The sequence below is a fragment of the Salmo trutta genome, chromosome 5 (genome assembly GCF_901001165.1).
Source record: "Salmo trutta chromosome 5, fSalTru1.1, whole genome shotgun sequence".
Classification (NCBI taxonomy): Eukaryota; Metazoa; Chordata; class Actinopteri; order Salmoniformes; family Salmonidae; genus Salmo; species Salmo trutta.
In genome coordinates, this window is record NC_042961.1 from 55132918 (window position 1) to 55193865 (window position 60948).

General features: G+C 41.1%; 3 protein-coding genes across 7 annotated transcripts; 1 reads left to right on the forward strand and 2 right to left on the reverse strand.

Moving 5' to 3' along the window:
• Positions 1 to 22252: 22252 nt before the first annotated feature.
• LOC115194564 (E3 ubiquitin/ISG15 ligase TRIM25) lies at positions 22253 to 33813 on the reverse strand. 4 transcript variants are annotated; one of them, XM_029754359.1, is made up of 9 exons: positions 33733 to 33813; positions 30830 to 31182; positions 30304 to 30489; positions 29759 to 29977; positions 28737 to 28832; positions 26730 to 26963; positions 26469 to 26491; positions 26127 to 26272; positions 22253 to 24014 (listed from the first exon to the last, which is right to left on the reverse strand). In XM_029754359.1, the coding sequence occupies exons 2-9, from the start codon at positions 31085 to 31087 to the stop codon at positions 23782 to 23784; spliced, it is 1395 nt and encodes a 464-aa protein (XP_029610219.1). In that variant the 5' UTR covers positions 31088 to 31182; positions 33733 to 33813; the 3' UTR covers positions 22253 to 23781. The 4 variants fall into 4 exon arrangements, with proteins under 4 accessions (XP_029610219.1, XP_029610217.1, XP_029610220.1 ...); XM_029754357.1 differs by lacking the exon at positions 33733 to 33813 and adding an exon at positions 32969 to 33228; XM_029754360.1 differs by lacking the exon at positions 33733 to 33813 and adding an exon at positions 32489 to 32729.
• Positions 33126 to 48835, forward strand: LOC115194563 (zinc finger and SCAN domain-containing protein 5A). Its single transcript, XM_029754356.1, has 5 exons — positions 33126 to 33482; positions 35002 to 35096; positions 35358 to 35433; positions 39488 to 40327; positions 48156 to 48835. Exons 1-5 carry the CDS (start codon positions 33218 to 33220, stop codon positions 48569 to 48571), a joined length of 1692 nt encoding a protein of 563 aa, XP_029610216.1. The 5' UTR covers positions 33126 to 33217; the 3' UTR covers positions 48572 to 48835.
• A 3175-nt stretch (positions 48836 to 52010) lies between these two features.
• On the reverse strand, positions 52011 to 60497 carry LOC115194561 (sterile alpha motif domain-containing protein 9). 2 transcript variants are annotated; one of them, XM_029754350.1, is made up of 3 exons: positions 60220 to 60497; positions 60035 to 60085; positions 52011 to 55484 (listed from the first exon to the last, which is right to left on the reverse strand). In XM_029754350.1, exon 3 carries the CDS (start codon positions 55370 to 55372, stop codon positions 52724 to 52726), a length of 2649 nt encoding a protein of 882 aa, XP_029610210.1. In that variant the 5' UTR covers positions 55373 to 55484; positions 60035 to 60085; positions 60220 to 60497; the 3' UTR covers positions 52011 to 52723. The 2 variants fall into 2 exon arrangements, with proteins under 2 accessions (XP_029610210.1, XP_029610212.1); XM_029754352.1 differs by lacking the exon at positions 60220 to 60497 and having other exon boundaries at positions 60035 to 60172.
• Positions 60498 to 60948: the final 451 nt, after the last annotated feature.

The following is a 60948-nucleotide window of genomic DNA, read 5'->3' on the forward strand; positions in this document are numbered from 1 at the left end:
ACACATGCTGCCACATACACTACATGATCTAAAGTATGTGGACACCTGCTCCTCGAACATCTCATTCCAAAATCATGTGCATTAATATGTAGTTGGTCCCCCCTTTGCTACTATAACAGCCTCCACTCTTTTGGGAAGGATTTCCACTTGAACTTGGAACATTGCTGCGGGGACTTCCTTACATTCAGCCACAAGAGCATTAGTGAGGTCGGAAACTGATGTTAGGCGATTAGGCCTGGTTTGTAGTCAGCGTTCCAATTCATCCCAAAAGTGTTTGATGGGGTTGAGGTCAGGACTCTGTGCAGGCCAGTCAAGTTCTTCCACACCGATCTCAACAAACCATTTCTGTATTGACCTCGCTTTGTGCACAGGACATTGTCATGCTGAAACAGGGAAGGGCCTTCTCCAAACTGTTGCTACAAAAGCTGGAAGCACAGAATCATCTACAATTTCATTGTATGCTGTAGCGTTAAGATTTCAATTCACTGGAACAAAGGGGCCTAGCCCGAACCATGAAAATCAGCCCCAGACCATTATTCCTCCTCCACCAAACTTTACAGTTGGCACTATGCACTGGGGCAGGAAGCGTTCTCTTGACAGCCGCCAAACCCAGATTCGTCCATCAGACTGACAGATGGTGATACATGATTCATCACTCAAGAGAATGCATTTCCACTGCTCCAGAGTCCAATGGCAGCGAGATTTACACCACTCCAGCCGACACTTGGCATTGCACATGCTGATCTTAGGCCTTTGTGCGGTTGCTCGGCGATGGAAACCCTCCTGACAAACAGTTATTGTGCTGACATTGCTTCCAGAGGCAGTTTGGAACTCGGTAGTGAGTGTTGCAACCGAGGACAAATTATTTTTATGCACTATGCGATTTAGCACTCACCGGTCCCGTTCTGTGTCTCATTCTGTATCCCGTTCTGTGAACTTGTGTGGCCTACCATTTCGTGGTTGAGCTGCTGTTGCTCCTAGACGGTTCCACTTCACAATAACCGCACTTACAGTTGACCGGGGCAGCTCTAGCAGGGCAGAAATTTGACGAACTGACTTGTTGGGACGGTGGCATCCTATCAAGGTGCCACGTTAAACGTTACTGAGGCTTCAGTAAGGCCATTCGACTGCCAATGTTTCCTATGGAGATTGCATTGCTGTGTGCTCGATTTCATACACCTGTCAGCAATGGCTATGGCTGAAATAGCCCAAATCCACTCATTTGAAGGGGTGTCAACATCATTTTGTATACAGTACCAGTCAAAAGTTTGGACTACTCATTCAAGTTTATATATAAAATAACACATATGGAATCATCTAGTAACCTAAAAAGTGATAAACAAATCAAAATATATTTTAGATTTTAGATTATTTTAAGTAGCCACCCTTTGCCTTGATGACAGCTTTGCACACTCTTGGCATTCTATCAAGAAATAATATGAAAGAGAGGAGTGGTTTGTCTTGATGCTCTGCTCTCGCCATGTGATAAAAGATTGGTCATGTTCCAGGCTGACCACATTGCAGACGTTGCATTGCATCAACCAATGGGTTGCATGCCACATCATTACCTCAGTTAGGCATCAGGTTGCTTAAAAAAAGTGATGTTTTAGACCGCTGCTCCACTCGGGAGGTCCTTCAAGTGATGTGGATAGTTTATATGTTTAACACTTATCGAGGCGTTGTGCGATCTGGCAAGCATCTGCAATGCAGTCAACCTGGAACATGGTCAATTACAACCACTAAAACACATTTTATTGTTATCATATCTCCCAGGACCAAGAGAAAATTCAAATTATTTAGTTTACAATGACAGCAAAAAGTCAACAAATAAATACACAATAAGGTATTCTCCAACTGGTGGTATGCAGAGCGTAATTTGGCCCACGGGGTATTTTATTTGTCCCCCAATATTTCTGAGCAACAATATTGTTTTTTACATTGTTGGACATAAGACTGTACAACACCAGCAAATCAGCTACAAGTGATTTTAATTTTGAAAATCTGTTCCAAAGTATTCCCACGCATAAAAAAGCTTTCTATACCAGAGCTGCAAGAAGTTCTATATATTATTTAAACAATGTTGGGATTGTTTGTGAGAATGCCAACAGGTGTGGGTCCTGTGGGGGAAAGATCCTATTGGGGAAAGGTTCCCGTGGGGGTTGCCATGGAAGCCAAGAAGGGGAGTGAGGTATGTGTGAGCTCCATCTGATAAATGGGCATGTACCTGAACTCAATTGTATACACTAATTGTAGTCTCACCCATTCATTTCTAATGACCGGTCATTTATGACCGGGAACACCACAGGTGTACAAAGTTAAATAAAATACCCAAAATGTTCTGAAAATCATAATGTATGTTGTGTGTTCAGATGTCCTGTGTGGACAAAGTCATGGAACCTTATGACGATCAGATTAAATTAACTACATTTTTCAGAGAGAACTTGTAAATCGGTCCAATTCGACTGGAACCCAGCAGGAGGGTTAGAGGGAAATTCAATGTCTGCTTTTTTATTTTTACCCATCTACCAATAGGTGCCCTTCGCGAGGCATTGGAAACTGTGGTTAACTCTGTTTCATATTCATTGCTCAACTGAGGGACCTTACAGATAATTGTGTGTGTGTAGGGTACAGATGAGGCAGTCATTCAGAAATCATGTTAAACACTACTGCACACAGGGTGAGTCCATGCAAATTATTATGTGACTTGTTAAGCAAATTTGTTCTCCAAAACCTATTTAGACCTGCCATAACAAGTTGAATACTTATTGACTCGACATTTCAGTGTAATACCCTTGTTTGAACTAGGTATTGAGTTTATTCTTGTTAAAACCAAGTACTTGTTTGAACTAGGTATTGAGTTATTCTTGTTAAAACCAAGTATTGAGTTTATTTGTTATAATTAATTGGTATTATATTTAAAAGGTGATTGAATTGCTCCTAAACTGTAATGGTGTTAATGCATTATGCTTTTTGAAGAAATGTTTATTTAATGTATAAGTGAATAGTTTGGTTTACATTTAAGTTCAAGTTTTGACCAATAAGGTTGCTTGTTAAGCTGTGGCCAATGAGAGTTGACCTGGTTACGGGAGGCCTGGGAAAAAAAGGGAGAGAAAGAGACGTTAAGAAAAGGATGGACGTTTTACATTAGGACCGTTGGTGAAGAAAAATTATAAAAGAAGACGACAAAACTAGAACAAAACCCATACCTACTAAGACATGAAGAGAAATACCAATTTTATTTTATAAGAGAGTTGTTATAATTTTGTTAACACTTAGTAAAGACTGAAGCTACCATCTCATTGTGGAGGTATTTGCCAGCCTTAAGGTTAGCCTAGCATCGTGTGACACCGGGAGATAATTGCTTGGGAAGCTTAACGAGTTCATGTTCCCATGGGATGTAGGTTACGGCTAAGGAGTACTGTCTGCATTGGTAGCTGTGCTTGCCTTGGACTTTGTGAGGAAACCTGCATGGAACTGCCATACTTCGCTGAGGGAATATCTACTAAGTAGTGAATAACCACCACGTGAGGTGCTTCTGGATATTTTTGGGTGTCGTCATTTTTTTTTAGCTCCAACGCACGCCAACGGTTTATTTAAGAAAACTTGAAATAATTTGGCCGCGGGTTGTGCACGACTCATTGGGGTTTATTATTTTATTTATTTTGATGTTGTGTCTGAAAATGTATTTGTGTTTGAAAATGTATTAATACACATATTGAACCTTATGTATGTTGCCCTGGTGGAGTCATTGATTGTTTCAATTTAATTTAATGCATGGGATAGTTTATCCTGATTCAATAACAGACCTATAATCATTTCATCTGAAGTTAATACCCTATCGTCATAACCCTAGATAGTTTACAATAGGAATTCTTATTGGAGATGTCCTTCTCACCTAACATCCCATGCTGTTGAGATACTCTACATAAGTTAATATTGTGATAGTCATATTCAAGCCTGGTGAGAGGGTTACATCAGCTTTACATTTTTTATTAAATTGTAAACATTTCTAAAAACATAATTCCAATTTGACATTAAGTGTAGGCCAGTGACACAATCTCAATTTAATCAATTTAAATGTAGACTGAATCACAACATGTGCAATAAGTCAAGGGGTGTAAATACTTTCTGACACACAAATGTAAGCAAGGTTTGAAATTATTGTTTTAGTCAAATATTCCGTATATCTGAGCTTCTTGCTGTCACATCTGCTCCTGCAACGCCCTCTACTGCTCATCCTGTGTCTCCTTGACCTGCCACCACTCTCTCCCTCTCCCTCTCTCCCTGTGTGTGTGTGATTGTGTGGGCGGAGACAGGTGTGCCGGAGTCAGAGCAGATCCCAACCAGCTGCAACCTGTTCCATAATTAAGACCTCTACAAATACTCTAAAAAGCCCTGTCACTTCCATGCTGCCAGATTGTAATCTCTGCTCAGTCAGTCTACGGTTCTAGCCATTTGGATTCCCCACTCTACTTCTTCCTTGGATTCCCCTCCGGATCTGCTTACCCTGTCCCAACCCCTCTCGCTCCAGCCTCAGCCTCTGCACCTGGTTTCCTGCAACCCGCCCGAGATTCCCCTGACCTGCACTCCATCTTCCCCCTGTGTTTCAATAAATACCTTGGTTACTTCATCCAGGTCTCCTCGTCTGAGTGTGATCTTGGGTTCCCCTTTTCCACTCCGTGTAACACTTGCGGTCAATTTGAAGTCTAAAAATTATTTGTAGTAATGTTCCGTACAACCTGACCATCCGCTCAAGTAAACATTAGCCCACGGCTGAATCTAGTTGATGATCCTTATACTGGGTTGGCTGTCTTCTTTTCTCTTCGAGTTAATTGAATTTCCAGGATCCAATAGAGATACCTCAGTTACTTTCAACTGGATGTATAACCATTACATAACATGAGTAGCAACATTTGGAAGTTGGATATTTAAATGTCACAACAACATGGAGGTAACAATCCCGAAGCAAACATGAAGAGCTGCTTGCCATGTTCCACAAAACTATATTAAGTTAAAGTCCAAATGTCCCTCTTCTGATACTAAAATACACCTCTCGGAACAGAACTGATCAGGCCAAGTGGTTATACTCCCCTGTATTCTACAGTCCAGACTGGACTAGATCACTGCTAACACTGGAAGTGAAACTAAAAGTTGCCCGTTATTTGATCAAAACCTCTGAAGGAGTCTTCTATTATTCTTTCTCTTCCCTTGCCAGTCCTGGGCTGGATATCAAAGGTGCCGGCTAGGCAAAGGTCTAAAGACCCCCCTCCTCCCGCCAAAACTCCAACATCCAAAAATGTATAATATAATGTTTCTGTTTTGAAGAATGTGGGAAATGGTCAGGGGGGCTCAAAGAACAATCATGTCGAATTCGCCTATGTGATGTAATTAAGGACGATAGAACAACATAACTGTATCTCTGAAAGGGTACATTTCTCAGTTATGAGTTTTGCATTTAATTGTATCAAACGTATAAGAATACTTTTGAAAAGATAGAAATGTGATTTTAGTATTTAAATGAGATAATGGTTTTTCATATATGTTGTACACAAACTAAGCCACACCCCTAATGGTCAGAAGAGCGGGTCAGTGCTATGAAATCACCCTTTTGACCAGAGTCCTTAAAAGGACTCACTAAGAATTTAAATACTTGTCCAATACTGGAGTCCCCACATTGAAATGGTTACCACTCTACAGACCAAAGATTGTGAGGACGGTGGTCCACATGTTGAAATAATTAAACTCTGAAACCATCGATCACTACAGAATAATCAAATCCTAGACGTCGCTTTATCAGTCTGCAGCTGAAAATGTGTTTAAGTCTAGAACGAGAACACCGACAACCGCAGAAGCATTTATTCTAACAGATCAACTCTAAGAACTACAGGGTACGTTGAAGTATACATTCTAACCACCACTACAACCAGAAACTCTACCTAAGGACATGCTGATCTCTGGTGGCCAAACCAGAGTCGTACCCAACATCTCCGTGACAAAAGGACCTCGACGACCAAGGACAGCGCAATCGTAAATATATAATCTGCATTCCTTTTTCCAAATGAGCGGTTATTAGAATGCTTAGGATTTGATTCCAATGAGCGTAGCTTACCAATGTCCGATAGAGAAATTCCTTTGTCTCTCTTCCTCCCCCCTTCCTCTCTCTGAATTCGCCATTGTGTTATAACCAAACTGTCATGTTTTGTTCGTTTTCTAGAGACTGTATTTACTGTAGAATGTTAGTATGCTTTGTGTATTCTGTAATTGGTTTTCCATCCATAGCCTATTGACTATATAGGGATTTAGCTCCCAGATTGCAGTTCCTATGGCTTCCACTAGATGTCAACAGTCTTTAGACATGGTTTCAGGCTTGTTTTCTGAAAAACGACCAAGGATAAGAAGTTTTGGGAAGTGCCTGTTGAAACGGACTCTACTGTTTTGCGCGTGTGACTGTGTGCGCGCTCTTCGTTCTTTTTCCTTTCTATTGAATACACTTTTGTCTAAATATTACTGATTATTTAGATTATTGACAACCAGTGGATTAATTAGAAAATCGTTTGACTTGTTTCAATGAACTTTACCGGATGTTTAGGATGTTTTCGTCTGCATTTTCGTCTGCATTTTCGTCTGCACGTTTTGAACGCCTTTGAGCCAGTGGATTACTGAACAAAACATGCCAACAAAACAGAGTTTTTGGGATATAAAGAGGGACTTTTTCGAACAAAACGACCATTTATTGTGTAGCTGGGGCACTTTGGATTGCCAACAGAGGAAGATCTTCAAAGGTAAGTGATTTATTTTATCGCTATTTTTGAGTTTTGTGACATCTGTTCAGGTTATGAATTTATGTTAATGCAGGAAGTATGCAGGGCGCTGTCCTCAAACAATCAAATGCTATGCTTTTGCCATAAAGCCTATTGTAAATCTGACAAAGCGGTTCAATTGCCAAGATTTTAAGCTAAACAATGGTGTATAACACTTGTATTTTCATGGATGTTTAATATTACTACTTTTGTATTTTGAATTTCGCGCTCTGCTATTTCACCGGATGTTGGCCAGGTTGGACGGTAGCATCCCACCTAGCGCAGAGAGGTTAAACTCTGAGACTATCAGTCCCGACAGAATAAGAGCAAATCATTGATACTAATTACTACTCTGCAGCTTGAAATTATGTCAACCTGGGATGCGAAGACCGACAAAAGCCGAAACAGCTATTCTATAAGAACATTGCTGAATGTTACTCTGAAGTATCCATTCTAACCACGAAAGACTTCAGGGAAGCAGAGAGAGAGACGCTCAGATGAATTTCCAACAGAAGAACTGACGATTCCAACAGAGATCACGACAACACACTGGGGCATAAATATATATTGATTGCAATTATTCCCGAATGAGTGAGCGTTCATGTTTCAAGGATTAGCATTTCAATTAATATAATTATCAACTGTGAAATGACTCCTTTTGTCTTTCCCGCCCTTCTCAGTCCACACCCACTTCCCTTTGTCCGCCAAGCCGTTATATCGGCTTAGCCCACTAGGGAACTTCCTCTATCATTTCCTTGTAACCATATCTACTGTGTTGTTTGTTTATTCATTTCTATTATTATTTAGTTAGTTAGTAAATAAATGATTAAGGCAATTGATGTATGGATGATTCATAGTAAAGGCTGGGTTCATGCTGATAACCAACAATTGACGACGTTTGGAATGAGACTAACGTGAGGTAAAGAATAATTCATTAATTAGAAGACTAATTGATCAGATATTAAAATAGCTGAAGAGTTATATTAGGAAAATTATAACTTTGTAATCTGTAGATTTTCCTTGGTGCCCCGACTTCCTAGTTAATTACATTTACATGATTAGTTTAATCACGCAATAATAATTACAGAGAATTGATTTGATAAAATAACAGACTTTCTGACCTGTTGCACCCTCGACATCCACTGTGATTATTATTACTTGACCCTGCTGGTCATCTATGAACATTTGAACATCTTGGCCATGTTCTGTTAAAATCTCCACCCGGCACAGCCAGAAGACTGGCCACCCCTCACAGCCTGGTTCCTCTCTAGTTTTTCATGATAAGCTGTAGACCACACTACCTACTGAGAGTGTTTTCATCTGTATTCTTTGAAGCTGTTTACATACCACCACAGTCAGATACTGGCATTAAGACATCATTGAATGAGCTGTATTCCGCCATAAGCAAACAAGAAAACGCTCACCCAGAGGCGGCACCCCTAGTAGCCGGGGACTTTAATGCAGGGAAACTTAAATCTGTTTTACCAAATTACTATCAGCATGTTCAATGTGCAACCAGAAGAAAAAGAACTCTGGACCACCTATACTCCACATACAGAGATGCATACAAAGCTCTCCCTCGCCCTCCATTTGGCAAATCTGACCATAATTATATCCTCCTGATTCCTGCTTACAAGCAAATATTAAAGCAGGAAGCACCAGTGAATAGATCAATAAAATATTAAGCAGATGCTAAGCTACAGGACTGTCTTGCCTCCACAGACTGGAATATGTTCCAGGATTCCTCCGATGGCATTGAGGAGTACACCACATCAGTCATTGGCTTCATCAATAAGTGCATAGATGAAGTCGTCCCCACAGTGACCATACGTACATACCATAACCAGAAGCCATGGATTACAGGTAACATCCTCACTGAACTAAAGGCTAGAGCTGCCACTTTCAAGGAGCGGGACTCTAACCCAGAAGCTTATAAGAAATCCCGCTATAAACTCCGACGAACCATCAAACAGGCAAGCATCAATACAGGACTAAGATCGAATCGTACTACACCGGCTCTGACGCTCGTCGGATGTGGCAGGGCTTGCAAACCATTAGAGACTACAAAGGGAAGCACAGTCGAGAGCTAACCAGTGACACGAGCCTACCAGACGAGCTAAGCTACTTCTATGCTCGCTTCGAGGCAAATAACACTGAAACATGCATGAGAGCACCAGCTGTTCCGGAAGACTGTGTAATCACGCTCTCCGCAGCCGATGTGAATAAGACCTTTAAACAGGTCAACATTCACAAGGCGGCAGGGCCAGACGGATTACCAGGACGTGTACTGCGAGCATGCACTGACCAACTGGCAAGTGTCTTCACTGACATATTCAACCTCTCCCTGTCCGAGTCTCTAATACCAACATGTTTTAAGCAGACAACCATAGTGCCTGTTCCCAAGAACACTAAGGTAACCTGCCTAAATGACTACCGACCCGTAGTACTCACGTCTGTAGCCATGAAGTGCTTTGAAAGGCTGGTCATGGCTCACACCAACACCATTATCCCACAAACCCTAGACCCACTCCAATTTGCATACCGCCCCAACAGATCCACAGATGATGCAATCTCTGTTGCACTCCACACTGCCCTTTCCCACCTGGACAAAAGGAACACCTATGTGAGAATGCTATTCATTGACTACAGCTCAGTGTTCAACACCATATTTCCCTCAAAACTCATCAATAAGCTAAGGACCATGGGACTAAACACCTCCCTCTGCAACTGGATCCTGGACTTCCTGACGGACCGCCCCCCCAGGTGGTGATGGTAGGTGACAACACATCCACCACGCTGATCCTCAACACAGGGGCCCCTCAGGGATGCGTGCTCAGTCCCCTCCTGTACTACCTGTTCACTCATGACTGTACGGCCAGGCATGACTCCAACACCATCATTAAGATTGCCGATGACGCAGCAGTGGTAGGCCTGATCACCGACAATGACCAGACAGCCTATAGGGATGAGGTCAGAGACCTGGCCGTGTGGTGCCAGGACAACAACCTCTCCCTCAACGTGATCAAGACAAAGGAGATGATTGTGGACTACAGGAAAAAGAGGACCGAGCACACCCCCATTCTCATCAATGGTGCTGCAGTGGAGCAGGTTGAGAGCTTCAAGTTCCTTGGTGTCTTACAACACCAACAAACTAACTGTAACGGCCGTCTGAAGGAGTAGACCAAGGCGCAGCGTGTATCGTGCTCATCTTCTTTATTATATTAAGAGAACACTTAAACAACGGAAAAAAAACAAACAACAGCCAAAAAGTTCTGTCAGGTATACTCACAAAACAGAAAATAACTACCCACAAACCCCAAAGGAAAACAGGCTGCCTAAGTATGACTCCCAATCAGCGACAACGATGTACAGCTGTCCCTGATTGAGAGCCATACCAGGCGAAAACAAAGAAATACAAAGCATAGAAAAAAGGACATAGAATGCCCACCCAAATCACACCCTGACCAAACCTAAATAGAGACATAAAAAAAGGCTCTCTAGAATATCCAAAACTAAGTCAGCTTAGTTTTTGTTCTTGTTCATATTCTGCATCCAAAATGAAATCTAGAATCGGCTTCCTATTTCATAATAAAGCATCCTTCAGTCATGCTGCCAAACATACCCTCGTATTACTGACTATCCTACCGATGCTTGACTTGACGGCGATGTCATTTACAAAATAGCCTCCAACACTCTACTCAGCAAATCGGATGCAGTCAAGCACAGTGCCATCCGTTTTTTCACCAAAGCCCCTTATACTACCCAGCACTGCGACCTGTATGCTCTCGTTGGCTGGCCCTCGCTTCAAATTCGTCACCAAACCCACTGGCTCCAGGTCATCCATAAGTCTTTGCTAGGTAAAGCCCAGCCTTATCTCAGCTCACTGGTCACCATAGCAGCACCCACCCGTAGCACACGCTCCAGCAGGTATATTTCACTGGTCACCCAAAGCCAATTCCTCCTTTGGCCGACCTTTCTTCCAGTTCTCTGCTGCCAATGACTGGAACGAATTGCTAAAATCACTGAAACTCGAGACTCATATCTCCCACCTGTACATAGCCCATCTGTAAATAGCCCATCCAACTACCTCATCCCCATACTGTTTTTTTTCTCCTTTGCACCCCAGTATCTCTACTTGCACATTCATCTTCTGCACATCTATCACTCCAGTGTTTAATTGCTAAATTGTAATTATTTTGCCAGTATGGCCTATTTATTGCCTTACCTAACCTTATCTTACCTCATTTGCACACACTGAATATATACTTTTTTATTGTGTTATTGACTGTATGTTTGTTTATTCCATATGTAACTCTGCGTTGTTGTTTGTGTCGCACTGCTTTGCTTTATCTTGGCCAGGCCGCAGTTGTAAATGAGAACTTGTTCTCAACTGGCCTACCTGGTTAAATAAAGGTGAAATTTAATTTTCAAGTGGATTTCATCACATTTAAAAGTTGTGCTTGTGCCTTGCATCATCTTTACCTCAGGCCAGCACTCTGTGTACTACACCAGGCAAACCTGATCCAGAATGAGCCAGGTGAAGCCCATCTGGATGAGCTCCTGGCCAAAAGAGTAGTCACTGACAAGGGTTACAGTGATGTGCTGGCTAAAAGAGTTGTCACTGACGAGGGCTACAGTGAAGTACTGGCCAAAAGAGTTGTCACTGATGAGGGCTACAGTGAAGTACTGGCCAAAAGAGTTGTCACTGACGAGGGCTACAGTGAAGTACTGGCCAAAAGAGTTGTCACTGATGAGGGCTACAGTGAAGTACTGGCCAAAAGAGTTGTCACTGACGAGGGCTACAGTGAAGTACTGGCCAAAAGAGTTGTCACTGACGAGGGCTACAGTGAAGTACTGGCCAAAAGAGTTGTCACTGACAAGGGTTACAGTGAAGTACTGGCCAAAAGCACCAGATTCATTCAGATGAAGGAACACTGCATGGGACCTCTGAAAGCAAACAGCATCATAGATAAAGATATGTTCTGTAAGATCCTGGAGAAGCTGAAGTATCTGCTAATCAGAGACCTGAAAGGTGAATGAGGAGCTGGGATGGAGAATGGGGGGCATTTGAAGTTTATTTTAGGGGAAAGGGCATGATGGCAATTAGGCTTTGTTTTATTTCTTTGTGTTTCAACAAAAAACACAAACAGGAGCATAGAATCGTTCTTTTATCATTCCCTCTTTTATTTCTACATGTAAATATTAGTAGCCAGCAGCACAGTAACCCAACGTTTTAGCTTGGAGTTTTTGTCATTGATATAAACTTTTTGGAGTTGGCTTGGAATTTCCAGCAAGGACGTCCTCTGAAAAGATAAATGCTCAACCATGTTACCTCGATGCTCTGGATTTACAGACAAGAAAATATACAATGTAAATGTAAAAAAGCAAATACTATAGATACACTTTCCTATTCATTCATTAATGCTGTAGTGCTTGTTGTAGCGTTGAGTGGAAATAGGAAGAACGCACATTTTATGACTTATAAAAGTGTTGAATACAAAGTGTCGACAGTGCTGAGTAAGAACTTAAACATGAATCACAGCATCTCTTTGCTGTATTCGTTGACAGTCTATCTCTAGTCATGGTTTTAGACGTTTTGAAATCTCACAGTATCAACGTTGCTGTAGATTTATTTTATGCCTGCTATGTTACTGCAGAAAAGGTCATCTGAGCCATCGGATTGACCAGCAGTTGACCTTATAGTGCACTTGATTTGCTCTCTGGGCCCGCCGGGAAAGCAGAGTTAGTACTTTCGGGCACATGCAATGGTTCAAAATGGCAACAGTTAGCCTACCCAGTGCGTAGGGCAGCTGAATCGGGTGCACCTGCCTCCAACAGCCCGTGGCAAATAGAACAAAATAGGAGCACAAGGCTTTATCGTTGGGTTTTTACATATATGTCTGGCGATCGACTAGTAATGCCTTGGAGATCGACCAGGCGGTCATGATCGTCCGGTAGGTGACCACTGCTCTCGAAAGTTGAGTGAAGTTCAATCTCGTGCTTCTCTCTGCGGGCTGATAATTCTGTGCAGCAGTCTGGGGAGCTACGTGGCAGTCTCGGGGATACTGCGTATAAACGCGCAGTTCAGAGGGAACTTTGATGGGGATGTGTATATCTGAGGTGTATTCACTAAGAAATCAAAAGGAACAAAATGGCCGAAACGGGGAGTGACTAACTTTAACCTGCCAAACGATTTCAATTGAAAAACATATTGCTACGGTGTGCACTAATGAATAAACCTGTCTATTAAATCTGTATCTGTCACTCAAACAGACAACGTGGCGCTCAATCTTCCCTTTGGGATTTATGGTGTAGTCCAAGCAAAGTCTTCAATGGAAACCGCAACTCTAACTTTAACAGTTGTGGATCCTGCAGCAGCACTGAGTTTAACCTTCCCTAGGTGCTAGGGAAAGTTAATGCCAGGACAAAGTGTTTGTCTAGAAAGTCCAAGCTGCTTTATAAAGGACTCCATGAAAGTGCTAGCTACTGCCCTCATTCAATGCCATTTTGACTATGCTAGTACTTCCTGGTTTGGGGGCTTATCTAAACTTATGAAGGGGAAGCTCCAGATAGCCCAGAATAAGTTGATCAGGGTAGTTTTGAAGGTGAGTCCACGTACTCACATAGGCAGGAGCTGCTTTCAGTAACTAAACTGGCTGCCTGTTGAGGCTAGGGTGTCCCAGATTAGACTAGGTTTGGTTTACAGGAGTATTTATGGTCCTGCGCCCAGATATCTGAGTGATTACTTTCCTTGTGTTAGGGATGCACACAATCACAGCACCAGATCAGGTGTTGCTGATGTGTGCTTATACAGGTTCAGGAGTAATGCTGGGAAAGGTACTTTCTTGTACACTGGATCCTCAGAATGGAATGAGTTGCCTCTGCCTATAAAAACAACGTCCTCTCTGGACAGCTTTACAAATAAAGTAAAAATATGTTAGATGAGATAGACATTCTTCTCTATGTTTGTTTTTTTATTTCACTGCCATACTGTGTTCGATCTTGTCTAGCCATGTTGTCTCACGAGGACCACAATGGAAATAAGTCCCAGACATTATTGTGTGTTATCCTCGATGATTTTATTAATGTGCATGTATGGATTTTAAGTTTTATGTGTGCTTCTAAACTAATCTAAAACCCCTGATGGAGAGTGGACCTACTGGATGTGTACAGAGTGACAGGTGTCACCATCACCAACAGAAGACAATGCTGTCCTTATGGTGTGAGATCCGCATCGGTAACTCACTGGAGAACAACGGCATCAACAACTCCAGGGGAGAAATAGACATCAGTACATTTTTATGTCCTGTCTTGAAGGAGTTTGGATACATTGGTCTTCATCCATGCTTCTGTAGTTATTCAGTGGTTATATATTTAACACAATGACTGTATTCTCTATGGTACATTTAAGGGCTTTATTGACAGGGGAAACACATGTTAACATTGTCAAAGCAAGTGAAGTAGATAATAAACAAAAGTGCAATAAACAATAAAATGTACAGTAAACATTACACTTCACAAAAGTTCCAAAAGAATGAAGTCATTTCAAAAATATTATGTGCAAATAGTTAAAGTATAAAAGGGAAAATAAATAAACATAAATATGGGTTGTATTTACAATGGTGTTTGTTCTTCACTGGTTGCCCTTTTCTTGTGGCAACAGGTCACAAATCTTGCTGCTGTGACGCCACACTGTCGTATTTCACCCAGTAGATATGGGAGTTTATCAAAATTGGGTTTGTTTTTGAATTCTTTGTGGATCTATAAATTATAAATTGATTTGCATTTTAATGAGGGAAATAAGTATTTGACCCCCTCTCAATCAGAAACATTTATGGCTCCCAGGTGTCTTTTATACAGGTAACGAGCTGAGATTAGGAGCCCACTCTTAAAGGGAGTGCTCCTAATCTCAGTTTGTTACCTGAATAAAAGACACCTGTCCACAGAAGCAATCAATCAATCAGATTCCAAACTCTTCACCATGGCCAAGACCAAAGAGCTCTCCAAGGATGTCAGGGACAAGATTGTAGACCTACACAAGGCTGGAATGGGCTACAAGACCATCGCCAAGCAACTCGGTGAGAAGGTGACAACAGTTGGTGTGATTATTTGCAAATGGAAAAAACACAAAAGAACTGTCAATCTCCCTCGGCCTGGGGCTCCATGCAAGATCTCACCTCGTGGAGTTGCAATGATCATGAGAACGGTGAGGAATCAGCCCAGAACTACACAGGAGGATCTTTTCAATGATCTCAATGCAGCTGGGACCATAGTCATCAAGAAAACAATTGGTAACACATTACGCCGTGAAGAACTGAAATCCTGCAGCGCCCGCAAGGTCTCCCTGCTCAAGACAGCACATATACATGCCCATCTGAAGTTTGCCAATGAACATCTGAATGATTCAGAGGACAACTGGGTGAAAGATGAGACCAAAATGGAGCTCTTTGGCATCAACTCAACTCGCCGTGTTTGGAGGAGGAGGAATGCTGCCTATGACCCCAAGAACACCATCCCCACCGTCAAACATGGAGGTGGAAACATTATGCTTTGGGGGTGTTTTTCTGCTAAAGGGACAGGACAACTTCACCGCATCAAAAGGACGATGGACAGGGCCATGTGCGGTCAAATTTTGCGTGAGAACCTCCTTCCCTCAGCCAGGGCATTGAAAATGGGTCGTGGATGGGTATTCCAGCATGACAATGACCCAAAACACACAGCTAAGGCAACAAAGGAGTGGCTCAAGAAGAAGCACATTAAGGTCCTGGAGTGGCCTAGCCAGTTTCCAGACCTTAATCCCATAGAAAATCTGTGGAGGGAGCTGAAGGTTCGAGTTGCCAAACGTCAGCCTCGAAACCTTAATGACTTGGAGAAGATCTGCAAAGAGGAGGGGGACAAAATCCCTCCTGAGATGTGTGCAAACCTGTGATTGCCAACAAGGGTTTTGCCTCCAAGTACTAAGTCATGTTTTGCAGAGGGGTCAAATACTTATTTCCCTCATTAAAATGCAAATCATTTTATAACATTTTTGACATGGGTTTTTCTGGATTTTTTTGGTGTTATTCTGTCTCTCACTGTCACATTTACATTTACGTAATTTAGCAGACGCTCTTATCCAGAGCGACTTACAAATTGGTGCATTCACCTTATGATATCCAGTGGAACAACCACTTTTCAATAGTACATCTATATATTTTGGGGGGGGGGGGGTAGAAGGATTACTTTATCCTATCCCAGGTATTCCTTAAAGAGGTGGGGTTTCAGGTGTCTCCGGAAGGTGGTGATTGACTCCGCTGTCCTGGCGTCGTGAGGGAGCTTGTTCCACCATTGGGGTGCCAGAGCAGCGAACAGTTTTGACTGGGCTGAGCGGGAACTGTGCTTCCTCAGAGGTAGTGGGGCCAGCAGGCCAGAGGTGGATGAACGCAGTGCCCTTGTTTGGGTGTAGGGCCTGATCAGAGCCTGAAGGTACTGAGGTGCCGTTCCCCTCACAGCTCCGTAGGCAAGCACCATGGTCTTGTAGCAGATGCGAGCTTCAACTGGAAGCCAGTGGAGAGAGCGGAGGAGCGGGGTGACGTGAGAGAACTTGGGAAGGTTGAACACCAGACGGGCTGCGGCATTCTGGATGAGTTGTAGGGGTTTAATGGCACAGGCAGGGAGCCCAGCCAACAGCGAGTTGCAGTAATCCAGACGGGAGATGACAAGTGCCTGGATTAGGACCTGCGCCGCTTCCTGTGTGAGGCAGGGTCGTACTCTGCGAATGTTGTAGAATGATATAAGCTAATAGATGATAGAAGCCCATCTCCTACTGTAAATAACCTGCACACTGTGTGTGTAGCCAGCCAGGTAGAAAAATGACAGAAAAAACGGACATCAGAGCATTTTTCAGTTCACCAAAACGCTAAGTAAGAACCCTAGTAGCCTAATATCTCAACGACTAGTTGATAAAATGTTCATAAGAAGTGAAATGCTAATGGAAATGTTTCACAATGATGTCATTAGGCAGAGCAGGCAACAGATGGCACACAGACAGCAGAGCTGGGGACAGATATGCAGGGACAGACTGGCAGAGACAGGGAGTCTCAGGTAAGTTTGTTGAGTCTTTGTTTGGCAACATAATGAAAGGTTCTCTCTTTTTTAGACCTGTAAAAAAGGGACATAATTGGAAAATGCCATGGATACTCCCACTCTCAACTTAAACTGGTGACTGAACCAAGATTTGTTTAAGGCAATGGTATTGCTATTGTGATTAATTGTGTAGTTTTGGGTACCTGTAGTTAGGAGTATGGCAAACACCTTATTTATTTTCTAGGAGACAGACCGTGAGGGTGGTGAAAGTGACAGAGCCAAGGAGAGAGACTTCAGAGGACAGTGTCACAGCCATAGCAGGACCAGGTGTCAACCTTGTTGCCAGCAGCACCAGTATATGTAACAGTGGCACAGCATTGTCCAGTTACCTCAGTGATGGCACAAAACCATATCAGCCACACCCACAATTTATAGAACCACAAACTCTTGCCAACAGAGTGTTGACATTTCAAGAGAAATGGTTTTGCGATTTCCCCTGGCTACATTATAATCCATCAATAAAAGGAGTGTTGTGTTTTCACTGTAGCCAAGCGTTTTGAAGCCAGCCATCTTTTGGCGGAAGAGCGGATGCTGCCTTCATTAGTGCAGGATTTAGGAACTGTAGAAAAGCCATTGAAAAATTCACAGCACATCAAAACTGCCAAACCCACTGCCACTTTGTAACTTTAACAGCACACCAGCTAAATCCAATCAGTGCCCAGTTATCCAGCGCGTGGGGTAAACAGCAGGAGGACGCAAGGCATTGCTTGATGAAAATTGTTAGTTCGGTGTGTCGTAGAAATATTTGCTCAATAATATTTCTCAGATACCGGAACTTGTGAATTCAAATAGACTTTATTACAAAGTGACAAGCCAAGCTGGTCCATGGATCAACTGTCTTCCCAGCTTCGACACACACTTTTTATACAGTTTTCATCCTTACATCACACACATATCATCTCCTCTTTATGTTAATGATTCATCCCCTCTGGTACTGGCCACCATTATCTTTTTGCCTTGCACTCATTTTAGCTTAGTTTCCTCATTCTTATTGGCACAGACATTAGGGCATATATTCTATTGGTGGCGTAACCATAGCAATGACAGAAATAAACAGACATGCACACTCCTAATGCAGGTGCATGCCTAATGGTGCTTAAATAATACAAACCCATGCTCTTCTTGCACGTTCATGTCTTATGGTGCTTGTAAATGATTAACTAATGTGTATGTACAATGGCCTTCACAAGACCAGGCATGACCCAGAATCGTTAGGCCTGTGTTGATCCAGCTTTGCACATTCATATGGATTCTGCTTACACATGTCTAATGGTTAACCCTATATTGATTCTGCGTACCAGCTTTGCACATTCACATGGATGCTGCTTATCCTAAGATGCATAACATGTACTGGAACATCCCCAATAGGTGCGGCATGTAGAAAGACAGGGACAAGCCTTTAGAGGTCACACGGATGACAGTGGGGATTTATACCAGCTTTTGAAACTTAGGGCAGAGAGGATGATCCCATTTTACTGAAGTGGTTAACAGCGCATACCACAATGTACACAGGCCCCAATAGCTATTATTTAAAATTGCATACTTTGTGTGACATACTTGTCCATAGCTGTTGTTTGAAGAGTTGAGACACTGACTGAACAATAAATAAGTATTTTTTAAGGATATTTTGGTTGATTTATTTGGGTTATTCATTGAAGTAGTTCTTTCACTTTTAGAACTACTTATTTTGAGCTTTTTGTTCTTGTAAAGCTATTGTAGTAGACATATTTAATGACTATATAAATATCAGAAAACTGAAAGGGCAACTTTGTGATGGTTCTCAATGGAGATTATTTTAGATGAGATCACAACAAACTTCTCCCATACAGTGTACAGTACCATTGTCACCTACTGGCCTTTCTTTGTATTGCTGGTTGTAAATACAAATACCTGCATACATGCTGGACTGATAAGGAACACTGCTATAACTATTATCCAGTAGTAGTATTATAATTATATAAACATTTGAACAAGTTGGGACAACCATTCAGTTAATTACTGTACCTATCAATTATCCAGTAGTAGTAATTATGGTTCCTCAATATACATTTAACATATTACAACGTAGGCTATGTGTTACAGCACTACTTTTGGTGTGTCCCTCAGGAATTGCTCATGTAATTGTCCCCTCCAAAGTTGATATCAGATTTTCACCCCTGATCTAAACATGAATCGATTCTCAAATACGGTACGGTTCTGGAAACAGAAATCCCTCCACTTTCATATCACATCAAAATAAATTCACAAACGCAACAATTACTGTAGGCTACACTGTTTTAACCGGTTTAGATCAGGGGTGAAAATCTGTTTAGATCAGGGGTGAAAATCTGATATCAACTTTGGAGGGGACAATTACATGAGCAATTCCTGTCCCTCAGGAATTGCTCATGTAATTGTCCCCTCCAAAGTTGATATCAGATTTTCACCCCTGATCTAAACATGAATCGATTCTCAAATACGGTACGGTTCTGGAAACAGAAATCCCTCCACTTTCATATCACATCAAAATAAATTCACAAACGCAACAATTACTGTAGGCTACACTGTTTTAACCGGTTTTAACAGTTGCAGCTAACAGTAGGCTATTTTACAATGACAACACATTTGTGGCATCTTTCTTCCGTTTATACACGTGTTCAGAGATGCAGACAAAGAGGAAGAGACAGGCCCAACTCGGCAAAAAATCTGTCTCCTTCCAACAGGTAACTTTTTTTTTGCGCCCAACAAGCAAGGAGTTTTGTATGGAGATCAATGAGTGCCGAATTTGGTCAACAAAACAATGCATGGCTTATTTGCTACATGAGTTTTATTGGATCAAATAGAAGTTTTTTAATGCTTAAATTGTTATGAGTGTCCTGATATAAGTAGGACATGTGACACCCGGGCAACTTTGGGAAAAATACTTCAGGCCTATCAGTTGTCTTGAAATGGCTATGCATTTTCATACATTTCATATGGCATGTAGTAATTTGTGGATGTCCATCATCCATTTCATGTGATATGTTACACAGTATACTAAACAAAAATATAAACACAACATGCAACAATTTCTAAGGTTTACTGAGTTACAGTTCATATAAGGAAATCAATTCATTAGGTCCTAATCTATGGATTTCACATGACTGGGAGTAGAGATATGCATCTGTTCATCACAGATACCCTAAAAGTAGCGGCGTGGATCAGAAAACCAGTCAGTATCTGGTGTGACCACCATTTTCCTCATGCAGCATGACATCTTTTTTACATAAAGTTGATCAGGCTGTTGATTGTGGCCTGTGGAAGGTTGTCCCACTCCTCTTCAATGGCTGTGCAACGTTTCTTGATATTGGCGGGAACTGGAACACACTGTCGTACACGTCGATCCAGATCACCCCTAACATGCTCAATGGGTGACATGTCTGGTGAGTATGCAGGCCATGGAAGAACTGGGACATTTTCAGCTTCCAGGAATTGTGTACAGATCCTTGCGACATGGGGCTGTGCATTATCGACAATGGGCCTCAGGATCTCATCACGGTATCTCTGCATTCAAATTGCCATCGACAAAATTAAATTGTGATCGTTGTCTATAGCTTATGCCTGCCCATACCATAACCCCACCCCCATCATTGGGAACTCTGTTCACAATGTTGACATCAGCAAACCGCTCGCACTCACGATGCCATACACATGGTCTGCAGTTGTGAGGCTGGTTGGACGTACTGCCAAATTCTCTAAAATGACATTGGAGGCAGCTTATGGTAGAGAAATTAACACAATTTTCTGGCAACAGCTCTTGTGGACATTCCTGCGGTCAGCATGCCATTTGCATGCTCCCTCAAAACTTGCACATTTTAGTATGGCCTTTTATTGTCCCCAGCACAAGGTGCACCAGTGTAATGATCATCCTGTTTAATCAGATTCTTGATAATCCATCCACCTGACAGGTGTGGCATATCTTGGCAAAGGAGAAATGCTCACTAATAGGGATGTAAACAAATATGTGCACACAATTCTAGAAAAATAAGCTGTATGGAACCTTTCTGGGATCTTTTATTTCAGCTCAAGAAACATGGGACCAACTCTTTACATGTGTTTATATTTTAGTTCAGTGTACAATAAGTATGATATGTTCCTAATTGTACTTTGTTGTGACTGTTATCTTTGTGGCTAGCGTTAGCTGGGTAAAGTTTAGGGTTCAATTTAGGAGTTAGGGTTAGGGGAAGGGTTAGCTAACATGCTAAGTAGTTGCAATGTTGCTAAAATTGTCTGTGATGTGAATCGAACATTCACGTTATACAACCACCCATACTCCCAGGCCAACCTCCCTCCTTTTGTTTTTGGCTTAATAGTCGAATTCAGCAAATTGAAAAAAAGGGTCAGATCCTTAAGATGTTTTATTAAGTAACCTTCTGTCTTATGTAACCATATCAAACATACCATACAAATAGACTACCACAGTATGAGTCATAATACCCAGCAGTCAAACAGGGAAATGGTTCCAATCGTATTTCCACCATTCATTTTTCCCATAGGGGATTTTAGAAAAACTTGAGGGCTGTGTTTCATGTAGGCTTAGCCTGGTGTGATGTTTTGATAACCATGTAAATCTCTCTAGGACAAGGTGATGTTTATTTTCTGTATTCACCCCCCCAAAAATGAAATGCTAATTAGCTGCTAATGTGGCTATCATAAAGAACTACAAATGCCATGATGATCTGGACGAGACTGCCGAATCGAGGCAAAATAATCTCTGGATTACCTATCTAATGTTAGTTAAATGCAGTAATGGATAGTTTGGCTACATTTATTTAAATGGACAATTCTGTGAACTGTCTTGTACAAGTTTTAAATTTACATAATACCTGTTAGCAAAGGTGTCAGCTAGAGACGATGTGCAGGAGCTTGCAGGGATTTGTTTTACATGTCTACTCTGATGTGAATTAGCATTTTCGAATCTGAGAGTGAATAGAGCCGAATATATTGATAAAATTCATCTTGTCCGCGAAAGATTTACATTGCTATCAAAACGTTACACCAAGGTAAGACTACATGAAATACAGCCCTTATTGTGTTTCTAAAATCCCTTATGGGATAAAAGAATGGTGGAAAAACTGTTTCCCTGTTTAACCGCTATTTAACTATATTTGTGTCACAGATTTGCATTGACTATGTTACATCTTTGAGGCCAGGCTGACATATTAGACATTACTTGGAATTATAGTTTCAAGAATTCATAAAAGTGAAAGGAAGAAAATAATTAATCCAAATGCAATTTGACAGTATAATGTAAAAGAATGTGGGGGTCTGAAAGAAGCCAATGAAATGTTATAAATATGAATGCAATGTGCTATTATAACATTCATGCTGAGTTTATTGGCTGGATAGAATGACAATTTTACCACATTCAAAATCACCAGTATGAAAATCCCCCCAAATATTATAGATTTTTCAGATCACATTTTTTAAAATCCCTTGCAGGACAAAAAAGCAATTTATCACTATGTTCTTTGCAGAACTGTATAAATTGATAACGGTACAAAACATGTCTAAAGTAACAAGATATCTATTGCTACAACCACTAGAAGTAGGCTTTCAAATATTTCTCAGAACTGAGACATGGGTTGTGTTCATTAGTGCACACCGTTTCCAAACGGAAAAGGAGAACAAGGGCTACTTATTGGACCAGTTCTGGTAGATCTCTCCCTGTTTCAGTCTGTTTTTTCCCCACATTTGGTGCCTAATGAATACAACCCAGGTGTGCAACTGATGAAACATAATACTGTATGAACAATTAATTATTAAACGATAGACTGATAAACATATAGCTCACCAACTTTTACATAACTTTCAAAGAGCTTTTGAAAAACACACCCACGCTTCACACACTCATCCACAAGTCTTCTATCATCCAACTTTCATTGGTATAAAATTCACATCAATCAGAATTCAGTCAGGACATGCACTCACATTTGTCTGGTTACACATGAACACCTAAATGCTAGCCTGGTCCCAGATCTATTTCTGCTGTCTTGCCAACTCTGATGGTCATTCATATTGGAGCTGGCAAGACAGCACAAACAGATCTGGGACCATGCTAACTAAATGCACTAATGGTGTATAATTAGTCAGGTAGCCCATTGTAGTTTATGAAGATATTCATTTCTGCAAGTGGTCAGTGCAATACCTTTTAATTATTTATAATTATTTATCAAAGTGCCATCAAATAATAAATACCTTATAATACATCTTCCTGAGAATCAAAAAAAATACTTAAGATGTGGCTTTCCCTGGATGTATAATACAGCCCGAACCTGGGTTCAAATACTAGGTGAAATTATTACAAATACTTCTAGCAGTGCTTGATCAAGCTTGCCAGGCTTAATGGAAGCAATATAATAGATCCAAAACTATATTAGATTACATTACATTACAAAGCAAATGCAGAAAAGTATTTGAAAAAAAATTACAAATAAAAATCAAATACTATTTGAACCCAGGTCTGCAAAAGAGAGGTTGGGCACATCAAAAGTGCTTTAGTCAAAAACAAAACCGTATGAGGTTAGAATGAGAAGCCCAGTTTCAAGTGTTTAGTTATTACAGTATAATCTTGAACTAAAATAAACGTGTCTACGTTCCAAATGACACCCTATTGCCTATATAGGGCCCTGGTCGAAAGTAGTAAGAAATAGGGTGCCATTTGGGATGCACACAAACATATCTTCTAAACTTTGATGTATAATATTTAAAAGGTTTCCCAAAATGGTTCTTTTGGTAATTTATGGAAAAATCCAAAGTAGCCTTTTCACACATTCTCCCACTGACATCAATGCATGACTTTTTGACTGAAAATCAGACTTAAATGGATGTCATTTCATCAGTCTGAATGAATCTCCTCTTCTTCCTCTTCTTCTTCTTCTTCTTCGTCTTCTTCCTGACCTTCAGGACTGTAAAGTTCGTCTGCTGACTCACTCTGGTCGTGTACAGCCTCCTCTTCCTCACTCCTCATCTCCTCCTCAGCTTCTTCTTGCTCATCTCCATCACTGCTGTCATCATCATCTTCGTCCTCCTCCTCTCCTCCGCTGTCCTCCTCTTCCCGTACTACGGGACCTGGTAGAAGACAAAACTGTTAAAGGTAGAATCCACATTTGGTGAAACTGTGCCACTGTTCGCCTCAGCGCCTTTTGTTATTGGTTTTGTTGATGAAACGGAGGAGAGGAGCGTCCGACAGCATTGTTGAAGACATGTTGCAGTACATATTCTGCTGTTCTATCATGCATGCAATGAAGTCTGAGGAGAAAAGTGTTTGCACTTGACACCACATTCTTTAGGTTGGTTTATTTGTCGAACACACAAAAAAAGACAACTAAAAGACAAACAGTTCAGATAGAAAAAAAACAAGGTAAAAATAAATGTACATGTGAACCTGGAAACCCAAAGGGCTTTTGTAAAACCCAACCAAAAATACAATTGAAGTCGGAAGTTTACATATACCTTAGCCAAATACATTTAAACTCAGTTTTTTCACAATTCCTGACATTTAATCCAAGTAAAAATTCCCTGTCTTAGGTCAGTTAGGATCACCACTTTATTTTAAGAATGTAAAATGTCAGAATAATAGTAGAGTGATTTCAGCTTTTATTTATTTCATCACATTCCCAGTGGGTCAGAAGTTTACATACACTCAATTAGTATTTGGTAGCATTGCCTTTCAAATGTTTAACTTGCGTCAAACGTTTCTTGTAGCCTTCCACAAGCTTCCCACAATAAGTTGGGTGAATTTTGGCCCATTCCTCCTGACAGAGCTGGTGTAACTGAGTCAGGTTTGTAGGACTCCTTCCTCACACACACTTTCAGTTCTGCCCACAAATGTTCTATAGGATTGAGGTCATGGCTTTGTGATGGCCACTCCAATACCTTGACTTTGTTGTCCTTAAGCCATTTTGCCACAACTTTGGAAGTATGCTTCGGGTCATTGTCCATTTGGAAGACCCATTTGCGACCAAGCTTTAACTTCCTGACTGATGTTTTGATGTTGCTTCAATATATCCACATAATTTTCCTTCCTCATGATGTCATCTATTTTGTGAAGTGCACCAGTCCCTCCTGCAGCAAAGCACCCCCACAACATGATGCTGCCACCCCCGTGCTTCTCGTTTGGGATGGTGTTCTTCAGCTTGCAAGCCTCCCCCTTTTTCCTCCAAAAATAATGATGGTCATTATGGCCAAACAGATTATTTTTGTTTCGTCAGACCAGAGGATATTTCTCCAAAAAGTACAACCTTTGTCCCCATGTGCAGTTGCAAATCGTAGTCGGTCTTTATGGCTGTTTTGGAGCAGTGGCTTCTTCCCTGCTGAGCGGCTTTTCATGTTATGTCGATATAGGACTCGTTTTACCGTGGATATAGATACGTTGTACCTGTTTCCTCCAGCATCTTCACAAAGTCCTTTGCTGTTGTTCTGGGATTGATTTGCACTTTTCGCACCAAAGTACATTCATCTCTAGGAGACAGAACATGTCTCCTTCCTGAGCAGTATGACGGCTGCGTGGTCCCATGGTGTTTATACTAGCGTACTATTGTCTGTACAAATGGACGTGATACCTTCAGGCGTTTGGAAATTGCTCCCAAGAATGAACCAGACTTGTGGACGTCAACTATTTTTTTTCTGAGGTCTTGGCTGATTTCTTTTCATTTTCCCATGGTGTCATGCAAAGAGGCACTGAGTTTGAAGGTAGGCCTTGAAATGCATCCACAGGTACACCTCCAATTGACTAAAATGATGTCTATTAGCCTATCAGAAGCTTCTAAAGCCATGACATCATTTTATGGAATTTTCCAAGCTGTTTAAAGGCACAGTCAACTTAGTGTATGTAAACTTCTGATCCATTGGAATTGTGATACAGTGAATTATAAGTGAAATAATCTGTTTGTAAACAATTGTTGTAAAAATTATTTGTGTAATGCACAAAAGTAGATGTCCTAACCGACTTGCCAAAACTATAGTTTGTTAACAAGAAATGTGTGGAGTGATTGAAAAACGAGTTTTAATGACTCCAACCTAAGTGTATGTAAACTTCCGACTTCAACTGTACAAACATATGTGAACATGATAGATTATAATTTCTGTGTGCTTGTGCCCACAAATTGAAAATGTATTCAAATTATTCAACACACCGTAGTTCCCTCTACCCTTTCTCACACACAGCAGTCTGTTACTTACAGAGCTCGTTGATGAGGTGAGAGACGTGAGAGTGTACTTCAGTGAGGAAGTCTTCCTGTTTAGCCTCCATGGACTCGGCCAGGCCGTCTGAGTCAACGCAAGCACATTCTGGGTGGAACAGGGGCTTCTTCAACTGCCTGCAGAAACTGGGACAAACACACAAACGCACTCGCATTAGCAATGGCACATCACCCATAGACAAGTGGAGAGAGAAAGACACACGCATTACAAATGAAATGTCACCCATAGACATAGCTCACACACACACGCACACACACAAACACACTGCAAATGGCGCAACGCCCATAGACAGTTGGAGACACACACACACAACCCACTTACTTTTTGCTTGATGACTTGTACGCCTAAACAGCAAATCAGAGAAGCAAAGAATAACATCATTCATTTTTTTTGGGGGGGGGGGGGAATTGTGGCTTCCATCAATGTAATTGTCTGCATCTTTTCCAATCCCCATCAAAAAAAATAACATTTAGTTCATGAAAATAAAACAATAAAGCTACTTAGGAACAGCAGGACGGTTTTAAAAAGAATGTTAAAGGCACATCCATTTGTCCATGTATATCAATTTATCCGCGCACTGACCTCCAGGAAGCGGAAGGGGTCGTTCTCCTGGGCGAGGGTCTGGATGCCACTGTGGACATCCTGCAGACGGGACTGGTCCTGGACCGCCTTGGCTATGTTCCGCTGGATGCTGGGGCCACACTCAACCCCGTGGGAGCAGGAACAGTCCCTGAGGGAGGTGAGGAAGCCCTCCAGGTGGACCTGTAACACCTCCCCCAAGGCTGTGACCCGCTGGTCTGAGTCCTCCAGGAACCTCTGCACAGAGAGAGGGAGAGGGTTGAGAGGTAGGTGTGCGTTTGATCACTGATTAGTTAGTTTTTGGTTAAAAGTTTCCTCATCTTCAGACATGAAAATAGATTAAATATATAGATTTTTTAATACAACAAATGTAAATAAATATACAGCTCTGTAAACAATACAAATACATGTCATCTTACATTATGGAAAGGAGTGCTGATCAAGGATCAGGTGCGAACACCTGTCCATAATCATGTTCATTACAATCTTAAAACTGATCCTAGATAGGGCTGTTACGGTGAGCATATTACCGCCACACGGGTGGTCACAAGTCATGATGGCAGTCAAATTCCATGTGACAGTTTAGTCACTGTAATTAGGCTTCTCCAAACTCTGTTGTTGCTGATGTTCACTAGTAGCCTACCAAACTTGCCAACTGCCTGATTCTCAGCACTCGACTGTCCCTCTAATCACTCTGACATCAATGCAAATGTAATCAAAAATCTAATCAAACACACTGAGCTCATGTTGCGCAACATTTCTATAGGCTATGCAATTGCGTGAGAACAGAGTGATGACCTCTATTAAAAATAGCAGGATCCCATCAGCTTTCTATAGGCTAGGCATACTATATTTATTTCTCAACTTTCCTAATATTAAGCACATTGCTTATATTTACAACAGGAGTATAGCTTACCTGGCTGGCATGACAATTAACCACGTGAAAAGCGTCCTCCATTCGCTATTTAAGAGCATAGTTGACATGTATTTTTTTCCCGCTGCCCCTGTTTCGAGACAGGTGCATGATAATGGTCCATTCTAAATCAAACCTAATTTCACACTTATATGATTTACTATATGTAAAGACAAGATTAAATCAAGAATAGTCTGCCAAAAAGTACATGTGGACAGTTATTCTAATGTCTTCAATATGCACCTAGCCTGTGAGAAAGACCCGATCACGTGACAGGCATTGGCTAATAAGAATTGAGCAATCTGAGAGAGCCATGTGAGTGAGGTGCTTTGGAGCATGAAGCCGGGAGAAGGGAATTATAATTATTATATTCAGCACAAGGGCACAACGGCCAAAAAAGGCATGGATTTTTTTTAGGGGGCATTACGGCCACACGAAGACGATGCAGCCGGAAAATAGTGGCATTATCAAGTGCTTGATAAATTGTGAATGAGAGACTGATTAAGTGTGTACAGCCTGAGCAATAAACAAAGCAGAGCTCATGCCTTTTGATGCGACTTAGAATGTATTAAAAATCAAAACATATAGCCCAACGTTTGTAGAACAACTAAAGTTGCATAAATAACTCTAAATTAAGCATATAGGAGGAACGGTTTCTTTTTTAACCGCTCAACACAGAATTGCCCCATGTGCGCACTCCTATTTTATTCAGCTATGTTCAACTGTATTTTTCACTATAAAATAATGCCACGGAATTCTAAACAAATCTTGTCTGCTAAATGAACTAGTGTAGCCCACAGCCAGATCACAGCCTAACATAAAGACAACTCAGATTATGCTCTTCTGTTCTTCTGAAATAGTTGTCTTCATATGATTTTTCTTTAGACTAAAATAAATAATGGATTTATTGTGATGGTGTAGGCTATATTAACTTTTTATGTAGATGTCCAAAGTTCTGCATCATTGGCTTATAGGCTATGCGTGGAAGCCAGCAGATGGGAAATGTGTTTATATTAATTAACGGTCAATTACTGTGAGACCGGCAGTTATTTGCGTGACAATCACCGGCTGCCCTCATCCTAGATCAGCAATATCACCTTGTTCAGTCGTTCTTGTTCCTTCTGCTCCTGGAGATTTTTCTCTGCTTTGTTCAGCTTCCTGTCCACCTTCTGTAGCTGGTTCTCCAGAGAGCCCTGAGAACAGAGGGAGAGTGGGAGTTTGGGAGAGAGAGAAACAGAGGGAGAGAGTGGGTTTGAGGGAGGGGAGAGAGATATTACATTCACTATGACAACAAGACTATAGTGAGGGTAAATGGTGAACTCATCTGGAAATGTCTCCCTTTTTCACACTGGTTCAGACAAGTCACTTCAGGAAGCAGCTTGATCAATTCATTCAAACAATGAGATCACATGTTTTGTCTCAGTCCCGAATGGCACCCTATTCCCATTATAGTGCATTACTTTTGACCAGAGCCCTATGGGATCTCTCTTCCCACTATTTAGGCTATAGGGTGACATTTTGGACTCACTCATTGTCTCTCATTCGCTCAACCATGTCAGACAACAGCAGTGACAATGACATTCACCTGTGTTCTAGACTCATCAATTGCCATTCTGTGGAGGCCTAGTCTAGAGTATAGAGGTGTGTTCTGTGTGTGTGTACCTTTTGTTTGATCGAAAGTGATAGGGAGTACATACTACTTGTGTGCGAGTGTGTTCTAAGTGAAGGTCTTTCATTTTTATAGTGCTTCATTTAGTCCTGTACATCCCCCTCCTGACCAGTAGACCAACAAACAGAGACCTCTTAACTCTACCACTCTTCCATAACGATATGTAACCTAAACCAGGGGTGCAATTTTGGTTTTAGAAGTGGGGGTATCCAGTCAGATAAACACTCCAACACGCTCAGAGGCGTCCGCATGGTCCTAAAGCACACATTTGCCTTGTTTAAAAAAGAATCACATTCCAATGCTAAAAGTGGCGAGGGCAAAAATGCAATTTCAGAACGTGTGGGGGCATGTCGCCCCTGTCCCCAGTGAAAGTTGTGCCCGTGACTTAAACACACAGTGATTAACCTATTAGCCACTGTTTTATAGGTTTTATAACTTTAGAGCCGTTACCTTCAGATCCTTCATAGTGTTCTTCAGGGTCTTGATGGTGTGTCCGGCGTGGCCCCCCTCGATGGTACAGGCGTTGCAGACACACACCCGGTCGTCCATGCAGTAATAGCGGTACATCTCATCGTGTTGGGGACACTTCCTCTTCCTCAGGTCCCCCAGGGGTTCAGTCAGGGGGTGCTCCCTAAACGCAGGCAGCTCCATGTGGGGCTTCACGTGCTCCTGAAATGGACAAAAATGAAGAAAAAGTTAATGTTTGTCTTGACTTACCTGCTGATTGAAAATGTAAAATTAAAACAAAGCTTAATAAAAAAAAAAAAAAAATTAAAAGACAGTGTTATGCACATCCAACACTTCAATGTGTTGAGAATACTGGTGCTGTGCAAAAAAAAAAAAAAAAAAAAAAAAAAAAAAAAGAGTGCTTAGATAACAGAATAAGAATATTTCTGCTCCACAATGCTTTACCATGGGTGCATTTGGAATTATGGATGCTAAAAAAAGCTCTTGGGAATAGCACTATTCCATGTGTGGGCCTCCCAGATCTTTACCTGACACATGGACACCTCGCATTTCAGACACGTCTTGACCGCTACCTCTACCACCACTCCAGCCCCAGGTTCCCCTTTCCCCGCCTCGCTAGTGTCCCCTGGAGAGCAGTAGTCACACGGCACGGACACGGGGGTCTTGGCTGTTGTCGGGCTGCCGTCTGGTTGTTGTTGTCTTGATGCTACTGCCTGGACATCATAGAGAAAGGAAGAGGAAGAGAGGTAGCGTGTTTGTTGGGTGGGGCCTATAGGCTATGAATCACTAGAGCAGGCTATTGTAGAGATGAATACTCCTTAAACTAAGGTCATCAGAGTGATAGGCCTTAAAATTCATAGAAACTTTTCTTTGGTGCTTTTAGCTACCGCTCCACAGCTAATGTGACCAGGGGCCGTGTGTATCAAGCATCTCAGAGTAGGAGTGCTGATCTAGGATCAGGGCCCTCCTGTCCATGTAAAAGGCTAAACTTATCCTAAATCAGTACTCCTCCACTGAGACACTTCATGAATACAGCCCCCAGACAGCACATACCCGTCCCCTGCAGCGGAAGTCATCTGCGATGTTGGCGAGCTTAAAGTTCTTCTGGGAGGCCGCGGAGCAGCGGTGGCTCTCTCGGCACTCGGGGCAACGGAAGCGGCCTCGCTCCGCTTGGCGTTTGAGCCGGCGGATGCAGAGCAGGCAGAAGTTGTGGCCGCAGGGCAGCAGGTGGGGGTCCCGGAACAGGTCCAAGCACACGGGACAGGTGAGCTCGTCTTCTAGAAGAGTGGACTGGTCCATAGAGGTAGCCATGATGGGAGGGGGGAAGGGGAGAGCTGATGATGGGAAGGGGAGAGCTGATGATGTGGGGGGTAAGTTCCAAGGTATGTGTGGTTTGGTCGCAGTAGCTGTAGAGTAGTAGACACACAGAACATTTGAGATTAGATGTTGAAAGATCTAAAAGTATTATACACTGAGCATACAAAACATTAGGAACACCTGCTCTTTCCATGACAATGACCAGGTGAATCCAGCTGAAAGCTATGATCCCTTATTGATGCCACTTGTTAAATCCACTTCAAATCAGTGTACAGTAGATGAAGGGGAGGCCTTGAGACAGTTGAGACATGGATTGTGTATGTGTGCCATTCAGAGGGTGAAGGGGAAAGATAAAAGATTGAGGCTGTTCTGACTACAAAAGGAGGGGGGTGCATAGCAGTATTAGGAAGGTGTTAATGTTTTGTACACTCAGTGTATATTATCATAATTAAATAATAAAAATGTCTACACTATCTTGACTCATAGACCAACAATTTGCAACAAACATATATCAAAATGTAAAATAGGCATTCTATTGCCCCTCTTCCTTCTTGTGATATGCAGAGTAATAAAACAATGACAAACCTAAAAGCCTAAATAATAAGGTGATCATCTAAGAAGTAACCAGTTTAAAACAAAACTAAATTCAAACTTTTCACTTCCCTATCAACAATGTTGATGTTGGACCAGCTCTGAACTTGCTGACCTAAACCTAAAATTCAAAAGGTAATGTGTGGCCATAGTTGCATGTCTTCTTATAGGCTAAATTAAATTACAATAGTAGCCTCATAAATCATCAGTGGTGGAAAAAGTACCAAATTGTCATACTTGAGTAAAGGTAAAGATACCTTATTAGAAAATGACTCAAGTAAAAGTGAAAGTCAACCAGTAAAATACTACTTGAGTAAAAGTCTAAAAGTATTTGGTTTTAAATATGCTTAAGTATCAACATTAAATGTAATTGCTAAAACATACTTAAGTATCAAAGGTAAAAGTATAAATCATTTCAAATTCCTTATATTAAGCAAACATGTATTGATAGCCAGGGGCACCTCTGCCACTCAGACATGATTTACAAAATGAAGCATGTGTTTAGTGTGTTCGCCAGATCAGAGGCAGTAGGGATCACCAGAGATGTTCTCTTGATAAGTGTGAATTAGACCATTTTCCGGTCCTGCTAAGCATTCAAATGTAATTAGTACTTTTGGGTGTCAGGGAAAATGTATGGAGTATTTTCTTTAGGAATGTAGTGAAGTAAAAGTAGTCAAAAATATAAATAGTAAAGTACAGATACCCCCAAAAATTAAGTATTTTTACACCACTGTAAATCACCATAATACCACATACATACATACATACATACATACATACATACATACATACATACATACATACCTTTCAAAACACTGCAAATATAGCCGTGGGTTTAGGGTATGTCTTGTATGCAAGTGCAATGCTTCTAAATAACCGTAGTTGAATTGAAACGTATTTATATTTTAAATAGATTACGCTGACCTACATGGCATGTTCCAGTTTAGAGAGCTGAGAATCGAATTAATTAACTAGCTGCCCTAGTTTAGAAGGTGGGATAAGGTCATGGCTAAACGGGATCCATCTTTTGTCAAATTGAATTCAAAAGTTAAAATGTTTTGCATTTTAGCTAACACCAACCCTTTTCCTAACCTTAACATAATTATACTAACCTGCTGCGTAAATTATTCTAACCTGCTATGAAAAGTCTGCCGTTAACCTGACAAAAGCTGGATCCCTTCTATCCAAGTCCGTGTCATAATAGCATCCCGAGCGCACCTTGTGGAGCCAACTAGCTACAGTTGATAACTAACCATAACGTATTTACAAACATTGGTCGCTTACCTAGATCTCAGAAGACACCGTATTTTACAACTTCTTATGTGGCCTCTCTGGTTCCTGGTCAGCGAAATCTCAGGCAAACACGATTCAGGCACTTAACAATTGTTGTTTGACCATTCTTGCCGGGGAACCGCAGGTGGGCTCAATCTGTAACCTCGTGACACCTGGGGCAAGCTGATAGGTTGACGTCAATGAAATGCGCGCGCAGAATTTCTTCCCAATTGTAATCCAAACTTCACTAGCTGGTCAGTTATGGAGGAGCGCGAAGACTTCGTGAACATTTTTAAAACACAGGTTAAGAATGTTTTGGATATTCTGTTAAATGTCGCCGTATCGGAGATAACACATATTTTCCAAGGCACTTCGGGTAACGCTACTATCCAGAATACAGTATTACCCGTTGCTCTTTGCGCCGGAGACCACGCCATAGAGGCCGTGCAGGCATGCAGACTGAAGAATGCATTGGAGATGGCAATATGCACATACACACGGGAAACCGCTGAAGTGACACCACGTGGTGAGTAACTTTAACTTAAGTTATTTTAAAGTAGGCCTAATGTAACATTGTCAGGAAGTCTCAGCGTTAGTTGCATGAATGGGCTGTAGAATAAGGCTGCATGTGGTACGGACCAGACGTCTTTTGTGTGTTTTACAAACGGTAGGCTTAAGTTGCCAATTTAGCGACACATTTTCAAAAAAGCGACTAGCGACAAATCTAGCGACTTTTTCTGGTGTTATTGGAGACTTTGAGACTCTGACATTCTTACTCTTCTCAACGAGCAGCGGGTTCTGCCGTGAGTCCCACCCCGGTCCCAAAGCACACAGGCGGCCCAGTCAGAGCAGGAGATGTTCACCCCTCCGCGTCCAGACTGCAAATGAATCGCGCATGCGGGAAGCCGCGGCTGGTTGATCCCGCTCTGGCTTACATAAAACTATTAACCGAATTAGGGCTAGACTAGTTACCATAATTTTCTCACATTGCCATTGACTGTTTTTTTTCTCTTTTTGGTCCATTTTAGATTGTTAATGTAGATTGTATACAAAACTGTTAAAAATGCTCATGTTTTACTGTGACTTGTTGTAGGCTCCTAAGTGGACCATAAGGTTAAAAACAAAAAGAAACATTTTTTTTAACGAAGTAACTCTGCCAGAGTGTCTCTTTTGGGTCAGCCCGGATAAAGGAGGGTTGGAATTGTGACATTAAAAAAAACAATCGACAGAAGAAATGTCATTTGTAGTTCTAAACATGTTTAGGGTATTTTTTTACTCTCTCTCGCCTACAGTGTCCATTACAATTACATTCACATGGTCAATTATGCAAATTAGTTGATGCCGCCATTTAGTGACCTTTTAGGACAGCCAATAGCTACTTTCCTTACTGAGGACTTGGCAACACTGGGCTTAACGCATAGATGGGTGTTCATAAAATGCAATTTCAAGTAACACTGTTGGCACCTCGGTAAGCACGGACCGATGCCTTTTGGACTTTTTTTATGGTGCAGTCCGGACCAGCCTTAATTTTTGGGCAGGTCCAGACCAAATCTGAACCAATCATAGACGACTGTTTTATTAAGATTGTATCCTGTGTGGACCTGCCTTGATTTGGCCCACACATCATCTATACATTCAGTATTTTCAACTTTCATTAAGAACCAAAAATTAGCCTGATTGCAACATCCTGGAAAATGCGTATTTTCACCACTCAGACCCTAAATTTAACCTAACGTCAATGTCTGGGGAATATGTGTTTTAAGTGTCTTTTCAATGTAATTTTGCTTACTGGGACTATGTTAGTTTAGCATTTTTTTGGGGGGTCTCAGCTAGGGCAGCAGAACGACAAGGACTGGCCCTGCAGCTACAACAGGTGTTACATCTCTAGCTAGTTCCAACTTCTGTTCCCTTGGTATTCCAGTATGTAGACTAATTGGTTGCCTCCTTAGTATTCCCGACATTTCCTTAACGGAAAAGTACGTTTATTTTATTTGTCATTTTTTTGTTCTGTGTGTGTGTTTCATCTCCTGTTGTGTTGACCCTAGCAACTCAACATGAGGGTGGTGAGGCCCCCAGTGGCTCTATTGCTATGCCAAGGCGTGATGATGGTGAAGACATGCACGTTAATCTTCAATATGAGGTGAGATGGTTAAAATAAAAGATGGCATGAATAAAACGGAGCCGCATCATTTACATGAATGGGGAAGCCCGTTCTGTGGTTAGAATGCTCTGGATTGTGTGTGTGTGTGTGTGTGTGTGTGTGTGAAACACATCCGCCCTTTTAGTTGACCATTTGATGACTTAATGGCCCCTGTAATGTTCAGTGTCAGTTTTGTTTCCTTCTGTAGCAGTATCTAAATGCTAATGTCAGTAAACAGTACATCCATTGTTATGCATGTAGAGATTGGACATGGACTGGAAGGTGGTGAAGGTTGGTGTCTTCGAGGAGGGTGACAGTATTGGGAACAGCATGCAAAGTAAGTGGACCAGACAAGTGGATTGGTTGCTCTTTGGGGATTTAGGCTGGGTAACCGTAAAGCACTTGTGACAACTGCTGATGTAAAAAGGGCTTTATAAAATGCGTTTGATTTGAATTATTGAAATGATGTGGAGTACATTTTACGTTTACATTTTAGTCGTTTAGCAGACGCTCTTATCCAGAGCGACTTACAGTGGTGAATGCATACATTTCACTTAATTTCATACATTTTTTGTGCCCGTACTGGTCCCCTGTGGGAATCGAACCCACAACCCTGGCGTTGCAAACACAATGCTCTACCAACTGAGCCACACAGGACCCTGGCTTCCTGTTAAGGCTAGAGTAGTGGATGGAAGGAGAATTTAAGTCAGTCTTTATTGTCCCAGTAGTAAAGGTACATAAAGATGGCCCTCATGCACTGACCACAAATAACTCGTTTGGCTAAGTTTGCCGTAGTGTACATTACACTCCTTATAATTTATTTGTATGTTCATTAGCACCGTATACATGATCCCAATTCTATCTCAGACTGTTTTCTTCTAATTGCCGCAAAGGTAGATTATGCAGATGTTTATTGAACCATGTCACGCACCGTAGTTTACCAACTCAATGGATAGTGCTAAAACGATGACGACATATCTGAATGCTTCCATCTTTATGCATGTTCGTCATTGGGACATTCGTAGTGCAGTCAGGGTGAAACAACAATCATCTACAGTGCATTCGGAAAGAATTCAGACCCCTTGACTTTTTCCACATTTTGTTACGTTACAGCCTTATTCTAAAATGTATTAAATTAATATTTTTCCACTTTCTCATAAATGGAAAAACCTTATTTACATAAGTATTCTGATCCTTTACTATGAGACTTTAAATTGCGCTCCGGTGCATCCTGTTTCCATTGATCATCCTTGAGCTGTTTCTACAACTCGATCGGAGTTCACCTGTGGTAAATTCAATTGACTGGACATGATTTGGAAAGGCACACACCTGTCTATATAAGGTCCCACAGTTGACATTGCATTTCAGAGCAAAAACCAAGCCATGAGGTCGAAGGAATTGTCCGTAGAGCTCCGAGACAGGATTGTGTCAAGGCACAGATCTGGGGAAGGGTGCCAAAACAGCATTAAAGGTTCCCAAGAACACAGTGGCCTCCACCATTTTTAAATAGAAGAAGTTTGGAACCACCAAGACACTTCCTAGAGCTGGCCAATCGGGGGGGAAAAGGGCCTTGGTCAGGAAGGTGACCAAGAACCTGATGGTCACTCTGACAGAGTTCCTCTGTGGATATGGGAGAATCTTCCAGAAGGACAACAACCTCTGCACCACTTCACCAATCAGTCCTTTATGGTAGAGTGGCCAGACTGAAGCCATTCCTCAGTAAAAGGCAAATGACGGCCTGCTTGGAGTTTGCCAAAAGGCATCTAAAGGACTGTCAGACCATGAGAAACAAGATTCTCTGGTCTGATGAAGCCAAGATTGAATTATTTTGCCTGAATGCCAAGCGTTACGTCTGGAGGATCCCTTGCACCATCCCTACGGTGAAGCTTCGGTGGTGGCAGCATCATGCCTTTTTTTTTATTTTTTATTTTTGGCAGAGAATGGGAAACCAGCCAGGATCAAGGGAAAGATGAACGGAGCAAAGTACAGAGATCCTTGATGAACCTATTCCAGAGTGCTCAGGACCTCAGACTGGGGAAAAGGTTCACCTTCCAACAGGACAATGACCCTAAGCACAGAGCAAGACAAAGCAGGAGTGGCTTCGAGACATGTCTCTGAATATCCTTGAGTGGCACAGCCAGAGCCCGGACTTAAACCCAATTGAACATGTCTGGAGAGACCTGAAAATAGCTGTACTGCAACGCACCCTGTCCAACCTGACAGAGCTTGAGAGGATCTGCAGAGAAGAATGGGAGAAACTCCCTAAATACAGGTGTGCCAAGCTTGTAGCGTCATACTTATGTAAATGTGTTTATTTTTTATATGTATGTATTAGAGGTCGACCGATTTTATGATTTTTCAATACCGATTATTGGAGGACCAAAAAAGCCGATACCGATTAATCGGTCGAATTTTTTTATATAAATATACACACACACACAGCTCTGAAGTGACGATACTGAAGTCTGCTTAGGAGACAAATACTCTCAACTGTTTGAATAATAAAAATAGAGTTTAAGTTACCTGTGATGAATGCTGAAAACAAACTGTAATTTCTATATGCAGGAAATCCTATTTTAATAATGGGCATGGTAAGAATTGACTACAAAAGTGCGAGTCATAATTCCCATGACACCTAGCTAAATCTGAAAAGCGGTTCCTTCATTTATTCCATAGGATATTTTTAGATTAACTTAAAATAAGGTCTGTGTTTGGTTTAGGCTTACACCACCTTGCCAATTTTATAACTGTGTAGATATCCATAGGATATAACTCTGATCAATATAAGCAAAGATTTTTTTTGTAGAGTGGATTTATGAAAATATGTTGACAAACGTTACCTAGTGAGAAACACAGACCTTATTTGAAGTAGATCAAGACATTCTCTATGGAAGACATGAACGGTAAAATAACAAAGGAACCCCTTTCAAGTTCAGCCGCAAGTTATTACAGGAATTATGACTCGTCGACTATTTCTCTCTAAACAATATACCTTTGACTATTACGAGCCTGCTGCTGCCTACCACCGCTCAGTCAGACTGCTCTATCAAATATCAAATCATAGACTTAACTATAATATAATAAATCTTAGTTTCCGGATTTGACCGTATTAATGACCTATCATCTCAAACATTATTCTTTCAGTGACATACGGAACCGTTCCGTATTTTATCTAACGGGTGACATCCATAAGTCTAAATATTCCTGTTACATCGCACAACCTACAATGTTATTTCATAGTTCCGTAAAATTCTGGCAAATTAGTTCGCAACGAGCCAGATTCTGTATACCCTGATTCTGCGTGCAACGAACGCAAGAGAACTGACACAATTTCACCTGGTTAATATTGCCTGCTAACCTGGATTTCTTTTAGCTAAATATGCAGGTTTAAAAATATATACTTCTGTGTATTGATTTTAAGAAAGGCATTGATGTTTATGGTTAGGTACAGTCGCGCTACGATTGTGCTTTTTTTCGCAAATGCGCTTTTGTTAAATCATCACCGTTTGGCGAAGTCTGCTGTCTTTGTTAGGAAGAAATAGTCTTCACAGTTCGCAACAAGCCAGGCGGCCCAAACTGCTGCATATACCCTGACTCTGTTTTGCAAGAGAAGTGACACATTTTCCCTAGTTAAAATAAATTAATGTTAGCAGGCAATATTAACCAAATATGCAGGTTTAAAAATATATACTTGTGTATTGATTTTAAGAAAAACATTGATGTTTATGGTTAGGTACACGTCGGAGCAAAGACAGTCCTTTTTTGCGAATGCGCACCACATCGATTATATGCAAAGCAGGACAGGCTAGATAAACTAGTATCATCAACCATGTGTAGTTAACTAGTGTTTATGATTGTTTTTTTTTTTTATAAGATAAGTTTAATGCTAGCTAGCAACTTACCTTGGCAACGTAAAGCAGGTGGTTAGAGCGTTGGGCTAGTTAACTAAGGTTGCATCCCCAAGCTGACAAGGTAAAAATCTGTCGTTCTGCCCCTGAACAAGGCAGTTAACCCACCGTTCCTAGCCCGTCATTGAAAATAAGTGTGTTCTTTAACTGACTTGCCTAGTTAAATAATGATTAAAAAAAATACAATTGGCAAATCGGTGGCCAAATATACCGATTGTTATGAAAACTTGAAATCGGCCCTAATTAATCGGCCATTCCGATTAATCGGTCGACCTCGTGTGTGTGTGTGTGTGATTCATCTTGAAATAAGGCTGTAACGTAACAAAATGTGGAAAAAGTCAAGGGGTCTGAATAATTTCTGAATGCACTGTATAGGCTCCTGTATCAAGTGCATTTGGAGGGCAATATTAGTGCTTTGTTTCTCACTGATATGAAAAAGATCAATGTTATGAGGCCAACAGTATATTTTTTTGTTTTTTCCAGAGAGTCAAGAATATGAATGTCTTGTCTCTGAATTGACGTCTGAACCATCGACATCCTCAGAGGTCTGGGACCCCCACTGCATACACACTGAAGACGGTGCCGCCACCACCACCCTGTCACTGTGTTCAAATGACAAGGTATCGTTAAACTCCCCGACAGACAAACTGACTGAACAGGAGACGCAGGTGGGTTCTTCCCAGATCCCACATCCAGTGCCCCTGCAATGGCTTCTATTTCCTCTTCCTATCTCAGTCAGCCCAGTAAAAGAAGTGGAATTAGAAAGGGGAAAGCTAGTGGGGAAACTGGAGCCTGTTCCCATCGCCATCAGCACGCCGGTGGATTCGGAACAACAGCCAGCCAACACCCTTAGAACTATAGATATAGAACCCATGCTTAGGACACCTGTGGGACACCCGGAAGCACTCAATGACTTTGACATCACTGGTGCTGCTCTCAAAGAAGAGCCACTAGGAAGCTCACGACAACCGGAACTCAAGGAGGAGATTGAGCTGGTCCAGCATACAGCACAACCAAGTCCACAACGGTACAATGACATTACAGCAACAACACAACTAGGCATGCTACAAGAGCCCATTCTCACCCAAGGAAACCCCAACGTACACATGTCCACACAAGCAAGCACTATACTAAACCCAGCAGCAAAGGAAGAGCAGCGAGACCTAGGAGGACCAGTGTTGAGAGGGACCAGAAGCAGAAAAGGCTGTGACTCCACAGCACTTCAACCCACCACCTCCATACCACCTCACCACTCGCCCCTCACCCTCTCCACTCCACCACTACTACCCCATGAGCTGGAGAAGCAGATGAGAACCTGTTCAGGTATTCACCCATGCTGTAACTCTCCAATTCCTTGAATTGGGTCTCCTCGCTGCCTCAACCTTATTGGAGGAGGAAGTCCAAGCTTCCTCTCCTCTGACCTTCTCTTCCAATGAGTTTCGAAGGCAGTGAGGTTGCAAGGAATTGAGAAAGAGCACTCCCTTCTCATTTGTGCAATATACACTGAGTATACCAAACATTAGGAACACAATACTAATATTGAGTTGCACCCCCTTTTGCCCTCAGAACAGCCTCAATGTGTTGGGGCATGGACTCTACAAGGTGTCGAAAGCGTTCCACAGGGATGCTGGCCCATGTTGACTCTATTGTTTCCCACAGTTGTCAGGTTGGCTGGATGTCCATTGGGTGGTGGACCATTCTTGATACACACAGGAAACTGAGCGTCAACGCTTCTGTGTTTGCAGTTTTTGAAAAGGAAACAGAGCTGCACACTCTAGGAGCTCAGATGCAATAATGTAATGACCAACGTTTCAACAGACAAGCGGTCTTCATCAGGGTATCATGACAAACACTGTGGGTCACTAGTTTATTAAGTGTCAAAGGAAACACCGAGGTGTCTAATCATTGCCGGGTGGACTGACATTGGTTAATTCTCAGATATAAGAACATTCAAAAACATGAATGCATAGCATACGATAATAGATACAATTTGGCTACATAGGCCTACAAACATTTTACAATGAATAGAAAAATTACAAGAATGGCTTCAGATCAAAATCTACGTTGATACTGAAGGGAGCAAGGGTCTTTAAATTAAAGATCCAAGCAGCCTCTTGTTTTAACAATAAATTGTCAAGGTCACTCCCTCTCCTAGGGAGGGTGACCAGTTCAATGCCGATATAACGTGACGAAATCGAATGATTTGCTTCTGAGAAGTGGGCAGGTCGTGTTTTTGCACCTAATGATGCTCTGAGATTCGTACTTTTATTTTGCACTTTGTTTTACCCAAAATATTTACCACAAGGACAAGTTCTAAGTTAAAATAATCTGTGTTTCTTAAAGGGTTAGCTCAGTGCAACGATTTCGATGTAAAGGTTTTTTTTTTTTTTGGAAACATCCATTTAAGAGAATAAATTTAGCTCCCCTAATTATGATATTTCTACTGAATGTGTAAGTTGCTCACCTGCACATACTCTTGACTCCTTTTAGAAGCAAGGAGACATGGGCAGGGCTCAATATCTTGCTTGATAAATTAGACACTCACTCCTGTGGGTTCTGAGATCGTGTGAACGGTCCCCTTTGCCTCTGGTAGTCGTTTCTTCTTACCCCGTCGGGTAAGGCATCTCGTCGGTACGGGTGACCGCGGACACCTCAGCGCTTCTTTCGGTCCAGTCTCTCGTTGGTTAAGCCACTGGAAGCGGATGAGGCGCTGGTTGTAGAGTGTTGGTCAGACGGGTGGACAGAAGTAAGCGGCCTCCCACCTGCGTCTGTCATGGAGAGGAGGAGCAGGACCTCTTATCAGGGTTTCTCCAGAAGTAGACTGACCTCAGCCTTGTTTTTTTTGTCTTGGTTGAATTTGAGCGCTTGGTTAGTGTTAAAAGAATTTTATATCTTTGATAATAATCAATAATCAATTCGCCTTGACTAATGCCCAAGGTTTGTAAGACAATGGGTTAAAATAATTAGGCAAGGACTCAGCTTTCTGCAAAAGGTTTCTGTAGCTTTATTCATGAGAACGTTCTGAGGTCAGGATAACAAAACAGTCATATAGTTCTTGCTTTCTTACGCACATGCATTTACACAAACTGTTGGTGACATGCATCCCCCATAGACTTCACACACTTGTTTATCACTATCCAGAGCTCAGCCTGTTCTTTTCCCTCAAGGTTATGAACTCTTTGAAGCTTCTACTCCCTTGACCATCTGCTTCTCTATCTCTCTATACTAATTGCATACACACATTTCTTTCCCTCCCCAGTGGTTCCTGGACTTTCCGGAACTAATCAGACTAATCGATCCCTACATTGATCATTACATTGATTATTCATTAAACCTGCTGTATGACTAATAATTCATCATGGTTTATTGATTCATTTACATTTATTAGATAATTCTCTTATCAATTAGTTTTCATCAGTTCATTGAATATGACATCGTTAACAGCTCCTTGCAGAGTTGTGTGTTTCTCTTCAATCGTATCCATTTCAATAAAATAAATTTTCAGCTGGTGAACTATTTAATGTTATTAAACCAATAGAACATGTGTTAAAGGGTTGCAGTTCTTGACAAACCGGTGCACCTGGCACCTACTACCATACTCTGTTCAAACGCACTGAAGTCTTCTCTTGCCCATTCACCCTCAATGACACACATGCACAATACATGTCTAGACACTTAAATAATGATTTAACCTCTCCTCTCCTTTATCTACACTGACTTGAAGTGGATTTAACCTCTTACATCTAGATGTTCCGCTAGCGGAACGTCTGCTCCAATATCCAATGATGGGCGTGGCGTGAAATACAAACTCCTAAAATCCGAAAACTTCCATTTTTCAAACATATGACTATTTTACAGCTATTTAAAGACAAGACTCTCGTTAATCTAACCACACTGTCCGATTTCAAAAAGGCTTTACAGCGAAAGCAAAACATTAGATTGTCAGCAGAATACCCAGCCAGAAATAATCAGACACCCATTTTTCAAGCTAGCATATAATGTCACAAAAAACAAAACCACAGCTAAATGCAGCACTAACCTTTGATTATCTTCATCAGATGACACACCTAGGACATTGTTATACAATACATGCATGTCTGTTCAATCAAGTTCATATTTATATCAAAAACCAGCTTTTTACATTAGCATGTGACGTTCAGAACTAGCATTCCCACCGAACACTTCCGGTGAATTTACTAAATTACTCACGATAAACGTTCACAAAAAGCATAACAATTATTTTACGAATTATAGATACAGAACTCCTCTATGCACTCGATATGTCCGATTTTAAAATAGCGTTTCGGATGAAGCACATTTTGCAATATTCTAAGTACATAGCCCGGCATCACAGGGCTAGCTATTTAGACACCCGGCAAGTTTAGCCTTCACCAAAATCACATTTCCTATAAGAAAAATGGTCTTACCTTTCCTGTTCTTCGTCAGAATGCACTCCCAGGACTTCTACTTCAATAACAAATGTTGGTTTGGTCCCAAATAATCCATCGTTATGTTCCATCAACGACGTTTTGTTCGTGCGTTCTAGACACTATCTCAATGGTAAATCACGGTCGCGTGCATGGCGTAGAACGTGACAAAAAAATTCTAAATATTCCATTACCGTACTTCGAAGCATGTCAACCGCTGTTTAAAACCAATTTTTATGCAATTTATCTCGTAGAAAAGCGATAATATTCCGACCGGGAATCTGCATGTCTGTAAACTGAGGGAAAAACCGAAAGACGGGGGCGGGGCAGGTCACGAGCCTAAGGCTTTCTCCTCTGATAGAGCACTTAACTTTTGCTCTCGTGTGTTTCAGCCAGGGCTTTGAATTACGTCATTCCTGTTTTTCCCGGGCTCTGAGACCCCATTGGAGACGTGGGAAGTGTCACGTAACAGCAGAGATCCCTTGTAATAGATAGAGGGAATCAACAAGGACAAGAAATGTTCAGACAGGGTACTTCCTGAACAGAACCTTCTCAGGTTTTTGCCTGCCATAGGAGTTCTGTTATACTCAGACACCATTCAAACAGTTTTAGAAACTTTGTAGTGTTTTCTATCCAAAGCTAATAATTATATGCATATTCTAGTTTCTGGGCAGGACTAATAATCAGATTAAATCGGGTACGTTTTTTATCCAGCCGTGAAAATACTGCCCCCTAGCCATAAGAGGTTAACAAGTGACATCAATAAGGGATTGTAGTATTCACCTGGTCAGTCTGTCACAGAGCAGTTTTTAATGGTTTGTATACTCCGTTCCATCAAAGTAGTCACACCCATTGATTTACTCCACATTTTGTTACAGCATGAATTTTAAATGGATATTAGACTTTTTTTTTTACAAGTGATTTCAGCTTGTCATTTGGAATTATCTTGAGTCAAGTATTTAAGCCCTTTTTACAGTTGACGTTGGAAGTTTACATACACCTTAGCCAAATACATTTAATTGTTTTTCACAATTCCTGACATTTAATCCTAATAAAAATTCCTTGTCTTAGGTCAGTTAGGATCACCACTATTTTAAGAATGTGAAATGTCAGAATAATGGTAGAGATTTATTTCACCTCATTTCTTTCATCACATTAGTATTTGGTAGCATTGCCTTTTTAAATTGTTTAACTTGGGTCAAACGTTTCGGGTAGCCTTACACAAGCTTCCCACAATAAGTTGGTTGAATTTTAGCCCATTCCTCCTGACAGCTGGTGTAACTGAGTCAGGTTTGTAGGCCTCCTTGCTCGCACACGCATTTTCAGTTCTGCCCAGATTTTCTGTAGGATTGAGGTCAGGGCTTTGAAGGTCACTCCAGTACCTTGACTTTGTTGTCCTTAAGCCATTTTGCCACAACTTTGGAAGTATGCATGGGGTCATGGTCCATTTGGAAGACCCATTTGCGACCAAGCTTTCACTTCCTGACTGACGTCTTGATGTTGATTTTCGATATATCCACATAATTTTCCTGCCTCATGATGCCATCTATTAAGTGCACCAGTCCCTCCTGCAGCAAAGCACTGCCACTCCTGTGCTTCACGGTTGGGATGATGTTCTTCGGCTTGCAAGCCTCCCCCTTTTTCCTCCAAACATAATGATGGTCATTATGGCCAAACAGTTCTGTTTTTATTTCATCAGATCAGACATTTCTCCCAAAAGTACGATCTTTGTCCCCATGTGTAGTTGCTAACTGTAGTCTGGCTTTTTTATGGAGGTTTTTGAGCAGTGGCTTCTTCCTTGCTGAGTGGCATTTCAGGTTATGTCGATCTAGGACTTGTTTTACTGTGGCTATAAATACTTTTGTACCTGTTTCCTCCAGCATCTTCACAAAGTCCTTTGCTGCTGTTCTGGGATTGATTTGCACTTTTTGCACCACAGAACGTTAATCTCGAGGCGGTATGACGGCTGCGTGGTCCCATGGTGTTTATATTTGCATACTATTGTTTGTACAGATGAACGAGATTCCTTCAGGCATTTGGAAATTGCTCCCAAGGATGAACCAGACTTGTGAAGGTCTACAATTGTTGCGTTCCGCTAGCGGAACCCCTAGCCAACAGCCAATGGGGTCGCATGGCGCGAAATACAGAAACCTTAAATGCAATAATTTCAATTTTTCAAACATACGACTATTTTACACCATTTGAAAGATAAGGCTTTACAGCGAAAGCAAAACATTAGATTATGTTAGAGTACCCAGCCAAAAAGAATCACACAGCCATTTTCAAAGCAAGCATATGTCACAAAAAAGCCAAACCACAGCTAAATGCAGCATTAACCTTTGATCTTCATCAGATGACACTCCTAGGACATTGTATAACAATACATGCATGTTTTGTTCAATCAAGTACATATATCAAAAACCAGATTTTTACATTAGCATGTGATGTTCAGAACTAGCATACACACCGAAAACTTCCGGTGAACATACTAAATTACTCAGCATAAACATTCACAAAATACATAAATTATTTTAAGAATTATAGATACAGAACTCCTTTATGGAACCGCTATGTCAGATTTTAAAATAGCTTTTCGGCAAAAGCACATTTTGGCAGTTAATCCCCGTTCCTAGGCCGTCATTGAAAATAGTGTTTTTAATCTGACTTGCCTAGTTAAATAAAGGTGTTACATTTTTTTGAAAAATTGTATTTTTTTTATATATATATATAAATCGGTGTCCAGAAATACCAATTACCGATTGTTTACTTGAAATCGGCCCTAATTAATCGGCCATTCCAATTAATTGGTCGACCTCTAGTGCAGATGCACTCACACCTGCCTGCTGCCATTCCTGAGCAAGCTCTGTACTGGTGGTGCCCCGATCCCGCAGCTGAATCAACTTTAGGAGACATTCCTGGTGCTTGCTGGACTTTCTTGAAGCATTCTTCACAACAATTGAACCGCTCTCCTTGAAGTTCTTGATGATCCGATAAATGGTTGATTTAGGTGCAATCTTACTGGCAGCAATATCCTTGCCTGTGAAGCCCTTCTTGTGCAAAGCAATGATGACGGCATGTGTTTCCTTGCAGGTAACCATGGTTGACAGAGGAAGAACAATGATTCCAAGCACCACCCTCCTTTTGAAGCTTCCAGTCTGTTATTCGAACTCAATCAGCATGACAGAGTGATCTCCAGCCTTGTCCTCGTCAACACTCACACCTGTGTTAACGAGAGAATCACTGACATGTCAGCTGGTCTTTTTGTGGCAGGGCTGAAATGCAGTGGAAATGTTTTTTTGGTATTCAGTTCATTTGCATGGCAAAGAGGGACTTCGCAATTCATCTGATCACTCTTCATAACATTCTGGAGTATATGCAATTTGCCATCATACAAAGTGAGGCAGCAGACTTTGAAAATTCATATTTATCTCATTCTCAACTTTTGGCCACTTTATGTAAACTTCCGACTTCAACTGTATGTCAAGCCTAAATAAATTCAGGGGTAAAAATGTGCTTAACAACTAACATTAGTTGTATGGACACACTGTGCAATAAGGGTTTTTAACATGATTTTTGAATGACTGCCTCATCTCTGTACCCCACACATGCAGTGCATTTCAAATACTGATTCCACCACAAAGACCAGGGAGTTTTTCCAATGCCTTCAAAGAAGGGCACGTACCTATTGGTTGATGGGTAAAACAAAAAAAGCAGACATTGAATATCCCTTTGAGCATGATGAAGTTATTCATAAAAATTTGGATGGTGTATCAATACACCCAGTAAGGAAGATACAGGTGTCCTTAACTCACTTGCCAGACAGGGAGGAAACAGCTCTGCGATTTCACCATGACGCCAATGGTGACTTTAAAACCAAGTTTAATAGTTTGGATTTGAGAACTGAGGATGGATCAACAACATTGTAGTTACTACACAATAGTAATCTATTTGACAGAGTGAAAAGAAGGAAGCCTGTACAGAATACAAATATTCCAAAAGATGCATCCTGTTTGCAACAAGGCACTAAAGTAATACTTGGGTATGCTTGTAATCGTTATGTACTTGGGCTTGTTTCAGGATTAAAAAACTAAACGTAATGGACCTAAGCACAGACGTTAGACTAGAGGGAAAAACTGGTTGTTAGCTTTACACCAGACACTAGGAAATGAATTAATCTTTCAGCACGATAACCTTAAACACAAGGCCAAATCTTCAATGGAGTTGCTTACCATTAACACAGTGAATGTTCCTGAGTGACTGAGTTATAGTTTTGATTTAATCTACTTGAAAATCTATGGAAGACTAACACAACAAAATGGGGGTATAAATACTTTCTGAAGGTACTGTATGTGTTGTCTTCAATGTATAGTTTTTATTTGGAATACATTAGAACTGTGTTATTTAGCTAGGCAAGTCAGTTAAGAACAAATTCTTATTTACAATGACACCTACCAAGGAACAGAGGGACAACTGCCTTGTTCAGGGGCAGAATTACATTTTTATCATGTTAGCTCGGGGATTCGATCCAGCAACCCTTCAGTTACTGGCCCTTCGCTCTAACCATAAGGCTACCTGCTGCCTGTTTTACCCCAGTGGACAGTTTCTCCTGTCTTATCTTAATTTTCCCAAATTTGCCAGGTTTTCCACTTTTCTGGGATTTGGGGAAAATTACTGTTATCTTGCATTCATAATCCTATTTTATGCTATTTTATCATTCTCTCCAGTGACGCTCAAGGACATGCGGCTGGTGGGACACTGCCACCGTCGTCTGCGCATCTGCTGGGACTGCGGCAAGATCTTCTACCGGAAACGGAAGCTGAGGTGGCACCGCCGTTTAATCCACACAGGAGAGAAACCGTACTGCTGTTCCCAGTGTCACCGGGCGTTTTCGCTCCGGAAGAACCTGAAGCACCACCAGAGGGCCCACACAGGGGAGAAACCGTACCACTGTGAAGACTGCGGGAAGCAGTTCCAGTGCAAGGGGAAACTGACGACCCACATGAGGTTTCACACAGGGGAGAAACCCTTCGGCTGCACCCTCTGTAGGAAGAAATACAGGGTGCTAAAGAATTTACAGAGACACATGGCCACCGCACACCCGCACGCCAACGCACCCCCTGGCCGACGTCTTAACCGTTAGAACAAGTCCGAAATGGTACCCTATTCCCTTTTTTTGTAGTACACTACTTTTGACTTATGTTGCTCCCTCTGGGAACAGGGTGCGGAAGAACTTGACACATGACATAAAGACATTGAGGTGAAAGACCACACCAAGACAGTGAAAGACTGAATAGTAGAAGATTCTGGATAGAATACTTGAGTGGGGTGCAGTGTAGGCGGCCTACGTGTTATCTAGAGATCTACAACTACGGTTGAAGTCGGAAGTTACTACACCTTAACCAAATACATTTTAAATCAGTTATTCACAATTCCTGAGATTTAATCCTAGTAACAATTCCCTGTCTTAGGGCAGTTCGTATCACCACTTTTATTTTAAGAATGTGAAATGTCAGAATAATAGTAGAGAATTATTTCTTTCAGCTTTTATTTCTTTCATCACATTCCCAGTGGGTCAGAAGTTTACATACACTCAATTAGTATTTGGTAGCATTGCCTTTATTAAATTGTTTAACTTGGGTCAAATGTTTTGGGTAGCCTTCCACAAGCTTCCCACAGTAAGTTGGGTGAATTGTGGCCCATTCCTCCTGACAGCTGGTGTAACTGAGTCAGGTTTGTAGGACTCCTTGCTCACACACGCATTTTCTGTAGGATTGAGGTCAGGGCTTTATGATGGACACTCCAATACCTTGACTTTGTTATCCTTAAGCCATTTTGCCTCAACTTTGGAAGTATGCATGGGGTCACTGTCCATTTGGAAGACCCATTTGCGACCAAGCCTTAACTTCCTGACTGTCTTGAGATATTGCTTCAATATATCCACATAATTTTCCTTCCTCATGATGCCATCTATTTTGTGAAGTGCACCAGTCCCTGCTGCAGCAAAGCACCCCCTCAACATGATGCTGTCACCCCCGTGCTTCACGGTTGGGATGGTTTTCTTCGGCTTGCAAGCCTCCCCCTTTTTCCTCCAAACGTAACAATGGTCGTTTGTTCAAACAGTTCTATTTTTGTTTCATCAGACCAGAGGACATTTCTCCAAGAAGTGTATCTTTGTCACCATGTGTAGTTGGTGTAAACCGTAGTCTGGCTTTTTTCATGGCGGTTTTGGAGCAGTGACTTCTTCCTTGCTGAACTCCTTTCATGTTATGTCAATATAGGACTCGTTTTACTGTGGATATAGATGCTTTTGCACCTGTTTCCTCCAGCATCTTCACAAGGTCTTTTGCTGCTGTTCTGGGATTTATTTGCACTTTTCACACCAGAGTACGTTCATCTCTTGGACATCTCTTGGACAGAACGCATCTCCTTCCTGAGCGGTATGACAGCTGCGTGGTCCCATGGTGTTTATACTTGCGTACTATTGTTTGTACAGATGAACGTGGTACCTTCAGGCGTTTGGAAATTGCTCCCAAGGATGAACCAGACTTGTGGAGGTCTACAATTTTTTTTTCCTGAGGTCTTGGCTGATTTCTTTTGATTTTCCCATGATGTCAAGCAAAGATGCGCTGAGTTTGAAGGTAGGCCTTGAAATACATCCACAGGTACACCTCCAATTGACTCAAATGATGTCAATTAGCCTATCAGAAGCTTCCAAAGCCCTAACAATTTTTCGCAATTTTCCAAGCTGTTTAAAGGCACAGTCAACTTGTTGTATGTACACTTCTGACCCACTGAAATTGTGATACAGTGAAATAATCTGTTTGTAAACAATTGTTGGAAAAAGAACTTGTCATGCACGAAGTAGATGTCCTAACCGACTTGCCAAAGCTAGTTTGTTAACAAGAAATTTGTGGAGTGGTTTAAAAACGAGTTTTAATGACTCAACCTAAGTGTATGTAAACCTCCGACTTCAACTGTATGTCTAAAGCTATGACCATGTGTAAAATCCTTCAATACGTTGTAGATCCATCCTTCAAATCATTTTAGATCCATTTAGATGTTTCATATTGTACTCAGGAAAACCACTTGCAGACAGACTTTGACAACGAAGTGTGTGTGAGAGAGAGGTTAGAGCTGGATGCTGTTGACACAGTGAATGATGAGCCAGCTTGTTTAGAATAGGACTTTCCTGCATGGCTGTTGCATACTCTGAGCCTTATGCCGATTGGGAGATTGGATATCACAGATGTCAGTGCGTTCAAGACAACTGGGAACTTGTGGGGGGAAAAACTAGCTCTGACAGGGAAAATTTGTTTTGAACTGTCATCCAACTCGGAATTCCAAGTCGGGAACCCGACCTCTTTCTAGAACTGACCTTAAGATCACTGACGTCATGATTTGACCTTGTTCCCAGTTGTCTTGAACACACCATTAGAAACTAGTGTTTTGCATGCCTCTTCCTAAGATGGCTGACGTATAACTATGAACACTATGGTCCTTACTACGATGGATAACAGACCTCGGTGTACTCATACACTGATATTGTTATAGATCACCATGTGAGATTCTCAATTCCATATTCCTCGTGTCCTCTCTCTCCGCGCCTCCTCAAAATCCATTGGATGAGAAAGCCAGAGGTCCCTCCACTCTGACCTTCTACAATGGGTTTTGTTACGGAGTACTCAAGGAGTATGACATTTACATTCCCCCTCAGTACTGTGGCAGTTTCTCCTGACCAGGAAAAGATTCTGGGCCCTAGTTGTCCAGAGGGCTATACTACAATGCAGGCTCAAGGAGTTAACCTGCTAACTTGCCTAAATATTCTGAAATAACAAAAATAAGCTTGAAATGGGCATTGTCTACTTAACTCGACAACCAAAAATGCATATCTAAGTTTAGTTTTCTTTATGAATGATACAATAGTTATTTCTGGTTTTATCAAAGTTAGTTGGCTTTGATCCTACTTTGTATTATACCCCTCTGGTCAAACCACATGTTCAGGAACCACTCCTGGCCCTAGGCAGATCATATGGTACTATACTGTAGTGTAGTTACTAGCTAGCATACTAAATGCCTCCTTTTGAGACAAATACACTAACACCATCTGCGGATGCCAATGTTTTCTGTTGAAATGATTGAAGCCAAATTCATGTGTACTCTTTGGAAGAAAGTTCTTGGAGTAATATTTAAATGTTCTGTCAGTCAGTGTCCAAACATCCTCCTGTCTTTACTTTTATTTGGTCGTAATTATTCTGTTATCATTTGCTATTATTTTGTTTTCCCCACAGATTCATGCATGATACAGTGCCTTGCAAAAGTATTCAGACCCCTTCGATTTCATCACATTGTGTTACAAAGTGTACTTAAAATACATTAGTCTTTTTTTGGGGGGGGGGTCAACAATCTACACAATCTGTCAGTGTAAAATATTTTATAATAAATACTTTGATAAAATATTAACAATAAAATGTGACAATCCAAGTGTCCTGAATACTTTTGCAATGCACTGTATATGGACTTGTGTTGTTTTGTTGGACCATGGCCATCATATATCGGAGAAAAGTATGCAAAACAACTGGTTTATTTAATAGAAGTACTTTACTTTTATTGGTAATATTATTAGCATCTTACTTCATGACTATGAGTGTCACATCAGCTTTTCATATCAAACCGTACATTGTTCTTTTACACATTAAATGAAAGGGTGGTTCTATGCTGTGATTGATTACACATCCAATACAACTGTATTGTTCATGTTACAGTGAACATTTGTCCTCTGATTGCTCAACTCCCTCAGATAGCACACATCTCATACACACACACACAGTTGCAGTGTTTCTACGTAGAGAGCATGTAGTGGGGTTAGGGCCTTGCTCAAGGGCCCAACAGTAGGGAATTGTATTCAGGATCTGAACGCCGCAGCCCTCCAGATAGCTAGGCTACCTACTGGCCCTTTTCTTTTTTTACAATGCAGTGCTTTACATGTGCTGTAGTTATCACATAATACAGTATAAACACATTCATGTCAACATTTTATAGACATTACAATAACACATTGTTTACAACTTCCCCATACATGTCACTTTATTTATTTTGTCTTGACTCATTGGTCTCACAATACAAAAATGCTGCCACATGCTTGTTACAGGTATAATAAGTAAACTAGGTATAATAAGGAAAGATCCTTACACCATTTTGTTGATGCTGAAATATATACAGTGGGTTAGACTCTCTACTGTTTGGATGTCTAACATGGAAGACTGACTTTGAGATTTTCTCAGATGTTAATGTTTCACTTGGCCTCATACTTGATGTTGAAGGCCACGGGTCCCCCGATGTTGAATCCAAGGTAGAAAGAAACTGGTCCAGGATTCCGAATGCTGGCCATTTGATCTGGGAAAATCTTGATTCTGTTGTCTGCAACGTTCAGGAATACTTCATACTGTTCGACCTCCCCCCTGAGCCTAAGTAGACAATTCTTGATTGCTTCAAGTTCCCATATCTTTCCACTGCTCCACATTTGACCCAGTGTTATGTTCTTCTGCTTTGGGGAAAGGTTATTCTTGATCACAATGTCCACTCTTGATTTGTGGACCAGTCTGCTTAAACCCTGACCCTTTCCGAGTAGGAACAATGGAACAAGGTACCTGAAGCGAAAGTACTTACTGAGGCCCCTCTCAAAGGATCCTCTCAGGAGATCAACTGTTTGTTTATAGGGAAAGTCATGGGTGGCCCCACCCTCAGGCCAAAACAACATCAGAGCCAAGAGATGAAATTCAGTGGGTTGGTCAATCTGTTGTTCCCTGACATATTTCTTTAGCATGTCTTGTAAGTTTTGTAGAGGGATGGTTCTCGTTTGACGTCTTACTCCCTTTTGGTTCAGGATGATGTTGACAAGAATGTAGTTTTGAGTAGCTTGGGCATCTGACCTTTTTTCACCATTGATTTTTCTGTAGTGCTGTTCCATCCACAGCAGCTCAGGATTAAGGTTATTTTGATGAAGACAGGAGAGCAGTCCAGGAAAGCTGGTTGGCATCATTCCAGTGTATTTCTGGTAGCAACTGATAACATCCTCATGGAAGTACCCTGGTTCCTCTCTTCCTATTTTGGGCTTTGAGTAGTTCAGGTACTTTTCAAAGAACTCATACCTTTTCTTCACTCCGTCTTTGAGTTGTGAAATGAGAGGCATATACTCATTTAGTTTTCCTCCGGGAAACTCATCAACTACGTATGGAGTTTGCTTTTTCCCTGTGAGAATGTCTTTCCACCTATTATCACACTTTGTGAGTGCCTCAAAAAGATAGTTAGCCACTTGTAGATAGCCAAAGCTTCCCCTGATATTGAAACTCTTTGATTCTAGTTCCGCTTCTTTTTCTACAGCCTTCTCCTCTTCTTTGAAAGCGATTATAGCCTTTCCTGCTATTTCCAAAATCTCAAAAGCAGGTGGACATGGTATGTGATCTTTTTTGTTCCTCAAACTGCTCTTGTGAACTTGCCCAAGAGTATCTGCGATGAAGGAATTGTTGGGAGCCCTCTCTTTAGCCTTTAAAGCCCAATATTCAGCTTTTTCGTAGTCATTTATTTCAATGTAGTAGAGGCGTGCTAGAGCTTGAGTGAAAAAAGGATTTGTCCCAGACTTATCCACTGCTTCTTTCAAAATGTGTTCACACATGTCTAATCCTTCATTCTCCTTTATATCTTGAATCAGTTTAGAAAAGAGATCCTGTGTTTCCTCTTCTGCATTCTGCTGTTTGTCCACTCCTTTTGCTTCTGTGATTTCCCTCTTAGTTAGCATGTCTTTGATGACAGGCACCAAATGTTGCGGCACCTCTGCCTTACAAAAGTACTTCAAGAAGTTTCTTGTTGTGCCACCCCTGGTCACACGGAACTTAGCCAGTAACTTAACACACTGATCAGCAATCATTGGATGCTTCATCTGGACACGTTTATCGTCTTCCTCTTGTCCAGAGAACGTGACTATGAGGTCATTGAAAGGGTGCATTCCACTCTCAAAGTCTTGAGACCTTGCATCAGGGAAATCTGCACATTCAGACTCTAGAAGGTAGGATCCAGGGACGTAGAAATTTAGCAATGCTAAAAATGGAAGGAGCAGGTTTCGGGGCTTCAACAAATGTTTATTTACACAAGACTTAACACTATTCTGGATGTATGTTTCACTGAAATTTCCACACATTATGTTGAAACCATGGAACTGGGTATGCTGGTGTGCATAGCGCTTACGGATCTCATCTAGCTTCTTGCTGAATTTGTCTTTCTCTTCTTTAGAGAGCTGTCTTCTGAGGATCACTGAAGTTCTGATTGTTGGATCGTCCTGTTCAGCAATAAAAGACTTCCGCACACAGTTTAACATGATGAGTACAGGAACTTTCGACGTAATCTTTCTCTCTGCAACTTCTCTCATCAGGCAATCCGCCATGTTCTCGTCCTCAAGCAGGAGGAGCACAGTGTTTTGTGAATCTCCTGCCTTGAAAAGGTTTATTACTTGGACGGCGATATCGGTGCTGTTTGCCCCCTTTGATTCTTTTAAGACTGCACACCTATGCTTTTTCCTCAGGTCCCAGAGAACCTGCATGGCTAGGGTGGATCCCCCACTGCTTGGGTGGTGCAAAAGCTTGACAATGGTAGTGCTGCGAGGACTTTTTCGCTTACTTTGAATCTGCTTTTTTAAGTAACTGTATCCATCCCTCTTTATGAAGGTTGAACCCACAGCTGCTTCTCGTTCAGCCAGGTAGAAGTTCAGCCATTGAGGTGGCGCTCCCTTGTAAAAGTTGACCTCTGCCCTGGCTGCATCTGTTTGGTTGATTGTGTCGCCTTCAAACTCATTCTCACACAAGACATCCAAAAGTGACAAGGAGTCACATTGGTATGGAATTTTACCACCATAGGCATTAGGCAGGGTTGGTGTTCTATCGGTTGCCATGAGGATGTTTGTTCATCCCAGCTTAAAATGTAGATGCCTGTTTTTCTTCTATGCCAGTTTTGTGTAGTTTGTAGATTCGGAGGGGTGTAATAAAAGTGAATGCGGATAGATCCTGTAGAGAAGAGAAGGATTGCATTTTTTTATTACGCTATCCAGCTATTCAAGTGCCCATTAGTAAGTACTTAATATTGCATTCATCTATGCTGAAATGTCTGACATCATATACATTGATAATGAAAATTAAGATTTTGTTAGAAATGTATTAGATGTTTCATTAAAACTGTTGAGTTTTCATTCAAGATACTCAAAATGGTCTTAGCTAGCTTGGCTTCAGTTTTCAATGCAAATAGTAGGAAAGAATAGGAACATAGCCCAACAGTTTAATAGTACATACAGATATGTACTATCTGAACTGATTTAGATACATGACCAGTATAAAGAACTACTGTTTATTACATTTGTCCTTCATCTGCACAGTATAACTGATACAGTTGCTGACACATTGAGTACTACTAATTAACCCTTTACACTCAAATGAGAGCAAAATGGCAGATTTGGTTACTGATAAGCACTAAATTGGAAGGCGGGCTGAACTGTAACATACTATACAAGTTTTGGGTCTCCGCTTTACAATTATTAATGGGATATAATTGACAGACGTTTTATGGAGGAGCACCCCAGCAACAAGAAGATGCCCCTATTCTTCCAGACATTTGGGTTACTTTTGCACATTTGGTGTCTGAGTGAGAGGAATGCTGTAAATCAATAGAATGCAATGTGTTCTGAAAGATTAATTGAGAGGTTGTGCCATACCCCTTGTTCAAGTAAAAGGTAAAAAGTATACCGCTTGTTAGATTTTTGAAGTGGAAAAATCAATCCCGTTTATATAAAGCGATCTATAACAATGCATAACTCTAAGAGGCCTTTACATTTACATGTTAGTCATTTAGCAGACGCTCTTATCCAGAGCGACTTACAGTAGTGATTGCATAAATGTTCATACTGGTCCCCCATGGGAAACGCTTTAGGCTAGAAACAAGCTGTAAATAAGAAAGATTGGATTTTAATGCATATAAATTTTAACATGAAATGAAAGAGGCAATCCTTCGATGCACTTACCACTATCTATATTTTGGTTTGTCTCCATGACATTCAGAAGCTGAGTTCTGACCTTTAATTCAAGAACACTTCCCAAAGTTTTAATAAAAAGTATTCTAATCGGTGACTCGCTATCAATTGAGCTAATCACTTTCTGAGAAATATGTTTTAACTAAATTGGTACTTGATGGTTCATATAAGGGTTGTTCCAGCAATTCAGTGCCTTTTGAGAAGTGTAACTTCGTATAAAAGAGAACTTGATTTCACCTAATTGTAACATTCTGTCATAAAGAGCACATGTTCAATTTAATTAAAAATCATGTTTTCCCATGTCAAGAGGTTAAATAAATTATTATAGTAAGTGCCTATTGTGCTAAATAAAGTAAGAGTTGATGTAACAGGGTTGACCTTAACTGGGTTTTTGATTTTAATCTTAAACCAGCCATGAATCCCAGTGTGACGGGGAATGGAAGCTTGTGTCAACAGGAAGGGGCAATTGAATGGAAGCTTCACCAAAAAATGTACATTGTTGGAACATTTCTAGCGTGTCTATCTATGGGTAACAGGGTTGATATGTTATGCTCGCGCTGCTCAGTTTTGGAATTGTTTTAAGGTCATAACAAGGATCATTTAGCTATTTGATGTTGAATTTTAAGACCCCTTAAAGTATAAAAAAACATTTAGGAAAAAATTATTTGATGGGCCTTACTGCATGTAGCCCATGTAAACACATTGAATAACAGATTCACTACATGGAACAACACAGTCCCCAACAAATATCTAAAGGAAGTTTGTTCTGATGTGTCTCTCCTATATCTGAGAAATATAAGAAAGATCAGGATTTTTTTTTAACCCCATATTTGCCAAAGCAACAAAATAACTAGGGCTTCACAATGATGGTGAAAACTTGGGAGAATCTTGGGGTTAAGTAAAATCCTCCTAGAAGTCAGAGGGTGGAAAGAGGAACATGTCAAAATGCAGAATTTTACCAAGTGTTTATACATAGGGGGAAAAAAATATTTTTAGAGCAATTCATTTAATATAACTGGCCCCATTTTTTGTCAAAGGGATGCAAAAGGCACTTTTTTCATGAAATTACACATAAATTAGGCTACAATATAATAGCATATTTGTTAGCTGAATAAAATTTGTGAAAATAGTCTAGACATTATTGTCCCTATACTTATTATCATGAAATAGCCAAAAGATGTGGAGGAAAAATGTATTGTCTGGAGGGACAGCCTTGAATTGTATATATTGTCTCACATAATCATTGTTTTTTGTATGTAGGTACTGGGTAGAGATATGAGGGGGAGACGGTCATGACCCCCTCAGACCTTTTGGCAGAATGCCCAGAATATGTTCTATAAATTAAGATAGGACACGGTGCCAGTCACATGCAGGAACCAACCCTATGAACCATGCCTATGTAGCTTGTCTGTGTAAGCAGGATAGAAGAGAATTAACGGGACTGCCCCGGCAGAGCTCACTTCAGACCGGTACTTTATGCATCCAAGTTTGACTGTGACCTCTCCAGCTTGCTGATAATAAAGAATGATTCATTTTAATATTGACATCGAGTGAGCCTGTGTAGAATTTCCATGACAATGTCATGAGTCATGTTACACTACAGAGTATTGCAGGAAATTAGATTGAAAACAATACTTTTTGCCTAATACATAAGATCGTATTTTATTACTTAGCTAGTCATATTGACCATCGAATAAGCTTTCAACTGATGCCCAACTGACCCAGATTGGGATTTGTAAAGGACCTGCTTTTGGGTTGCTTGTGTGATGTCTGTGTTCCAAACAAAAAACTACAAGTGTGCTTGCTTTACTTCCTCAACGGCACAGCTAGGAGAGAACCTAACAGTTGAAGGCTGTTTCCATGAGTCATAAAAGTTTATTGAAATTACTAGGGTTAAGTGGGTTGAAATCTTCCGAGAAGTCACAGAAGGACATGTCAAAATGCAGAATTTTTTAATTTTACCAAGTGTTTATACATAAAAAACAGGGCCTGTGCACACTTATGAGAGGTGAGTGGCCACTTGGAGACAGCAGTTCTCTCACTCTAACCCTTGCATTGTTTTGTTCTTATGTTGCACCTACTACAGATTATGCATCAATATTCTTATGTTACTGAATGTATCCAGAGTATGTCCAGATTTCGTTATCAACAAATGCTATGAAAAGTTCAGTAAATGTGAACTGCACAGTCAAAAGTGTAAAGTTTGGATTCAGGTGATCTGTTGTGTCCTCACCTTTGTTCTGATAATTTCCCCATAATCCCCAGTGTTCCCTTTCAATTGTTACCATGGTTTTGCATACAGGATGTCCTGTGGTGGCCAACTTGTTAGAGCTGTTGATGAGTCATTGATAATAATCTGAACATTGTATTGCTATTACATTAAGATATAACAGGGGAACATGGCTACATTCAATCAAATTCACAAGTTCATTTAAAACTTGAAACATTTTCTAATGGTTGCTGTTTTGATGGATTTGTAAAGGATCGTGTGACACTACTTTCATTTCCTTCCAGTAATTGCTGTGTTGTTTGTCGTTCCATCATATATTATCATATATCATACATCATATAAATTTGTTCTTAACTGACTTGCCTAGTTAAATAAAGGTAAAATAAAAAAATATGAATAATTTAACAATTAAAGGGACAACCTGCAGTTTGAACAACTGCTGAGGGATGGGACTGGAGAAATGTAGCTAGACATGAGTCTACAACTGAGCACATAGATAAGCGGTCCGACAGGTTATTGCGCAAGACGCAACGCTATATTCCTTTCCATTATTCAGGATATTTAGAATGACAACAAAATGTTCTTTACAGCAGGGTTGTAGCTACTTGTTATCTTTTTGGCTTGTTTGTTTTTTCCATTAGTTTTTTTGGTTTCTTGTGTTTTCTTTTTCACATGGACTTTTTTTTTTGTATTAACTTTTTTAACAAGGAGTTTTAATATGACTTTGGTGGAGCATGGCCGGACGAACCATGTCTTAGGGCCCAGGCAAGGAACATTTTAAAGGCCTGCCTCTTGCCATTCGAGAGAAAATGTTGCAGTTTTCAAGCTAATTTCCTGCCATTCTACACTTTTTGTTATGGGGCAGAGAAATGTTTTTAAATATTTTATATTCTTGCTATCTGGCCGCGAACCCCGGCCGTACCTCCTGGGGGTCCGCGGACCTCACTTTTGAGAACCCATGATCTAAGGACTGTATTTTTGTGGGGGGGGGGGGTGGCTATGTGAAATGTTTAGGAAGCTTTCTTATATATATATATCTCCCCAGGGACTACAGTTGAAAACTAGCCAGCTGACAAAATCTGACACATTTACAGAAAAGTTTGTTGATGTGCATTGTCCATCTCAAATAAATAAATACATTGATTCCTTTAGAAATTTGGCCCTGTCCATATAGGCCAATTTGCTCAAGTGTAAAGTTAATCAATCATCTTATAATTCTGCATGTTGTTGACTAACTTCAATGAGTACATTTGATATTCCCTACCAAGATAAAATATACAATGGAAAATAGACATTACTCTTACCTTTGTCTGTTTGAAGAAGGTTCTATATTTTTGTGGGAATCACGGCCGAGTCTGAAAAGAAACAAATATCACATTTACACTTCAGAGAATCAATTACTTTAATCTGAAATCAGGTTCATTTGAAAGTACAACCTTTGTATTGTATACATTAAATGGTTTCTAATCGTAGGTTGCAAAATGATTACCTGTCTTGGTTCTTGTAATGCAATGGCTGACCCTGGATGATGTGTCCTTTTTATAGTCAAATTTGAGTTGAGCCACCCACATTCAAAGCGGTTCAGGTTGATGTTTTCTTCCCCTGTGTAGTTAGTCTCTATGCATCAGTCTGTGCCAGGTTCCCAAGGGAAACTGGATGAACTGGACAGATTAGATACCAGTGATGATTACGATGTCATTGTTAACTTCAGTTACATTTCACTGTAAATGAAAATAAGTTGGGGGACCTCCCGAGTGGCGCAGCGGTCTAAGGCACTGCATTGCAGTACAAGAGGCGTTACTACAGCCCCGGGTTAATTCCCGGGCTGTGCCACAACCGACCGTTGTGCCATAGGACTGTGCACAACTGTTCCCTCGTCGTCCGGGTTAGGGGAGGATTTGGCCGGGGGGGCCTTACTTGGCTCATTGCGCACTACCGACTCCTTATGAAGGGCCAGGTTCCTGTAGGCTGACCCCAGTTGCCAGCTGAACATTTGTGCGGCTGGCTTCCGGGTTAAACTGGCAAGCCTGTTTGGTCTCTACTGAGTTGCAGCGACTAGACAAGATCATAATTAAATTGGGAGAAAAAAGGGGGTAAAATACAACAAAACAAGTAGGGGTTTAATTAAATGGTGCTTTGTTTCTTTTTCCTGTAAACTGTGCAGCAGTATGACAGGAAATGTAAACTGTAAACAGATTTTAGACCTGAGGGGTTAATA

What these genes read in the sequence shown, in the direction of transcription:
- LOC115194564 (XM_029754359.1), bottom strand. Translation starts at nt 31,087, where the DNA reads ATGGCTACCTCTATGGACCAGTCCACTCTTCTAGAAGACGAGCTCACC. An exon ending in AACAAGAACGACTGAACAAG is followed by an intron (nt 26,964 to 28,736) that starts GTGATATTGCTG and finishes CTCTCTGTGCAG; the next exon opens with AGGTTCCTGGAGGACTCAGA. An exon ending in ACCCCTTCCGCTTCCTGGAG is followed by an intron (nt 26,492 to 26,729) that starts GTCAGTGCGCGG and finishes TTTGCTGTTTAG; the next exon opens with GCGTACAAGTCATCAAGCAA.
- LOC115194563 (XM_029754356.1), top strand. Translation starts at nt 33,218, where the DNA reads ATGGAGGAGCGCGAAGACTTCGTGAACATTTTTAAAACACAGGTTAAG. An exon ending in ACGTTAATCTTCAATATGAG is followed by an intron (nt 35,097 to 35,357) that starts GTGAGATGGTTA and finishes TTATGCATGTAG; the next exon opens with AGATTGGACATGGACTGGAA. An exon ending in GCAGATGAGAACCTGTTCAG is followed by an intron (nt 40,328 to 48,155) that starts GTATTCACCCAT and finishes CATTCTCTCCAG; the next exon opens with TGACGCTCAAGGACATGCGG.
- LOC115194561 (XM_029754350.1), bottom strand. Translation starts at nt 55,372, where the DNA reads ATGGCAACCGATAGAACACCAACCCTGCCTAATGCCTATGGTGGTAAA.